Source organism: Benincasa hispida, chromosome 2, assembly GCF_027475165.1.
Source record: "Benincasa hispida cultivar pf3 chromosome 2, pf3_genome.v1.1, whole genome shotgun sequence".
Lineage (NCBI taxonomy): Eukaryota > Viridiplantae > Streptophyta > Magnoliopsida > Cucurbitales > Cucurbitaceae > Benincasa > Benincasa hispida.
In genome coordinates this window covers 3,189,861-3,261,949 of record NC_143479.1, presented here as the reverse complement: position 1 = coordinate 3,261,949, position 72,089 = coordinate 3,189,861, and the positions used below count along the sequence as shown (strand labels likewise).

The 72,089-nt window shown below is 33.7% G+C and overlaps 4 protein-coding genes and 2 long non-coding RNA genes across 8 annotated transcripts; 3 read left to right on the top strand and 3 right to left on the bottom strand.

Moving 5' to 3' along the window:
* Positions 1 to 7,423: 7,423 nt before the first annotated feature.
* LOC120073075 (uncharacterized) lies at positions 7,424 to 10,256 on the top strand. The gene is made up of 2 exons (XM_039025687.2): positions 7,424 to 8,631; positions 9,192 to 10,256. The coding sequence occupies exons 1-2, from the start codon at positions 7,481 to 7,483 to the stop codon at positions 10,060 to 10,062; spliced, it is 2,022 nt and encodes a 673-aa protein (XP_038881615.1). The 5' UTR covers positions 7,424 to 7,480; the 3' UTR covers positions 10,063 to 10,256.
* Positions 10,257 to 15,957: 5,701 nt separating this feature from the next.
* On the bottom strand, positions 15,958 to 23,630 carry LOC150037586 (uncharacterized). The gene is made up of 2 exons (XR_016527979.1): positions 16,190 to 23,630; positions 15,958 to 15,990 (listed from the first exon to the last, which is right to left on the bottom strand). It is a non-coding gene; the product is annotated as an uncharacterized LOC150037586 (long non-coding RNA).
* A 469-nt stretch (positions 23,631 to 24,099) lies between these two features.
* Positions 24,100 to 27,838, bottom strand: LOC120073761 (uncharacterized). 3 transcript variants are annotated; one of them, XR_016527978.1, is made up of 4 exons: positions 27,506 to 27,838; positions 25,727 to 25,937; positions 25,499 to 25,562; positions 24,100 to 24,299 (listed from the first exon to the last, which is right to left on the bottom strand). It is a non-coding gene; the product is annotated as an uncharacterized LOC120073761 (long non-coding RNA). The 3 variants fall into 3 exon arrangements; XR_016527977.1 differs by lacking the exon at positions 24,100 to 24,299 and adding an exon at positions 24,572 to 24,988; XR_005480791.2 differs by lacking the exons at positions 24,100 to 24,299; positions 25,499 to 25,562 and having other exon boundaries at positions 25,623 to 25,937.
* A 2,005-nt stretch (positions 27,839 to 29,843) lies between these two features.
* CYP77A5P (cytochrome P450, family 77, subfamily A, polypeptide 5) lies at positions 29,844 to 33,606 on the top strand. Its single transcript, XM_039024405.2, has 6 exons — positions 29,844 to 30,476; positions 31,099 to 31,209; positions 31,485 to 31,701; positions 31,853 to 32,186; positions 32,287 to 32,348; positions 33,227 to 33,606. Exons 1-6 carry the CDS (start codon positions 29,994 to 29,996, stop codon positions 33,301 to 33,303), a joined length of 1,284 nt encoding a protein of 427 aa, XP_038880333.1. The 5' UTR covers positions 29,844 to 29,993; the 3' UTR covers positions 33,304 to 33,606.
* Positions 33,607 to 36,410: 2,804 nt separating this feature from the next.
* Positions 36,411 to 37,098, top strand: LOC150037585 (non-specific lipid-transfer protein 2-like). Its single transcript, XM_090311416.1, has one exon. It carries the CDS (start codon positions 36,426 to 36,428, stop codon positions 36,723 to 36,725), a length of 300 nt encoding a protein of 99 aa, XP_090167542.1. The 5' UTR covers positions 36,411 to 36,425; the 3' UTR covers positions 36,726 to 37,098.
* A 27,900-nt stretch (positions 37,099 to 64,998) lies between these two features.
* Positions 64,999 to 69,795, bottom strand: LOC120085653 (uncharacterized). Its single transcript, XM_039041780.2, has 6 exons — positions 68,894 to 69,795; positions 68,210 to 68,427; positions 67,749 to 68,040; positions 67,566 to 67,651; positions 67,406 to 67,491; positions 64,999 to 65,972 (listed from the first exon to the last, which is right to left on the bottom strand). The coding sequence occupies exons 1-6, from the start codon at positions 69,149 to 69,151 to the stop codon at positions 65,725 to 65,727; spliced, it is 1,188 nt and encodes a 395-aa protein (XP_038897708.1). The 5' UTR covers positions 69,152 to 69,795; the 3' UTR covers positions 64,999 to 65,724.
* Positions 69,796 to 72,089: the final 2,294 nt, after the last annotated feature.

The following is a 72,089-nucleotide window of genomic DNA, read 5'->3' as shown; positions in this document are numbered from 1 at the left end:
GGGGTCTTCTATGTAAGGGAGGTGTGGAGTCGCGGAATCATTTATTTTATGAGTGTGGGTTTGGAAGATAGGTGTGGTATGGGGTGTTGCGTCAATTAGGTTCGTCGCATCGGGTGGTGGGTTGGGATGTAGAGCTGAGTTGGTTGTGTCGTGTGGGGTCGGTGCGTAGTAAGTTATTCCGTGTTTTCTGGTGTGCTTCCATATACTACATCTGGCAGGAGCGTAATTGGCGGCTGCATGGAGGTCGATCGAGGTTAGTGTCAGCTCTGGTTCACCTAATGATCTCTACAATTCGTGCTTGTGCTGCTTACTGGCGAGTTGACCTTCTTGGTCTTATCTAGTGTGTTTACAGATGTTTTTTCTTTTTGATCTTTACGTTGTTCTTTGTTTTGTTGTTGTCCCAAGTTTGTGGGGTTTTGGGTTCTTTTCTCTGGCTTTCTCCCTGATGGTCTGCGACTTTATTTTTATGTGTTAGTTCTGTTCTGGTCTTATCTTGTGGGTTGTTTTAGTTTTTTTGTCCTGTCTTTGCTCGTGCTTTATGATGTCTTGATCCCAGGCTATGGGATCCTCTTGTTGTTGTATAATAATATCACCTATTCTAAAAAAAAATACCCCTTGTTGTTGTCGTATAATAATATCACCTATTCTTAAAAAAAAAAAAATTGTGATTATATTTAATTTATGAATTTAAGAATGAAAATCTTATACAACTGTAATAGATTAATTAATTAAAAAATATTTCAATATATTGATTAAATTTGATTACTTAAGAATTGATGATAGTTTTTAAATATAAATATTTGAAAATGAGTTAATTTTAATTAAAATTAACAAATTAATATATTTAATAAACGGCATATTAATATAATATAATACTCAATCATTTTTACAATTAATTTAGCAAATATAATTTTAATTAAATAATATAAGAAAATATATTTTAATAAACAATATATTATATAAAAAGTGAAAATCATATTAAAAATTATGATATGTTAATAAATAATATTAACAAAGAATCCTAAAAACGTTTTATAAATATGATATGTTAATAACGAAAAAAGTAATACAGATTGATGATCATAAATAATTGACTGATTATAAATAATTAATAATGATTTTATGTTTAAAATGAAAGATCATATTAAAATAAATTTTAGTAAATAATTGCTTGATTATAAATATATATATATATATATATAAGTAATCAATTATTATTATTGAAAAATAAATTTTTGTACCAACTAAATTTAACTAATCATATTTTACTAATTAGATATATTTAAGATTTATTGCGTGCTTTTGAAGATGATTGATTTTGAAAATGATTGTGGGAAAACGAATGATCTATTTCATGGCGTGAAGATAATGGTATGCGTTGGACAAATGATAAATTAATGTTCAAGCACACTTTGCCAGTTGTATACAAGTTTTTTTAAGCTAGACATAAGTATAAATTTAATTTAAGTGTCTTGGTAAGCCCAAGGTCGAATACATGGAGTCTAGCATAGACTAACACAAGATGGTCTACTGATCTGTTTGCAGTGGTTTACTAATTCAATGTATACGTTGGTTATGTACACTAAACTAACTACAAGAGAAAGTAGGAGTTCAGATAAAGTGGAAGAGGATACGTGGATGAATGGATCAGGCATTAGATGGTATGTGTTGATTCTTTAGTTATAACAATAAGGCTATGTAAATACAGGGAAAATAAGATGAGGATGGTAAAGATGTCTACTGGAATCAAGTGTATGTGCGCGATGCGTTTAGAGTATGTTCTCTAGTTTATGCTCAACACCTCTCGATGTAAATACCACATTTATCTTATCTCTAAGATTTCTGCATTAGTCAAAATGAACAGACAAATGACATGAACAACTTTATCTCTAAAGTTACTCAACGCCCTAGCTTGATGAGTTCCACAAATACCTACTCTCTCGAATAACTAAGTGCTTTTACTTCAATCGACTAATCAGGTAGATTCAAGCAATATATTTTATATAAATATCAAGTAAGTAAACTTCGCAAACACAAAAAAACTTGATAATTTGACAGATGGAAATGTGGAAATGGTTGAATGGAGATTGAATTAAAGAAGTATATTTTCTTATATAGAATCTCAGTCCAATCAAGTAAGACAATGAATAAAAATGCTAAGTAAAGGAGAAGAGCTAAGTAGTGGGATTCAATCTCTTGTCCCCTTTGGCTTATTTTTTGTGCTTATCATTGACAACTACGTAGAAGGGATGAAGGAGATGTCTCTCAAGCTTTTCTCTTGCAACACTTCATTACCAACAGTGGAAAATGACAATCGTTTCTCCTTTTTCTTTCTTGTCATCGGCAAAGATGAAGAATTTACAGATTTTCTAAACTCTACAATTTCTAAGTGTCTAACTCTTACTTCTGTAGGCAGCTTCTCTTAATATAAGCAATCAGTTCAACCACTTGATGATGTGACTACATTAAATTTCATACCCTAAGTTAGTCGCCTGTAATTTTACCTCGTTCAGACGCTGCCTATCTGTTGTCCATACTTGCAAGTTGTGATTTGACTTTAATTGCACGAGCCAAATGTATTTACCATTCGTCAGATTAGCCAGATGCATGCTCCTTGCGTTGCCTTTGTCTACAACACCTAGTAAATTCTCCTAATTCTTGCATTAAAGTGTGTTAAGGATATAATTTCTACTTAAAATGGTACTTTTGCATGAGTTTATCACATATATGCAATTCCATGCATTTTTTCTTTATTATGAATGTGTTTACATAATTTTAATCCTAATTATTTCAACTTTAAGAGAACAATAACTTGTATTTCTACAAGTTATCAATATTGTTAGTTGATTAATTAATTATTTATGTAAAAAAAGTAATTGCATTTATTTATTATATTTTTATTGTAAAAATAAGTTAAATAAATATTTTAATAGATTATTATTGATTTATTAAATTAGGTATTTATATTAATTTTGTTAAATTGATATTAATTAATTAATTAATTATATTCCAAATGAAATTATATATAAAATGAAAAACAGATGGAGTGGGAAGAAAAAAAACTCACCTTTTTGGAAGAGACTAAAAAACTCTTGTCTATGGCAAATAAGGATGCATGAGAATAACTTATTTCCACACAAAATATTGAAAACGGTCAAACAAACATGAGTTTTGTTGCCAATTCAGAAAACCCTCCAAATGACCAACTCAAATGTGTAATATTATGAAACCTATAGACTAAATGGAAACTCAACCCAAAACCTTGAACCAAAAAGTTACTTTTTTCTACATTTTAATAATATTTGTTTCTCCCTCTTTTTCATCTCTATGGTTGCGTCTCATCTCTTAGTCACACGATCTATTTTCTCTCATTCTTTTTCTTTCTATTAGAAAATGAATTTTTATATGTTACAAAATCGGCAATTAAAGAATACATAAAACGTAAAGAGAATAGAGAATCGATATACAAATCTATGTGGTTCACTAACAGTGTGTTAGCTATATCCCAAAATAGAGGGGGAACAATTTTGTTAGAAAGAAGGCTACATAGTACAGAATGAATAGCGTTTATAAGATTAGAGAATTTATATAGTACAATTCTCTAAATCTTAATTGGAAAAAGAAAAGATTTAAATAATTAAATATATTTTCGATACCTATTTCAGATACTTCTATATGATCATTCAAAGCACCATATATCATATCCAAGACCATCCAACAGTACCATCTAAATTCTTCTCAAATCTAGAAAAAGAGCTATAAAGAGCGAAGATAAATTGAACAAAGTAAAGAGCAAATTGGAGAAAAATGATTGAGAAAGCAAGAATGAAAGGGGAAAAGAAAATATAATAATCGATATTAGCAAAAAGTTAGAAAACCTTGATTTTGAGAAAGCCAAATAAATCTTGAGGGTATTTATACGAAGAACCCTTCCCAACTGTCAACAGATGGACCAAATCTAATGAGAAAGCTTAGTCAATCTAATTATTAATTAAAAAATCGTTGAAAATATTTTTAAAAAAATGTGAATGATAAATGAAATCGAAATATTGTTGTAGAAAACTCGGTAAAAGCATATAATTAAAGCAAGATTCAAAATGGGAGTTTGCATTAATTGTGATTTTCTATGACCCATCATGTGACTGCAAGACAAAATACCAAAAATGCCATTAATGATCATATGAACACATGCTGGCATAAATAAGTCGAATATTCTTTACAATAAAAATTTTGTTAATACGTACCGACATTACACAACTTTATTCTTAAAAGTTTTTAAACAAAAATGTAACTTGAACTAACCCTCTATTACAAATCTACAATGCGTACCATTAGAATGTAAGTTTTAATACATTTAGTTCTTATCTTATTTGTTTAAAATATCGAGGTCCCATTTCTATTAAAATATCGTGGTATAAAATGTCAATGTCGGATAATATTTATGAAAAAAAATAATTTTATATTTTTTAAATAAGTTAACATGTTTATTATTTATATTACTTTTACACTATTAACAATTGGTTGCTCATTTTTATATTTTGATAAATTTTTTTTATGATACAATAGAAATGTTTATTCATCCTTCATATTGACGTAAAATCTAGAGAAATGTGTATAAATACCGACAAGAATGCTATATTGCTAGCTGAGGGATTGAAGAGTTCTAATCATTTATGTTGTTGTAAGTGAATTTAGACCTAACAAAATAGGTCAAATGTCATAAAAAGATTAAGGAAAAATAAGTCCAAGATAAAATGGATTTTAGCTCAAATATGTCTAAAGTCAACTAATAATTGAGCTAACCAAATTTTATTCTAACTTGTTTAGCATTAGGAAAAATCCATATCTAGGATTAGAATGAATCCTAGGTCAAATTTCCTATTAAACACATCATTATAGTTTCATATGAAATAATTTCAATTTCTGACTATTTTTTTATTTTAGAGTTTTCATCGCTAATTTCGATATCGAAACTCTTTTTTTTATTTTAAATTTACTATTATTTTTCATCCAAATTTTGAATCAAATTTACGTTATATGAAAAGATTAAAAGGTAATACAAACACTAAAATATAAAATTAAAAAAAAAATAATAGTAAAGCTATAGAAATGTAAAAAATAATGTAATGAAAATTATATAAAAAAAGGGGCAAGCTGGAAAGTGGAGAAAAAAAAGGAAAGCAACGTTAAAATCACGAAAGAGGAAACCTAAAGATGTGTATGAGCTCTTCCTTTACACCATTTCCCATCAACTTGAAACAATCAATAGAATCGTAAATGCATGCACATCCCATTCAACTATGCCTTAAAACTCTCAATTTTTCACCTTTTACTATGGTTAATTTTGTTCATTATCAATCTTATTTCCTTCAAAATTTTGATTTCTGAGTTTGTTGGGAATGAGAATCTAAATGTTATTTCTTTGATATTATTTATTAAAATCGTAATTAATTAATCGTATTTAGTCTGACTTGATTTTATTTTAAAATAGTCTTTCTTATTACTTGTAGTATTCTTACCTATTAATGAGAAAAATAAAAATAAAAATAAAAATAAAAATAGATATTAAATTTTTTTATGGCGGAATATTAGTAGACACGTGATTTTCTAATAGTTTTTGGGTTATTTTGGAATGTTAAAGTAAATTTCAATTTTTTTGACATTCAGAAACAAAATACAAACATATATTTTTTATTTAGACCAAGAAATAATTGAATATTTTAAAATAAAATGTCACAAAAATTTAAAGTTGGTTTTGCATACTTTTTATATTAAAAGGGCGATCAATCACACTTCATAAGATGATTATGCGGACAGAAATCTCTTACCTCAAAAGAAATCTATTGAGAACTATGTCCATCACTCCATGTTATGATAATGTTGCAACACTATGGGAATATCCACATATTTTTAACTAAATTATATTGCTAATATAGCTTCAATTAACATAGAAATCATAAATAATAAATTCCAATTTATTTGATTACGATTTTATTTAAAGTGTAATTTTTATGCTGCTAATAATTAAAGGTGTACATGAATTGTGTTGGTTTGGATTAGGGAAATTTTTTGGACCAATTCAAAAATTTGTGTTGGTCAAGTTGGCTACCCAAATGACCCAAATATGGTCTCCAACCCAACCCTTAAAATTCAGGTTGGGTTGGGTTAGGTTATCCGATTATTTATTTTTCTTTCATTTTTTATTAATTTAAAATATTTAAATTTTTCTACCACACATATCAATAATTAAAACTTCATTAAAATTTTTAAATATCAGAATCCAAGATATTTATTACAAACTTCAAGCAAACATCAAAACAATATACATTAGTTATGATATTTATAGTTATAATATACATACTTTTTAATAATATTAGAAATTTTGGATTGGGTTGGGTCAACCCGATTTTTTAAAAGTGTAACCCGAATCCAACCCAACCCAAAAAAATAAAAAAAAAAAAAATCAACCCAATCTAACCCAAAATTAAAACTAACCCAACCCTTATAATTTAGGTTGGAAAGTCCAAGTTGTCCAAGTTCTTGGATCATTTGAACACTCCTATTAATGATGTAATTAATACTAAAAATAATAACTAATTAAAATAAGATTAGATCAATTTAACTTTTATATTAATAAAATAATATTATTTTAAAAATAATTTAACTAAAATTATCACTAGACACTCTATCTCGTTTTTATCTTCATGTATAGATGAAAAGATATTATCACTAGTCACATATTGGCATAGTAAGATCATGTGAAACACATATTAGGTAACACGATTAATATACTTCTATAGATGTAAGGTGTGTGGTATCAGGTACCATGTTATTGGTTACACTTTCATGATGTAATGTATTACATAATTGACATGAGACTTATTAAAATTTGGATGTCTTTTCTTATATATATAAACTTATTTAGGGTACACAATTTTCTTAGTCTTTCCTTGACATCTATTTTTAAAAGTTAAAGATATATTAGTATATTACACTAAATTATTGGTTTCAAAACGTATTAATGATTTAAAAGTTTAAACGCAAATAATTTCATAATTCTCAAAATGGAAAAAAAAAAAAACACACGCACAATTTGACCTTATCTTTTAAAATTTCTTTCACTCGAAGAAATTAAGAGGATCACAACTACTATATATATATATATATATATAATTCAATTTTTCACCTCTAAGCCAATTCTTCTATGTGAAAAGTCATGCTATTGCCTTAACCTTACTCAAATTTACCTATCTTGAAATGTAAGAAATAATCTCATATCATATAATAGAATTATGACATAAAATACTTTAAATTTTATAGTAAAAAAAGGGCAATTTTAAAAGTTTTATTTAATAACGTACATTTTTTAGGGGGGGGAAAAATAGAAACATTTATAAATGATTAAATAACACCCATCTTTTAGTTAAAGTGCATTATTTCATCCCAATCTGAGAAATTGAATTTCATTAGTGGGTTGACTATGATGGATCCACCACCTCCTCCCAGTGCAACAACGGCCGTCGCGGCCGCCACCGCTAACGTTGCAGCGACCACCATGCAGCAGCACAACAACTACCAGGATTCCATTGAATCCTCACCTCGTTCCCACAATGCCGATTGGGACGATCCTCTCCCGCCAGTTCCCGGGGCCAAGCTCCGCCTCATGTGCAGCTATGGAGGCCACATTATTCCTCGTCCTCACGATAAATCTCTATGCTACGTCGGCGGCGATACCCGCATTGTCGTAGTCGACCGCCATTCCTCACTTTCTGATCTCTGTATGCGCCTCTCTCGAACCCTCCTTAATGGCCGCCCATTCACCCTCAAGTACCAGCTCCCTCATGAGGATCTCGATTCCTTAATCTCCATTGCAACGGATGAAGATCTCGAGAACATGATTGAAGAATACGACCGAATCACCATGGCTTCACCATCAAAACCTTTACGAATCCGTTTGTTCCTCTTCTTCATCAAGCCTGAAACCGCGGCTTCTATGGGTTCCTTGCTCGACGATGCTAAACACGAAACGTGGTTCGTTGATGCTCTAAATAACTCCGCCGGGATGATTCCGAGAGGGCTTTCTGATTCGGCTACCATGGAATGTATGGTGAATCTCGACGCGGTTCATACGAGTGATTCGTGTAATGATTTGGAAAATCAAGGTCATGATTCTTTAGGGCATATTGACAAACAGGTTGTGAAGAATAGTAATTCGGCTCAAGATGTGCAATCGATTCCTGATTCTCCTGCTGTGGAAAATGATTCTTCGTTTGGTTCGTCTTCTTCGGTTCCATCAATGTCCAATTTGCCGCCGATACGTGTCCGTGTGGAAGAGACGGAGGGTAGAGTTCAAGATCCGAAGGTGGGATTGGATGAGCAGTTTGGGCAAATGAATTTTGGTGTTCCTCCAATTCCTACTGCGTTGGCTGCTGCAGCAACAATTCCATTGGGTGTTATTTCAAATCATGAAAACGCTAATCGGGTCTTTCTTGACGACGAGAGACCGGAGCCGGCCGGTACGGTGGCGTTTCGGAAGCCTCCATTGCCATTGCAGACCTTGCAAAACAGGGGTGTTGCCAGTCCTGTTGTTAGTGGTGGTTTTGGTCTACCGTCGCCGGATTCTGTTGCCAGGTATTGTATAACTCCTCTGCGAATTAGTCATTAAGCTTGAATCTGGATTTTGCTTATCAAAATTTCACTTGCTCGATTTAGTTCGCTCATTCAAATGCTTTTTCAGAAAACCCGTGTTAAGTTTATTAGCTTCCTAGTTCTTGGTGGGAATTTGTTCGTAAGAATAGTATTAGCTACTCTTGTGAAGCACGTATGATTATTGTTATTTTGATCTTGTTCACCATGATTATAATTTGCTCTGATCTGAGAACATGTTCTTTTACAGTGTTAATGGCTATAATTTGGAATTGTTTGTCCCTGCTAGCAATTATGGTTATTTTCTTCTTGATCTTATGAAGATTAGTACATACGTCTGACATTCATTTTCTGAAATTTGAAAACTATAATATGAGAGCCATGTTCAAGTTACAAATAGAAATTATGTTTGCTAGTTTGAGCCCCTTACTTGAAGGGGGTCTGTTCTATAGATTGTACAATTGTGTCTTCGAGTTCTCAAATATGTTTGCTAGTTCGGTTTGAAATGGTTCTTCATTCAAAAATATTCTTGGTATTTGTAACAGTGATAGTAGCATAACATCTGCAAATTCTCAGTCCAAACCCATGTATTTTCAAGACCAAATTGTGAGAGACAACACAGTTCCAGCCTTTCCCATTGCAGAAAGTGATGGTTTCCTAACAAGTCAACAAGTACCAATTCAAAATCTCCATGATCCTGCTTATCTCTTAACTTCACAATTAGATCAGAAGCAGCCACAACAACCGCAACAATTCGTCCACACGACCACCCATTACATCCATCACCACCACCCTGCAGCCGCAGCGGGGCATGTCCCCGTTCAACAGTATTATCATCCTATTTACACTCCAGCACCATCTCAACAGCAACTTCATCATCCAATTGATCAACAATATCCAGTCTATCTAATGCCCATTACACAAACTCAACCAACCTACAATATGTCTGTGCAATCAAGTCCTTCTGAAACTCCCTTGGCTGTACCTAACCGGCAAGCATCAGCTAGCCCTGCCATTGTCTCTTCTCCAATCATTTACAATGATAGTAATCAATCATCCCTCTATCCTCAGAAAGTTACCGCCGCTATGCCAGAAATGGCAGCGAGCGTGTACAGAACTGCGGTGGCGTCAACTCCATCTCCCTTATTACAGGTCCCTCATAACCAGTTCCAGCAACCATACGTGGGTCTTCCCCAAATGAACTATCCATCTCAATCTATAGCTGTCGCTCCCGCCCCCTCGGGCACTGCTAATTATGGATTTGACTACAATAATGCTCCACCCCAGAGCATCCCGGCTACGCCGATGGCTTCTCAGTACCAAACTATGACTCAGGCAGCCGTTGCCGCTCTATCCGATGCTTCTAGACAGCTTCCTGCAGATGGTACACAGCAGCAGCAGATCAGGAACTCATAGGCGGTACACGCGATTCAGGTAAGACAAGAAAATATGTTATGTTTTGTTCCTTCTTCCTAAATCATTATTAAGTTAAAACTTATTAGTTTTTTATGCATTTGATAGAATATGAATAATGCAAGCAACTCTATTCCTGTTGCTGTATCTTATGCTTTGAACTGAGAAATGAATGACCCGTCTCATGGTTGAAATTATGTGCTCTACACAAGTGGTGGTGTGATATTTTGAAATTGTTAAAATCATTTTTGTCATGTTTAAAATCGCTTTGAGACGTGTTTTTTTGTTTACTTTTGTATTTTTTTATTTAATGATCAATTACTCTATTTAATAGATTTAATTCTATGTGTTAGAATATGAAGTAACTTCCTAGCGTAACATGCAATATCAAAAGATTATAAAACAATATAAAGAAACCAAACAGACTCACCTAAAAGATCCCACAAAACACAACTCAATCAAACCAATTCAAAGAAGGAAACAGTACATGATAGCATTAGAAATATATCAGACAAACAACGTCACGAATAATTTTGGGAACACAAGATAGCATCATGGACACGAAGGTTATGTTTCCTTGAAAAGATAATGGATAACAATCCAACCATGTGTATAATTAAAATTAACACTTAATTTTTTTTTATGAAAGAGATTAAACAGTTATAAATTTTGAAGTATATGATTTAAATGGTAAAGTTCAGAAACTAAATTATTACAAATTTAAAAATATAAATATTAAATTGTTGTAGATTAAAAATGTGAGACTAAATTTTTATTTTTAGGATGATTTAGAGATTTTTTTAAACCTTATTATTGTTATTGCTAACTTTCATATTTATGTTGAACTCCTTTCATATTTATCCATCTTGTATAAATTAACCAAATTGGTAACGGATAGTTTAACATAAGGTTGCAAATTGATAAGGAATTATTTATATGCCACCAAAAGTTGGATCAAATGTATCAAAAGTGGTGTGAATAAAGAGTATTTTTCAGAGAAATATCATTAAAAAAACTAAAATCTTGTCTAGATTGAATATTTTTCGTTACGAATATAATTTATATATTTCTTTCTTTGAAATCAAAATTTAAAATCTTCACATTCATATTTATTTTGTATCAAAAATAAAACTGCGTTAAACGAGTACAACTGACATCACCTATAACGTGTTAAGTTGACACAAATTAGATATTATTAGTCAAACCACATTTTTGTTGGTGTATTGTCTAACCAAATACACAAAGGACAAATTAGATTTGCTTGATACAAATTTATGCATTTTTAGGTATAAAGTTTAATTTTCTTTAAGTTATTTGGATAATTTGATAAATTGAACTAAACCATTATTGTCAAAATATTATTTGACTTGTATTTTCAAAATAAGATTTTTCAAACTTTTTTTCCTATATATTTCTTTTCTCTTACACCCAACTCTCGTTTATTTATCTCTATAAAACTGGTCTCCTTTCTTCTTCTTCTTCCTATTTCCTTCTTCTAGATTCTCTCTATATTTTGTTGCCAGTAGCGACAATGTTCTCTTCTCTGTATTTCGCCTACGATGATATAAAAAATGATAATGAGTGAAGTTGTATTTCTTCTTCATTCAACAATGCGTGATAGTTAATGGAAACAAATAAAGTACATTTCCAATGTCAAACGAACCAAGTGAATAGAGAAAGACTGAGAAAGTGAGCTAGAACAAGAACCAGAGCGAGAAAAGGAAAAAAAAAATAGAGAAATATTGTTTGCTGACGCCAACAAAAGATTAAAAAACTTTATTCTAAAAAAGTGAGAGAAATTTAATTTTTCTATAGATTTCTAAGATATTCATATAAAAAACTCTAAATTACTTTGGGTGACGTCAATATGACATCTATTCCTTATCTTGGAGTGCAAAGTTTAAGTTCGAATATTCATGTTTGTTGTACTAAAAAAAATTATATGGGCGAAAAAAATGATATCTCACGCCAATATATTTGTCATTATATAAAATTTTCAAGAAAAGGAAAAAGAAAATCTTCACTATAGCTTCGAAATAATTCATGGTTGCTAGCAATTAATGAAGAGAAACTTGGGGAAGCTCTCAGTGAATCTGCAATAAATGGTCTAACCATAATTTTGTTTGATTTTATCATTCTATTTGTTAATAAACAATGACATCTATAATAATTCTAAAAGGTCAAATGGTTCATAGCCTAACATTTCTTGGAGGGATCCAAAATCACTTATTTTTTCTTGTCAAAATCAATTTTACATAAAAAGATGGTGTTTGACAATTTAATAAAATTGATTCAAAAAATCTGAAATAACTAAAAATTGGTTTGTGAAATATCAATTGGTTAGTGATTGTATAAAAGGTGATTAACCGAGAATCACCAACAAAGTTTTCTCTTCTGGAATTACTGGGAACGAGTGTGTTTGAGAATGATAATTGAATTGGAGTAATGATTTTAAATTATTTTATTTGGTTCTAAAAGTTATTTTAACATTACCAAAATGCTAAAAAAGTATTTTATATTTGAAAAATAATTATTTAACTAAATAATTGTGGTAAATATCTATTTCTATTTATTTTATTGCTAAGTTCTTATATGCATGATTGGTATTTTGAGTAAGGTGAATGATTATAAAAGAAATTGAAAGAAAATTCAAAACTTATATAATTGTTTGTTTTATTAACAATTTAATGACATGCAATGTCAGTCATCTTTTGTTTCAATATTTGAAATTTTAAAAAAATAATTTTACAAATAGCTAACTAACAATATTCTAACAAAAACTGAATTAGATAGCTATTTTGGAACTAATTCCAGTCAATTGCTTAAAAAAATCATCTATCAACTATCTCTCAAAAATCAATTTGAAATGATTTTAGATTTTTTTAAAATCAATTTTAGCTCATGCCAAATACCATTATTTTAAAAAAAAATTGATTTTGGCAAGAGAAAAAGTGATTTTGACAATCTCAAAATCACTCCTAACATATCCTTAATTATACAAAAATCAATTCATTGTTTAATTTTACATTTTTAATCACAATTTCTATATTATTAAAATTAGTTTTGAATGACTCAAAATATTTTTCGAGCAGCTTTGAAAATGCCAAAATGACTTTAACAAATATGCATCTATGATACAAAGCTTTCATTGGTAGTTGATATTCATATAGCTCATACCGAAGAAAGTGTAGAAAAGAGGACGAAAAATACCATATTCCTATTTGCCGAGGAGGAATGTTTATAAAAGAGGATAACTACGTTTAGAATGAAAATTTCTTCTCTTGTTGATTAATGGATAAGATACAAATTATCATCCAAAAGGTCCATGGTAGAATCCCGTCCCACAATTGTTAAACTCAAAAGAAAAAGGGAAAAAAATTAATCCAGGTAGATAATGTTTTATATTATGCTTTCTAGATCTAAACCATGTAAAGAAAGAAAATGAATATGAATATGAATATAAAGACCAAGTTGGAAATAGAATGAAAAATTTTGTACAAGAAAATTGAGCCATAGAGAGAATGAAGAATTGACAAGCTTACATATAACTCTATCTTTTTTTTTTCTTTCTTCTATTAATAAATCTTAATAAAAGAGAACATTCGTAAAATTGATCCTCAAATTAATGTTAATGGTAATTGACATACACCATTTCCCTTTCTCGTGAAGTTCAAATTTTAAATCTTATACCTTTCTTTGGTTATACTTGAAAAAGGGGTGTTGAATCATTTTAATTTTTTAACCTAATATTCCTTTCTTGAGAACCTTTCATTCATTTGGGAATTTATATATTCTTTGTCAAAAAGATAAAAGGAAAACCCCCTCATGAATGAAGATACATTATTAATTCTAATTCCTATAGTCTTAATAATAGTACCAAGTGTATTCATACATTATAATAAAATAATAATAATAATTCCATGTTGTCCCAATCCTGCTACAACATTTGATGCGCTAGTCAAAATCTTACGTGGCATATCTTTTTTGTTGGCGACTAAATAGACTTGTTTATTTCCTCACTTCTTGAAAGTTTTCGACTTTTCATTAAAATCCAATGGAAAATATGCTGTTTTAAAAGATGATTGGTCTTAAACTAATTTTAAAGTGGTGTGTTTTTCTTATATCCATGAGCATTTATGTTAGCTTATGCGTATCTGGTTTAATTTTACAGGACAATTCATCTAATTCTACAACATTTGAGTGTTAAAAAAAATATATGCGATATAAAATTAGATAGGCAGCCACCATAGATTAAACTCATAATCTTTTAGTCTTTTGTCAAGTTTTAAAGTGATGTGTTAGAATTTAGAACAAGGAAAAAAATCTAGTATTATGGTATTCGAGGTTTTTTTCCACATACAATTTGACATCACTACAAAATATATCACATATGATAGCATGATAGTGTTTTTTGAGACGCTATCATGGACAATGTTATTGAAAGGCGCTGACTTTTTCTTATTGTTTTTCTAACGCTAAAAAATGCTATAAAATATCCTTTTTTGATAGCATAATTTTAATGCTATGAAATTTTTCATAGCATTAGCAAAAACGCTATGGTTTCTTTTTAATAGCATTTATTATAGCAACTAAAAAAGGCTATAAAAAATAAACCATAACGTTTTTAGGTATGCTGTCGTAGCCAATGTTATTGAAAATCTTCGACTTTTCATACGTTTTTTCAATGTTATAAAATAAGTTATAAAATTGCATGAATTTAATGTTATAGAAACTTTACATAGCATTATGAAAATGCCATAAATGACCTTTAACAACATTTTTATAGCAGTAAAAACTGCTATAAAAACATATAACATTTTAAAACCTCATGGTAAGTCTCGTTATGGATGGTGTGCAATTTTTCATAGAAATTTTTTTATTTGCATTTGTACTACTTCCAAGTCACATACAATCACTTCAAGTTACATTATAATAAATACAAAAAGAAAAAAAGAAAAAAAGAAAAAGAAAAAGAAAAAAACAAAGTGATCTCTATAGTTTCTTTGAGTTGCATGATTTAGACTTCACATCTCTTTTCCTATTAATATTTATTGAAGAATACCCAAACATTGAGGTCTATGGTAACCATTCTTCAAAGCCTATATGAAATCATCAATTTCATATCCAAATACCTACAAAAACCAAGCATTAATGAAGGTGGGAGGGAGTAACTTAATGTGGAATTAAGAGAATATGCCTACAAGGATGTTTTCTAGAATAATATTTAATAGTATACCTGAACCTACTATAAAATAAAGATTTCATTTTACATAACCATGCTACACAGCTTATTGGGGGCGTCCAACAATCTATACAAATTGATATAAAAAGCAACAAAAGAAACCAAGCATTTAATTCCACCTAAGGTAACAATACTAATTGGAAATAACAACTAAATTTTTTTTTTCAAATTGGTAATGAACTGTAGGACTGTTGAATTGTTGCATTCATGTTTTCATCTAATTGAACATTTCCCTCCTTAAAATTATTGGCACCCATCTGAAGAAAGTAGAAAGAAAAGAGCCCCAAAATAATGATCATTGAGATTTAATTAACATACTAAAATAAATAAGTTCAAATCCAAGAAATGAGAGAGAGCAAGAGAGGTATAAATCTAATTCACCTCAAATTCTTTCTCAAATGTGTTTTAGTTGATTGAATTAATTTTATTAGAATCATGGCTAGTATAAAACTAAAAACATAGAAGATAGAAGCAACAAGTCACCAAATTTCATGAAGCGATAATTTTCATGGAGCATAGAGGAAAATAGTTAAGAAAATATGACGGATCAGATCAACCATAGACCACAATTAGTATTCATTCGCCTTTCTGACGTCTTTTATTTAAAGACTGATTCGTCCATGCAAAACAACAGATTGAGCTTTTTGGTTTGGAGCTTTCTTAAAGAAGAACAAAAAATAGAATCGTTCCTGAGGGAGAAGAATGAAATGAAATGAGACACATCCCAAAACGTAATATCATTTTACCAACAATAGAAATGGACTAAAGATCACAACAAACCAATTCTAGAGTTTTGTTGGGATTCCTTCTTTAACACAAATGTGATTGAAGATCCTCTCCTTCTAATCACTGTGTGGAACCTAAGAAAAAAACTCCATAAATTCCTACCTCAATGCCTATTGTTGCTTTTTGGGTCCAATCAAAACATCAAGGGGGAAAAGAGATAGACCCCCACCTTCATTCCCTTTATAATTTCTTCATAAACAGCAACCTACAAGGTTCATACTAAACTTTAAAACTCTAATGCACACAACTTGCTTCACTAGTTCAAAAACTACAATAAGTGCTTAACCAAAAAAGAAAAAAGACAGAAAGAAAAAAAGAAAATCATACTTTTAGCATATTAGCAGCATTGATCTTCATACTCATGTGAGAGCTAACAACCAGAATATTAAAAATCATACTATGGTGCTGTTCAAATGTGTTAAACAATGGAAAGAAACCTCATAAGAGAAAACTACAAAAAATAACTATCTAAATGTATTTATTTAGATATAAACCAAAAGAAGTGTACTGCATCTACAATCTCAGTACATTGTACTTACAAAAACAGAGGCTATTGGCTTACTAATAAATACTTACAAAAACAGCAAGTCGGATCGTATTAACGGAGGCTATTGGCTTACTACCTGCTGTAAGGAAGTTCGTGTTGACTTCCCAAAAATTGATACATTGTACACACCTATAGTCAATATTATTGTCGCTGACTGTAGTACTTGTGTAAACTAAAGTCACTCTTCAATCATAATAGTCGAGTAGTCTACGTTAATTTCTTTCAAAATCTATGATCTCTTCCCATTTGGTACAAAAATGAAACAAAAACAAAAATTAATGAACAAAGAGAATTTAATTCCAAGTTACTCACCCGTCTTTAAAACCAAGTTTCTCACCTGCTAACTTCTCTATATTTGATGAAAAGTTCTTCTCAGGGAAGCCACCATGAGGTCATCCTGTCTTTCAAATATATTATTTAGACAAAAATGTTAATCACTAGGCCTAAACAAAAGCAAATACCTTATCATGCAACATAAATAGCATAAATGTGCATCTCACTTTCAACTAATTTCAAGAGCAAAGTTGTGGTTTGAGTGCCTAAGTCACACTTTAACTCTTAAAACAACCTAAAAAGTTCCAAACAAAGTGCCTTAGTGTTACTTTGACTCTCAAAACTACATAACATTTATATTGTTACCTAAGATGTGTAAACCACCCCTTGAAACTATGAACATTTCCTAAAAGTGCTTAAGCATGCCCTTCAAGATTTGTTAGCCTAGTTTATAAATAAATCATTTACATGAATGTCAACAAATACATTATATGTTCATTATCTAGCTGTTGATCTAAAGCTGCTTTTAAAGAGACAAAATTTCTACCATAATCAAACCTGGTTTTATCTCAGGAAAAAAAAACTACTTTTAAAGAGACAATCCTCCAGCATTCTCAGTGTAGTCAAAGGATTAACCGTCAGGGTAGTAGCATATTCCATGGGTACTTCCTCATTGATTTTGTGCCAAACACTTTGATCTTTCACAACATAAGTCTGCCATGTCCTTAAGTATAAAAATCAATAAATGACATCAAGCAATACAATGGAACTTCAAGAAACAAAGTTGTTCATATAGTTTGTCTGGCAGAGAAATTTTTATGAAATGTTTAACAAAGATTAGATTTTCAAACTGTTGAAATTAAGGTTTTTTATTCTAGGGGTATTTCTGTCTTTATACTTGTACCCTAGGGTTTCCCTTTTTTTTCTATTTAAACTGGCAGTCTCTGTGTATTCTGTGTATCAGTCATATAATAAAATTCCTTCTTCCCGTGGTTTTTTTCTCCCTGATTAGGGTTTTCCACGTAAATCTTGCGTGTGCTATTTTCTTTCTCTACTCTGTTTTTCATCATGGTATCAGAGTATGGAGACGAAACCCTGGCCACCATTGAGAAAAAACCAATAGGAGAATCCCAAACCAATAACCCAAATATAACCAGTGTTTATCCAAAAAGCCATTGATAGATATTTTCAGTCTATTCTTCCCCATCTTCAGCGTGACGATCACCCATCCCATTCTGATCAGCCGATTCGAGTCGACCAGCCAGCAGACTAGTCGTCGCAGCCCATCGACCTGCCAACTGGTTCGTTCGATGTAAGGACGACCAGCTGATGGGACCTGCAGTTCGGTGATCAGACCCAACCGCCAATCGTGATTGGCGCTACCCAGTCGCAACTCTGCCGCAACCCATCACGCCAGTCGTGGTCGATCTTCCCCCCTCAGCCACAGCCGAACCCTAAAACCAACGGAAAATTTGTGGGTTTCTCTCAGCCACCGCCGAATAGGGGAGCCACAATCGAAGGAGCAAGCTATAGTGGGTTTTACCAGCCGATTCAACCAAAAATAAATCAAGTCAGTGGCTATCGGGATCCTATTTTTCAGCCGAATGTAAGCAACAGGTTAGGGCAGTTTTCGCCAATCATGGGTGAGGTTGGAGGGGGAGATTCTTCATCATACCACCAGGACTAAGGGAGTATAATCCAAGATCAATTTATTCAATTTCAGCTGCAGATTAAACAACAGAACGAGATGTTTCAGCAGTAGATAACTGTTATTGAGGATGCCCTGGGATCGACATCCAATGTCCAACCAGATCTAAACCAATATCCTGAAAATTCGGTAACTTCGTTCCCCACTTACTCCTCAAATTTATGTTCTAGAGCTATAGGCAACTCTGGGGAAGCCCTGTGATGTGTGTGTCCAAGCTAAACAGCCTCGTGTTTCTTTCACATCTCAACCTTATAAGCCCTCTAAACCATTCACCCTATTCCATAGCAATGTCTGGGGTCCGTCACCTGTTACTATCATAACTGGGAAGTGGTGGTTTGTAACCTTCATTGACGATCATACTAGGCTAACCTGGGTTTTTCTTCTGACAGACAAATTTGAAGTTACATCGGTCTTCCAACAATTCTACAATTCTATAGAAACCCAGTTCAATGCCAAAATCGCTATTCCCTGGAGTGATAATGGTCGGGAATACCTTATTAATTCCTTAAGAGAATTCCTAATCTCAAACGGAATAGTCCATCCGAGTTCCTGTGCGTACACCCCTCAACAAAATGGAGTGGCCAAACGAAAAAACCGTCACCTAGTCGAAGTTGCTCGATCTCTTATGTTGTCAACTTCTCTTCCTTCTTATTTATGGGGTGATGCTATCTTGACAGCAGCCCATCTAATAAATCGCATACCATCCTGGGTTTTAAAGTTTCAAACCCCTTTAGATTTCTTCAAAGAGTCTTACCAAATACTCGACTTCTTTCTGATGTACCCCTCTGTGTCTTTGGTTGTGTGGTGTTCGTCCATACTCATGGCCCTAACCGTACCAAGTTTACCCCTCGGGCTCAGAAATGTATCTTTGTGGGGTATCCACTACGTCAGCGTGGGTACAAGTGTTATCATCCCCTCTTCCAAAAAATACTTTGTCTCTATGGATGTGACATTCTTTGAAGATCATCCATTCTTCCCCAATGGTTCTCTTCAGGGGGAGAATACTAGTGAAGAAACCAATGGGGGTCCGAGTCTATCTATCTTGCCTGAACCTATCTTTGATATCAGTACCAATGAACCTATTCTCCCGACCAAACAAGTCCCTTGGATCACATACTATAGGAGGAATCTCAGGAAGGAAACAACGCCGTCTGTTATTTCTCTAGCTCCAGTCCATGAGTCAAAACGGAGATCAGTTCCAGGTACTAATAGTCTTATCCCTAATCATGATAATAAATGTGATAAAACTGATGCTTATGTTGAAAATGTTGAGAGAAAAAGCAAGGAAGATAATGACAACAAAGATGTAATCGAGGTTGATGAATGTGTCGAGACAGATGATTGTGAAACACTTGAGAACATTGTTGAACCTGGAAAAGAAACTCTTCTACTCTCGCTGAAAACACCGTTGAAAGTGGGAAAATGACAAAACAAGATGGTGAGTGTAGTATGAAGTCAGAAGGAAGTAAAAACAGAGATGCATCACTTGACCTTTCGATTGCCCTAAGGAAAGGTACCAGATCTTGTACAAAATATTTACTGCAAAGTTACTTGTCCTATAGCAACCTGTCTCCTGAGTTCAAGGCCCTCACTACAAATCTAGACACAATTGTGATACCAAATAGTATACACACAACATTGGAAAGTTCTGAATGGAAAGCCGCAGTCATGGAAGAAATGGGGGCTCTCGAGAAAAATCATACGTAGGACCAAGTCACTCTTCCAAGTGGTCATAAAGCAGTCGAATGTAAATGGATGTTCACAATAAAGTATAGGCCCGATGGAACAGTTGATAGATACAAGGTCAGATTAGTTACCAGAGGCTTTACTCAGGCTTTCGGGTTGATTATTCTGAGACATTTTCGCCGGTCGCAAAACTAAATACAGTTCGGGCCCTGCTGTCTGTTTTAGTTAATAAGGATTGGCCCTTTCACCAGCTTGATGTGAAGAATGCTTTGCTCAACGGAGAGTTGGGAAAAGAAGTCTACATGAGTCCTCCCCCAGGATTCGAAAAACAGTTTAATCACCAAGTTTGCAGGTTAAGGAAGTCCTTATATGGGTTAAAACAGTCCCCAAGGGCCTAGTTTGGCAGGTTTACTACGTTTGTAAAGTCACAAGGGTATAGACAGGGTCATTCTAATCATACTCTCTTCACTAAAAGGTCAGTATCTGGGAAGATTGCAGTTTTGATTGTTTATGTTGATGACATTGTCATTTCAGGTGATGATACCTCAAAGATTGACCTTGAAGGCAAAGATGGCTGAGGAATTCGAAATCAAGGACCTTGGAAAACTAAGGTACTTCCTTGGAATGGAAGTAGCTCGATCGAAAGAAGGAATTTCAGTTTCCCAATGGAAATATACTCTGGACTTTCTTAAGGAAACAGGTATGACAGGCTACAAACCAGTTGACACTCCTATAGAAGCGAATGCAAAGTTAAGTGATATGAGTGAAGGTGTTCCAGTTAGCAAAGAAAGATATCGGCGACTTGTTGGGAAATTAATATATCTCTCTCATACTAGGCCCAACATCTCATATGCAATGAGTATGGTAAGTCAGTTTATGCAGTCTCCATACGAAGAACATATGAGGGCAGTGGAGTGCATTTTGAGATATCTGAAAACTTCTCCAGGGAAAGGCTTGATGTTTAGGAAAATTGAGAGGCAATGCATCAAAGCTTACACCGATGCAGATTGGGCAGGGTCTGTAGTAGACAGAAAGTTGACATCAAGGTATTGTACCTTTGTGTGGGGTAACCTTGTTACATGGAGAAGCAAAAAGCAAGGTGTTGTTGCCAGAAGTAATGCCGAGGCTGAGTTCAGGGCCATGAGTCTGGGAATCTGTAAAAAAATTTGGCTTGAAAAAGTTTTAAGAGACCTTGATCAAGATCATACCGGTCCAATGAAACTCTATTGTGATAACAAAGCTGCAATAAGCATAGCAAATAACCCAGTTCAACATGATAGAACAAAACATGTGGAGATTGATCGGCATTTCATCAAGGAATGACTTAATAGTGGCAATATTTGTGTTCCTTATATTCCTTCCAACCAACAGATTGCAGATGTCCTAACAAAGGGACTGCCCAGACAGTTGTTTGACGAGTGTGTGAGTAAGTTGGGTTGTGTCTTATTGACATCTACGCCCCAACTTGAGGGGGAGTGTTGAAATTAGTGTTTTTTATTCTATGGGCATTTCTGTCTTTATACTTGTACCCTAGGGTTTCCCTTTTTTTTTCTATTTAAACTGGCAGTCTCTATGTATTCTGTGTATCAGTCATATAATAACTTCTCGTGGTTTTTTCTCCCTGATTAGGGTTTTCCACGTAAATCTTGCGTGTGCTATTTTCTTTCTCTACTTTGTTTTTCATCACAAACACTTTAAATTATGGTTCACAAGTTCACAACAATAAAACAAGTTCAAACATAGCTAAGTAGATAAGGCACCAAAGTTCACAATATGGAAGAATGAACTACATCAATAATTATAGAGAACAGATCACCCATCACAATAAACCTAAAAAAACAGGGATTAGTTTGTTAAACTTAAAATCTTCTATCACATTTTTAAAATGGAACCTAAGAAGATAGATTTTGATAAATAAAATAGATAGTATTAGTTACAAATGATGTATATCTCTCCATCAAAAAAATAACCAAATAAAATAACTATACCCGTGATAATTGACTAAAAAGTAAATCTCACATTCTATTATTATGGTGATTCCAATATAAAACATCAAGGTGTAAACAAACAAAGGTTTATGTGTAGAGGAAACAAAAGGCCTATATGGGGAATATTTTACTAAATGAAAAGAGAAGTTTTGATCAGCAAAGTTCATTCAGAACATGGCAGAAATTTCAAACATCGCAATGAGTGTTGTGAGTCTTTGCCCTCAGTTAGGTGAAAAGTCCATTAAGAACATGGCAGAAATCTGTACATTCAGTGGTCTCCAATCATCCCAAGCCTTGACCATGCATTAGGGTAAGTGAGCATACACACTTAATATAATATAGTTTTTAACAATTATAATTTATTGTCATACAATAAATTGAAAATGGTTCATAAGTTTTTATATACTTTAAGAATTGGGCTTCACTTGCAGAGGTAAAATTTTGCGGCTCGTTTTACTTAAAACAAGAACGATTAAAGTAAACAAGTCTAAACCTTCCCCAAATAAAGCTACCATAATCAAACCAGACATCAGCCAATCAGCATTTACTTTATCAACTCATCAAGCAATTATCCATTGATTAAATGGTGAAGATTCTTACATCAAACCCTTAAAATCAAACAATTTCTCAATCTCGGCAATCCTTCTTTGTCATCAAATCAGTAGAAATTCATTTTAATTTCTAACTTATTTAGTTTTGCTTTTTTTTTTTTTTTTTAATTTGCGATCCATTGTTCCTCGCATTTAACCCTTTATCCATTATTTTCCATACCCTCCATCTCTATGTGTTGTATCTATCCGAGGAGGTAAGAGCTCTTCAAACACAGTGAAAATAATATTATATGGCAAAATTTTAATAAGCTTTTTTTCCTTCTCTTTACGAGAGAAGTGATTTAACTTTTGAACCATTTTACTTTAGTAATCGTAAATACTCGTTCATTCTTAACAAAGCTAACAATAAAAAAATCAGCAAAAAGAAATTGTCAAGCAAAAATGTAGAGTGTAAGAAAGTTTATCACCAAGCATACAAGAGAAATTGCTCAACTTGTCACCGTTGAAACGATTTTTAACTTGCTGCCTTTGAAACGCTTGCTTCAGTCGCTGCATTTGACAGAAACTTTAGGTTTTCTTGTAGCAAACTCGTCTCTATTGCCGCCGCCACTTACCTATCGCATGATGATCGGAGATTTCGTGTGTGGAGCCCAGGTGCGAACGTGAAGTTAGAATTTCAGATGGGTGTGGCCTATGGGGTTCTCCTTCATTTTAGAGACTAAATGGGAATTTAGAGAGAGAGAGAGCGAAGAAGATTGAGCGGAAATTCAAAAAAAGAAATAGAAATTGGAATAAAGTGAAAAGTAAATCATATAACTTTAAAAATTGGGGGAAGAGGACGCGCCTTTTTTTCCTTTTTGGAGCGTTTCTATAGCAGTTTTTTATGTAAGCTATGAAAAACTACTAGGAAAAGTGTTGTTTGTTGTAGTAATGGATACCATAGCTAATGAAAAAGACTATAAAAGACTTTTCATAGCCTTTTTTAATCTTTTTCGAAGGTCCTAATAGTACATGTTATTAAAAGTCTGAGACTTTTTATAGCTGTTTTTGTAGAGTTATAATAGATGCTATAATAGAGTATGGAGATATAGCATGTATACATGGCTATGAAAACATTCAATAGCATTAGACATTAAAAGTTATTATATCATATATATAGCTTTAATCATATGTTATACAAACAACATTGAAATTATGTTCATTTACATTATAAACACTTGTTTTAAGTTAAATAGACATATGAAATAATTCACAATGTATGCATTAAATACAATGACTTCCTTTCATTATTGAAATTTAGTGATCAATTTACATTAGAAACTAAAAAAATTATCCAATAATACAAAAAATATGTTAAATGTAATTTTCAACCATACAATGTTCACAAAATACAAAATTCATCAAGTTTTGAGGATTATAGCATCATGGAATTGAGCTTCCATCTTTGATTTTCATCTACCTACATAAAAAGTGAATTAACATCAGATTGGTTCCCAAAACCACAATTGAATGTCAAAACTATATAAAAGTACATAATTGTCATTTTGACTCTCAAAACAACCTAAAAATATGTGGTTTATTAATAATCAACAAAGTTGCGTAAACACCATTATTAAACCCTTAATTACCTCTAAATTCACGAGCTTGTCATCCATTTTAGCTATTCTCAATGTAACAAATATATATATAAGCATTGGTTAGGAAGGATAAGTTGACATTAAACTTCATAGATTATTGAAATAATAAATGTCACTAATTAGGCAATAATAATACAAGCAATGATCATGACTCTAAACATATGAAAATAGTAGTAAAATAGAAACAAAGGCACAATGAATAAATATGTTAAAACAAATTCATAACAATTTGGAGATGTTTTACATTCGTTGTCAATCTTGTGATGACTTCTTTTCTCACACTATCATCTACTGGAATATTGGATCAAGCTTAAGAGTAGGAAATCACGAGAACCATTATCAACAAATTCTTGACTTTTACACCAAAAAAGGACATTGAAGGTGGATGGATAAATCAAGAACATCTCCAAGGGATCTTTCTTTTCCATTGAAAATCCTAGAATTCCTCTCATCCCAAAATCTTCCAAAAAATTGTTTTGTTAATGTTCTCCCATAAGAGCTCTTTCGTTGCCTTAAAAAAAATTACGATTTGAAAATTAACAAAGGAAGGAAGAATATAATTACTAAGTATAGGTTGAATGCATAGACATGATTGATGCACATTTTAAAATAGATTGTCTACTAAAAAATCTTTCAAATCCACGCGTTAATTAACATTCATACAAAGTTCTAAAAATATATAAGCATACAACTTCTCACAACTTTTATTACAAAGAAGTCTAGAAATATTTATTACTTTCAATAAACTAAGCAACAAAAAAATTGATCAATTAAGCATTACAACAACTCACTAGAAATGCAACCAAATTTCCACATATTTGGGTAACAATATCAACCAAAGATAGTATATTATGGCCAATCAGCTGTAGTAAAAAAAATCATGTCCTAAGTGACTAATTACAACACCTACTCGTACAAATTTAAATCAAAATCATAATATGTGAAATTTAAGAACTTACACAAACTTGTCTTAAATAAATATAAACTCCTTTAATTAATAAGTCAAAAGCAAATCATGTACCTCACTCTTTCAAAATTAAGAATCATTTGTATGCCACGATCTTGGCCTGTAAAAGACTACTCAACTGAAGGGAGAAGAAAGAAAAGAATGTTAAAATCAATAATCTAAATTCCACAACACAAGATAACAAAGTAATCAAAACGAACTTATTAAAATGAAAGAGGTAAAGAAACATACAATAGACGCAAAATAACAATATATAAGAGAAAACGTTGTGTCTATTTATACAAATATTTTTTTACGGGCGAGCATCGAGTGGGCTTTGTATTGCGATAGATCTGCGAGCATTGAGTTCTTCACAGTGGGGGAATTTTGGACCGGATCAAGACTTGGATCGAGTTCAATCGAGGATCGAGTTCTGGACCAGATCAAGACTTGGATCGAGTTCTTCATAGTGGGGATCGAGGATCAAGTTCTGTACCGGATCGAGGATCAAGTTCTAGCATAAAATTTTTAGACTAGAGTTATAGAATCGTCAACCATCAAAGGAAACAAAACCCAATAAATAATTGGGTTCTATTTAGCTAGCTCAATCTCCTTCAAGTGCAGACTATAATCGAACAGCAACCAAACACAAACAGTAATCAATTGCCAATTGAAAAACGCAAAAAGGAAAATCCAAAATCAAATAAAAAAGAAAATAAAAATGAATCTTAGGATGAGTAAAGAGAGGAAAATCACATTCACCAAAGTTGTTGCGACCGATGAAGACGATGGAAAATCAACCGTCAATGGTAGAATGCAGGCGCACATTTTAGGGCATCACACGGAGTTGAGAATGATAAAGAGAGCAATTAGAATTATATGGGTTTCAAGTGCTAAAAATTGTGATTTGAGAAAATGAGGGTTGAGATTTGAGAGAAAGAAGATTGAGATTTTGTGTAGAGAGACGAAGAAAGGAAAGAAGAGAAATAGAGAAAAAGAAAGGAAAGAAGAGAAATAGAGAAAAAGAAAATATGGGTTTTGTGTGTTTGAAGAAGAGGTGAAGTGTGCGCGGCCCCCAAAATTTTGCGTGTTTGGGCTGATAACTACGAAATTTTGAGTACACCCCCCGAATTTGATTTTTAACATTTTCCTTTTTTTATAGAGTTTCTATAGCCTATTTTTAAAAAGACTATGTCAAAGAGCTACAATAAGTCATATTTGTTGTAGTGTCTTCTTCATTTAAGCTCGGATTTGAGTGATTCGAAATCTTTATTTCAAGCTATATGCAATAAACTATTCAAAACACTAAAATTGTTAGTTAATAAATTCAGGTTTGTTATCATAAAAAAAAGCCAACAATGCCATCTTTAACAAGCTCGTCCCTTTTTTGTCCATGTTGAAGTAATTCATCCTTTACCATTCTTTTCATAACTTTATCCCTAGCATTGTAAAGATCATCAACCTCTTCATTTGTCTCATACAATTCTTCAAAATCAGATTCAACCTCTTTGTGCTTAACATCATCCAACGGTTTCAATCGTAGTTCTTCAACAAGTCCATCATCCATATCCTCATGTTTTTCAACCAATTTTCTCTAAAGAATAGCTTCAAGAATTGATGGAAGTGCTTCCTCGTCACCTTTGAAGTACTTATCTATCCGCATTTTCAGTTCTAGGACCAGAAATTTAATGTATCAAATGAAAATTATTATAACTTTGAACTCCCACGACTCGTGAAAAAGTAGCATTGAACAAAATCCTAATTTACCAAGGCACCAACGTCAGATCCAAAAAAAATTTACTTGAGCAAATATTACAAGCTTGGACATCAATTACAAAACAAAAGAAATAAAAAATTGAAAGTCATAACTGTTTGTACCGTGTATCTGGAAGCTTTTAAACGAAATGACTACTTTAAATGCAGACGCTAGTTAAACAGAATTAGCTTGCTCTAAGACTTCCGACTTCACAAGTACTAAAATGCAATACAAAGAAGGGAAAAAACTATCGATTTCACATTTACATGCCATAGTTAAATTGTAGAAATCAATTGTCAAATAGAATGATCTCATGGGGAAAATACCTTTATTGCTTACATCTTGAACGTCCAAAGATATTTCTTTCTTCTGAGAGGGCACCAAATTGGCTTCGAGAACAGTTTGGGAATCTTTGTTTGGCGGTGAATCGTTATCGAAGGAGAAGAGCCTAAATCGAGATGTCACTAGGGCTGAGAGGAAGAATGGAGGAAGGCCATTGGCTGTGTAAGCGGGAGAATGAAGAAGATGATTGCGACCTCTACGAGAAAGGGTTTCTCAATAAAATCCATTTCATGGTTATCGACTTCTCTGCGTGAGTGAGGCTTTTGCAACCCTTGTTGGGGCGTTCGAAAAACTTGATAATCCAAAAAAATCTATAACCCAATGCAATCCACTAGTTTAGGTTGGTTATAACTTATTTGAATTGAGTTGATTTAAATAAATAAAAAAAATTGTAGGTTTGGTTGGTTTATGAGTTCAACTAAAATAACACGAACCAACCCAAATTTATTATTAGCTTTAAAATCTATATTCTTTTAAATTTATCATACAATTATATATACATATATTTATTTAAATTTTATTGCTTCTTTAGATAATTTATTCCCAACAATTCTTAAAAATAGTTTTTTTTTTATTGCATTTTAGAACGAAAAAATTCATTACACAAATTGAAATTGAGTTGTTAATTTTAATTCAATATATAAAAATAATTAAATTAAATTTGTATGTATTAGTATTTTACTTCGCTTTAGAACAAAAATTTAAATAAATAATTCAATTAACTCGAACCAATCTAACCAAAATGTTTGATGGTTGAATTGGGTTGGGTTCATTTTTTAATAAGAATTATTTAGATTAAAGAAATTAACAATTCAAACAATATGGTTGGATCTAAAAAGTCCTTCAACTCAACCCAATTTATGAACACCTAACCTCCGCTCGTCCAAATTTAACATGATTGTAATCTTATTTTTCTTCTTTTTTCGGAATTGAATTTTTAATTATTAAGCTCCTTTGTCTCAAAATAAAAGTTAAATGAAACAATTGAAATTTTTAAATATTTTTTTTTTCCAAAAAAGTCTTAAAAGTATAGTTGAAAATATTTTTATATTTAAAATATTACTAACATTAACTTAGATATAGTTTGAAGGCATTACTTTTTGTCAAAACATCGTAGCTCATAGGTAATTTAGAGATATATTTTCTACATTGAAGTTGAAAGCCAATCTCCAATCTTAAAATTCTTATATTAAGAAAAAGATATTACTTTTTCATATTTGAGGTCCAACTTTGGAATTCCTTGACATCCCCCACCCTATAGATGTTTGGAAAAAAAAAAAACTTCAAACATAATCCTATAAATGGCCCTAGTAATTAAACAAATATGAAAATTCTCCAATATAGACCTAATTAAAAGATTTAATAAATTGTGTAAACAAATGTTAAGTAGGAAAAGAATCCATATTAAAATAAAAAAACAAATAGCAATTAAATAACCATACTCGAGTATTAAATTTTCATCTACATATTGATACTTTCGTTGATATTTTTACATTTTCATAGATTTGATATATACCTAAGAGTGAATCAAAATTTATAATTGTTTTAAATTGTAAAACTGTTGAAAATATTTTCAAAATATAGAAAAATAACCCAAATTATGATTATATCATAAAAAAATTTAAGAAACATAAAAAATAAATAGCAAAAATATTATTAATTTAATTGTGATGATGCAATTACATACACGTTAACTTGTTTAAAAAATGTAAAATACTTACTTATCAATTTAAATCAAGGATTAAAATATTAGCTCATCGATATCGATATCGAGTCAACGGATATTTTTGTAAGTCACAAAATTTATAAAATTTATTTAGATTAATAAATAAATTATTTTTACTTCCAAGTTAAATTGTGAATATTGTTATTAGTATTTCATTCATATTGAACTAAATAGAAAAGATAACAAACGTTTTATGAGCATTTATTAAAAAAAAAATTTGTTGCAAATATACATAAATATTTAATATTGATATCAAATCTTTTGACTTATCGTCGACATGTCAACAAATATTTTAATCCTTAATTTAATTATATTTTTGTGTTATAATTTTTCTAAAAATGTCAATCAACATCCACATTTCATTAATATTTTTAACTCATAAACTCACTACATTTTAAACTTGGATCGTACTCCTCTTGAGAAAAAAACATCACCAGTCAAACAATTTATAAATCAATACATAAATATTAGAAACCAACCATAACATTATAAGTTTATAACATAACAGCCGGCTAAAATATAGAAAAGTATAATTATGAGAAAATGATTGAAAATACAAGATATAAATTAAAGTTGTAGTGCCGCCCCGATCGGTACTCTAGCTTTGGTTTGTAGTTTGTACCAAACAGAACGAAGCAAAACGACAATGATGATAAAGCCAGTTCTTTGGTTTTGCCGTCGCCGCCCTAACGTTGAACAGCGACGGAGCTCAAACTCACCATTCAAATGCCATTGTGAACATTCTCATGAGTTCCATTGGGTTCTTTGTGCGATCCAAATCCAGCACTGCGTCAATATATTCTCCGTTGTTCGACTCTCGGAGCCACCGGAAGGGGTCAACATCCATACCCATTTCGCCGCTGTGTGTGAAGATGATGTCGGCGGAGGCCAGAACGAGCTTAGGGTTCAAGAATTTTATGGAAACTTTCACTGTGAATGTGCAGAGAGCTGAGAATAGGGCACTGAATGTTCCATTGATTGAACCATTTACTATTGCATCTTCGAGGCTTGAAATGGTGGAGAATGTAGCGATAAGGATCGAATTGAGTAATGGGTGTGTTGGATGGGGCGAGGCGCCGATTTTGCCTTTTGTCACTGCGGAAGATCAGCCTACCGCCATGGCGAAGGCCGAGGAGGCCTGCGAGTTACTGCGACAGAGACCGCCGAGTACTTTGGGCTCAGCGATGTTGCAGATCAGCGAGGCTCTTCCTGGACATGAATTTGCTTCTGTGAGTGATCAATTCATACATCGGATTTTTACTTGTTACTTCACTTTTCTTTTTTCGTTACTCAACTTGGTAATGCCTTGAGATAAAGAATTGTTTACCCATAAGAATTTTGTTGCATTGGCTTCGTGATGTAATGCTTGGAATGCCCTGTATTTATAAAATTAATCATTGACGCAGGGTGTTTTAGTTTTTTGAAAATTGTCTTTATTTTGATAAGAAGCATGCAACCTCTGTCCATCTTCACAATGGCTTTTGTTATTTGGAACCACCAAAAAGTCTCATACCAATTGAGATAATTGTTCTCATTTATATACCCATATCACTTTCTTTCCTATTGGTAGGAGATTGTTTGCCCTCCATATTTTCACACAATTTAATTTTTAAATTCTTAGTCATATTCCAAAAATAAGAAGTTTTTTAAAACTATTATTTTTTCAGAACTTGACATGGATTTTGAAAATATGGTTGGAAAGTAAAGAAAAAAATAAAAAAAGTCATAGGTAAAAGAAGTCTTTATTTGCTTCATTTTAAAAGAACAATGAACTAAATGGTTATCAAACCAACTTCGATTTTTTGAATCCATGTTTGTTTTAATGATTGTGTATCATCTATACTATTGAAGGTTAGAGCAGGAGTAGAGATGGCGTTGATTGATGCAGTTGCTAACAGCATTAACATACCTCTATGGAGGCTATTTGGTGGAGTTTCAGACAGTATAACCACTGATATAACAGTAAGTCTCCTTTTATCTTCCAGCGAACGCATGTTTGGAATTTCAGCCATTTCATTGTATTTATTTGTTATTGTGGATGATGATCTAGTGTGGTTCTTTACAATGCCTATATTGCCGGGAATTTTATTTTTAATCACGATTGCAGTGAACTCTTTTGATTATATCCCAGTAATCCTAGTACTTATGGGGAAAAATAAGAATCCTAGTAATATCAGTGAGAAGTAAGCCAAAAGAAGATTGTCAAAGAACTGCTGTCATCCATGTTATTTATGCAGATTCCTATTACTTCTGCCTCTAATGCTGCCAAATTGGCTGCAAAATACTGCGATCAAGGGTTCAAGACGCTGAAGCTGAAGGTCGGAAAGGACCTAAAAGCTGATATTGAAGTTCTTCAGAGCATCAGATTGGTCCATCCTGAGTGCGAATTTATCCTGGATGCTAATGAGGGATATGACACAGAGGAAGCTATTCAAGTTCTTGAAAAGTTACATGGTAAAGGATACTACCTCTGTATTTGGCATCAGTTTTTATGCTAATTTCTACCTTGGGGCCATCTGAAATGCCTGCTTCCTCCTCGTCCCTGCAATATTTTCTCTTTTTTTTGTTCTATACTTTACCATGTGTGGATTGATTATTCATACAGAATTGGGGGTGACTCCTACTCTATTTGAACAACCAGTTCATAGAGACAACTGGGAGGGTCTTGGACATGTTAGTCATATCGCTCGAGATAAATATGGGGTATCTGTTGCAGCTGATGAGAGCTGCCGGAGTGTAAATGATGTTAAGAGAATAGTGGAAGGGGATTTGGCAGATGTTATAAATATTAAGCTTGCTAAAGTTGGAGTTTTGGGGGCCATTGAGATAATTGAAGTAGCAAGGGCTTCAGGACTCACCTTAATGATTGGTGGTATGGTAGAAACTAGACTTGCCATGGGCTTTTCTGGTCATCTTGCTGCTGGCCTTGGGTGTTTCAAGTATGCAATTGTCCTTTAAAAACCAGATGCTTTCCTACTATGTTTATTAATTATTATTATAACATTTCTCATCAAGTCAATTGTTTTTACCGAATTGCAGATACATTGACTTAGATACACCACTTTTGTTGTCAGAAGATCCAGTTCATGGGGGTTATGAAGGTATTCTCAGCCCAAACTTGAACTTTGATTCATTAAGGTCCCGTTGAATAACGACTATCATTGTTTTCTTAACTACTTTTTAGGGATGTTTCCAAAATTCAATCCAAGCTTAGAAAAACAAAAAAGTATGCCCTATGATAACTATTTGGTTTTTGAAGATTAAGCTTATATACACCACCCTTATCTATGGATTTCTTTAGTTTGTTATTTACTTTTTATTTATATTTTCAAAATTCAAACCAAAATTTGAAAATTAAAAAAAAAAATAGTTTTTATTTTTGTTATTTTTGAAATTTGGCTATGAATTCAAATGTTTCCTAAAGAAAGATAGAAAGTTATTGTAGAGAAATGGTAAGAAAACAAGTAAAATTTTCAAAAACCCAAATAGCTATCAAAGGAGACTAGAATTGTTAAGGCTTCGTTTGCTAACCATTTGGTTTTTAGTTTTTGTTTTTAAAAAATTAAGTCTATTTTATCCACATTTCTTACAATGATTTGCATCTTTTTTAAGTACAATGGTTGAATTCTTAGCCAAATTCCAAAAACAAAAACAACTTTTTGAATGCTACTTTTTTTAGTTCTCAAAATTTGGCTTGGTTTTTTAAACCATTAGTGAAAAGTAGACAAAAAAGGAAGGAAATTTGAGGTGGAAGTAGTATCCATAGGCTTGATTTTTAAAAACAAAAGTGGTTATCAAACGGGACCTAAAATATTTACTTTTGCTTTTGAAATTTCAATATGAATTCAAATGATCCATTGGGATAGATGAAAAAAATTGTTTATAAAAAAATTGTGAGAAAACAAACATAATTTTCAAAAACTCCAACGACAAACAGTCTGGTGATTGTGACCTAATCATAATGAAACTCGACATGCAGTTTCCGGTGCTGTGTACAAGTTCACAAATTCCAGAGGCCATGGTGGTTTCCTTCGCTGGGATAACATTGCATTGTAAGTTATAAAGTCTCCATTGAAGATGCAGATATGAGCTTTATCTGCTATTTTATTTTCCCTCAGCCTTGTTTGATTATATGTGTAATGTTTGTATATAATCATTACTTTCATTTCCATCTTGACAATACAATACCTTTACTTTTGCTCCATGCTTTCCCCTGAACCCAAGTCTTTCCCAATCCTTATATTTCCATTTTTCTTTTTGGGTAATTGAGAATTTTTAAGTTTGTATTAAATAAACATGGGCGAATCCTTTAAGACTTTACTCGAATATTCATCAGTCCTCATGCTTTATAGATGTAAATCTTGTTCCTACCTTCCTATCCAGTTGGTTTATTGCTGCTCATCCACAGGTTGTTCTGTCCAGTGACTACAATCATGGTCAAAATGTTGAGGAATAGAAATTGTTTCATTTTAACTTCACTTGTTGTTTGAGTTAAAGATTTACGGTTGGTCTTACCATTTATTCATGACTTATTAACTTCTTATATTGTGGGCTCTCGACTAAACAACTCTATTCTTTGCTGAACACCTCCTGAAATTGCTAACATCTTTAATAATGTATACAAAATGTTGTAATGTATGATCTAGAATTTTGTATATGAATTCCCTTTTAATACAATAAGAAGTGGGGTATGGAATTTTGAACTCTAATAGCTTTACTTTCATTTTACTTATTACACCCTCAAAATAATGAGATAGAGTTATTTCATTTCCAGAGTATCTCAAAGCCTATGACCACTTAGGATATATTTACCAATCCATAATAAAAATTGGTATAATCGTAATGAAATTTCATTACTAAATCAATCGTAATGGGCCACAATTGCAATTGTATTTGGATTGTTTTTTATTACGTTTACTTAGAATTATGAATTGTCACATTTACTATTATTATTATCATTATCTTTAGACCCTCCAAAGTAACATTAGCAGTAATGGTAACGACGTAATTTTCAGACGTAATTGGATTGAGCGTCTTCCACTTGTCAATCAATTTGCGACTCTTTATTACAAATGTGGAAGTGGGTCTCAGATGTCATTACAAATGTAGAACACTAAACAACACCAAAGTTAATAAAATGGGATTCATTTTTCACATTACCATTGATTTATGGATAAAGGTGGTTTTAAATCAATAAATTGAGTGCATCATTCATTCTCACATGTTAAACTAAATAAATTGCAAGTAAGACATTCAAATCTACTCCATCTCTACTTTTTAATTCTACATACTTTTTTTGTGCATGGATCTTTTGCCTCTATGTAAAATAAAAATATGAGTAGGATGATGCAAATTTTCATAGAATTCAAAAAAATGAACCGACTAAAATCGATCAAACTTCACCCTTTTAATGGCAACGTGTTAGGACATGTCCTAGCACTTGACATGTTTCGAGTGGGACCTAACAATGATGGACCCTATGAACCAAGGCATGCTTAAAGGTGTGTATGTGATAGTGAGCTTATCATAGTAATAACACCAACATTAAATTTATGAATAAAGAAGCAAAGCATGAGAATTCAAAAGGTGAATCCATATTGATCTTAAAGGGCCACATGATAATGATGGCTACCATTCTAATCCTTAAACCAAATGGACCACACTCTACTCCATGATCATAAATTCATCTTCCTAAACTCACAAACTAAAATATGAGCACACCTTTTGGCTTTTATTAGTTGATAATTCACTGATATCATATGCATTTACTACACATTAATGAAGAAAGTAATAGCAAATGAATAATACCTTCAATATATAACCAGTTGTTTGCTTTTTCTTCATCTTCATATATTATTAATGTTCCAAATTGGGTGATGATGATTAAAGTAGAGCTCATGGGTTATTGCGCAGAATGATGCATGTGGCAGAAGCAATGCACACCACTTAATCTGATCAATTGTGTTAGCATAGATTAATGGAGTTTTAGGTGCAACTCAATCATGAAATTCCACGTGGCCACTAAAAACAAGACATAAAATATAACATTCTAGAGGTCCAACTTTCAACATACAACACCAACATTCTCTTACTATCCTTGCAAATCAATGCGAGTTTTCATAATTTCAAGATGTTTTGTCCTTATTCTTACGGCAAAATTCTCTAAAAATCGACCAACATAAAATTACCCTGTCAAATAAATTTAGATTTTTTTATGATTGAGTTACTGGAAAAGAAGATGCATTGGTATAAATAATAATCCCTCTCATTCGAACATGATTTCTTTGATTCATGCACCCTTCTTCTACATTAAAAGAGTAATATTTATAAGTCTCCCAAATACACAACTAATTACTTTTCTCTTCTAGATGTGTCCTTGGATTATATTTGACAATAATATTCCTCAAATAAACAATATTTAAGTATATCGTGGGTTGCATTTATTTTGTCGTTAGGGGTGTGCAGCGGTCGGTCAAAATAGGTTTTCCAACCAAATCACCACCAAACCGACTATGGTTGGTCTAATAAATGTTCAAACTGACCTCGACCATCAAGGAGTAAATGTCGGTCGGTTTAATTCTTTAAAATACTTTTTGAAAAATTCCAATTTGGATTTTTCCAAATCGACACCGACCGACCCCTCTTCGTTTCCCACCAACCGTCTTCAATTTGGTTGGTCGGCTCGATTTTTCGGTGTATCATGTTCACCCCTGCTTTTCACAGTCCACTCCAACCACATAGTAGGAAAAAAAAACTCAATATTAGTTTTTAAAAGAAAGGGAAAAAAAAAAACTTGAATTCATCTCAAGCTGCACTATCTTTTATGTAGTCCACTCCTAATGTCCAATTACAAATTGCCACATGACCGAAGTTTTCTTTTATGTATATATCTATATCTTTTACGGTTAAGATATGTGTAACTTATGCTACACTCAAGTATAACTAAAAAAAGAAAAAAGAATAATTTGTTAACATGATAATCTATTTGTGTAGTTAGATAATTGGGTGAGGAGCAAAGAGACATAGGTACATTTTGATTAATTTTCTTCTCAAATGATGGCCTCTCTCCACTTGTCCCTTTCATCCTCTTACTATAAATTGATGCAAAAACCAAAATGCAAGGGCGCACACTCAAAGAATCATCAAGAAGAATAAGATTAAAAAAAAAAAGGAAAAAGATGAAGGCATCAAGAATTGGGATGATATTGATGATTGTTGGAGTGATATTGTTGATATCAAATTCAGATGTAGTATTGGTGGAGGGAGCAGAAGTAAGCTGTAACCCAATGCAAATGAGCTCTTGTATGAACTCAATCATATCAGGAACTCCACCATCAAAGCAGTGCTGCAGCAAGATCAAAGAGCAAAAGCCTTGCCTCTGTGGTTACCTCAAAAACCCTTTTCTTAAGAACTTTGTTGATTCCCCAAATGCAAGAAAAGTAGCCACTGACTGTGGAACTCCTTTCCCAACTTGCTGATCAATAATCATCATTTCATAATCAATTATTAATGCTTGCTTGGCTGTGTGTTTCTATGTTCTTCTTGTGTAAACTGCTCTGTTTTGTGTTTGTATTTTGTGTTTTGTTGAACAATAATATGTTATGCAAACTTGGGTTTTGATCTCCACTTGTAGAGATCATAGAAGGGTTTCTTTGGAAGCTCTTTTTTCTTTTTACATGGAAATGGTGGCAAGTTGGGTTAGAGTTAAAAACATGATGTTCTCAATTATGTTGTCAAAAAAAAGTATAGTTGGACTCTAATCAACATGTATTTCGTCCTTGAAGTCGGAGATTTGAATGTTCATACTCAATTTAGTGTATTTAAAAAGAATAAAAAAAACATGTAATGTCATCTTTTTCTCTTCCATTAATATTAATAATATAGTTTAAATTGTAAATTTGATATTTATGGTTTGATAAAATCTCATAAATAGTTTCTAAGATTGATAAAATCTTCATAATTAATCCATATCTTAAGGATTATTTATGGAGTTCTTATCAAACCATAGGAACTAAATTCTTATTATAAACCATATGGATTAAATTTTAATTTTTTCTACACTATAAATACCAAATTTACAATTTAACCTCAGTAGTAACCAATTATTTTACCTATGTTATAGTATGTGAACATATTATATTGAGGTCTTGGTCTTGTGTGTACATATATGACTAATACTTTGGTTGTCCAACAATATTTTGGACCTTGGGTGCATCCTAAGATGATGTATCAATCTTTGTGCATTTCACACACAAGAAAAATGAATTCAAATATATATTTTTTAAAAAAAGTAGGAAAATTTTTCATTAACGAATTATGATAGTATAATTTAGTAAAATGTACAAAAATGAGTGCAGCCCAAAATGTATTTAAGTATATTCTTCGATTATCCCACTCAACCACAATAAAATAAAAATTACCCAAAAAAAAAAAAAAACTAATCAAGTATGGCTTACTGACAAAAGGACTACATTCCAACTACCAACCAAACATTACAATATATGTTATATAAAAGATATAATATATGCCTATTAACATGAAAAGTTAGTTCAAAGAAGCATAGAAAATAGTACTATAAGAAGCATACAAAGAGAAAATGGATAGTTGATAGTCAAACTTCCACCAACCTAATATTTTTGGTCTACTTCTGAGATATATGAAAAAATTATTGTATAATGAAAATGCAGATTGTGATTGGTCAAAATTATAAGAACAAAAATATATTTCTAATTTTATATTAAAGTCGAAAAAGATACGATAAAAGACATATTATGAACACGTCACAATTGATATATCAAGTTGTTTGATAACAAATAAATACAAGTAATATTCAAATGGTCGTGCAGTAAATGAAGAGATTATATTGTTACATGTAATTACATTAAAATAATTAGGTTCGGATCATGATTTATTTTATTTTATTTCGTTTTTCACAGGATAAGTCCATCCAACCATTAATACTCCTAAATTGGTTGGTGCCATTAATGCTCCACAAACAACTTTACCTAATGGATATTAAATTTATTGCACTAATTCCACTTTAACCTAATATAATTATTTATATTTATACAAATGGCAATGATATAATATTGAAAATCTATAATGTCATTTTTTTTTCTTCCATTAATATTATTTTACCTATGTGTTTTGTGTGTGTATATATGTTTATAAGTTTATAACTAAATACTTAGCTATTAGTGAGGTTGGGTCATTTTCTGCAGCCGAGCCACAATAAATAAAAAGAGAGAGAAATTGTAGTAAGTGTCTAAAATTGGAGATGTATTTTGAAAAATGTCTAAATTTAAAAACCCACGTGTACTCGTTTGCTGTTATGATGAAATTACCCTCTAATTAATTCCGATATATTCCATTTGGACGCCTATTTTGTTGGGTGGTTGGAATATTTTTTTTTTTTTTAATCTCTTTTTTGCATTTCTAGAAAATCTTAAAGATCTTAAGGATTTATTATATCTTTTTGTGTTTTAAAATAATAATAATTCTAAGTCTTAAATTGCCACCGTCATCTAAATCCCCTCGATTCAGATGTCTTGTTGAAGTTCATCTGAATCATTCAGATTTTGATCGTTCAAATCTTCGGCTTCAGATTCTACCACACTCAATTCATGCAGCTTAAGGTCATCATCGATGCTCGAAAATTCGCCTCAGCAAACCATTCGAGAAACCACTTGCTTTCTTCAACTAAAGCTGAATTCTGATGCCGATGCCAATGGTGATGATGCAATTTAGGGTTTGGAGTCTAATGTCGGAGGATATAGGGATTTGGTAGTCAGAGATTTTGTGGGTCTTACAGGGGAAAATGGTTGGATTTGATTCATTATTGAAGGAATGAACAGTGTCGAGGATGAGGGACTATATCATCAATAGAGAAAGGAAAATGATGGGATTGGATGTGTTCGTGAAATGGGAGTGCAAACAAAATGGAAAAAGGTATAGACTCGGATTCAAAGTTTTTAGCTCTTTTTAATTATAAGGTATTTTCAGGTTATCACAAAGTATTTACATGGTTCAATGTTAAATTTGATTTATTTCAACCTAATTATAATTAAAGAAGATTGGGACCTTTTTGGTTCATGTCGATTATTACAGAGGAGATTTGTCGAATATACTATTCAAGGGAACACAATTGGTGAACATACAGATACACAATCTCTATGCGGGCTAACAATGGAGACATAATCGGTAGGAAGAATTGTAGGTTTCTAAGTTTATGATTTTGTTGTTGTGGATTCCATGTATCTAGCAATGCGGTGTTGACCTAGTAGAAAGGTTAGTGTTGATATAATAGATTGATACCTAAATTTCGTAGGGTCCTATAGTTTTTAAACACGTGTATGAACAAACATTTGGTGATTTATAATATGAGATTAAACTAAGATCCTTGGTTATCGTTGTAACTTAAGCATGTATGTGGAGATATACAATGAATCATGCGTTAAGTGATAACTTAAATGGTATGTAGTATATGGATAAAGGAGGGAAACCTTATCCTACCGACCATTCATGTATTAGACATGCGAGCGGATACTCTATACAAAGGAGTTTGTATAAGACCAGACCACGAAATGTTTAGTCTCGTTATATAACACCGTTCAGAGACTTTCATTTCACTAGGATGACCTCTGAGTGAGTTGTGAACTCCTACCTATGAGGGAGGTCATTTGATTTGAATGGCCAGATCGCCGACTCAAACCTACCACTATGGGGATTCATCTAATTAGGGAGCTGGGAGTTGGGAACTCAGCTATACAAGACGAAATTCACTTTTTCCCCGAAGCAGAGGTAAGTAGATGATTGCTCCCTTAAGGGCTGATTCTGGGGCTTGAACAATGTGGCCACACTTTCTCATGGCCCGAAAAGGTTTTACTCATAGTGGGACTATGGCGAGGAATCAATGGTACTTAAGGAGTTAAATGTAATTACAGGGGTAAAATGGTAAATTGGCCTAGCTGTACTCGAGCGATTTGTGAAGGGTCATTGTACTATTGATTGGTTATATCCAATGGATACATAAATATATTTGTAGTGCGAATAGTGCAGTTGTCGATCTTTAGTGGAATGCCCGAAAGTTAACGGATGGTGGATATCGTGATTAAAGAGTTTAGTTAGTTATTCATGTATCATTGGAGCTTCAAGCTACAGGTCCATTAGGTCCCCTTGGTAGCTCAATAGATTCATGTTGAGAATCAGTTTTTGGATTAGTTTGAAGTCTTCAAATTAACAAGAGGGAATTTGATTATATATAACATAATTAAATTGATTCAATTACATATGATATAATTGATTTGATGTATTAGATACATTAATTGGAGGAATTAATATAAATATGATTTATATTAAATGCCAAAAAGGAGAAAAAGAACTATGGTTTATATATTACATATGATGTGATATTAAAACTATAGGTTATAAATATAATATGATAAATTAGTTATTATATTTATTTATAATTAAATCAATTATAAGATAATCGATTTCGATTTTCTCCAATAACCAAATGACTGTAAGTTATAATCAGTTTTTGATAACGAATGGATAAAATGAAAATTGTTTTCATTTTTTCATAATCGAATGCACGAGAAGAAAAAGATACACGATAGCTTTGAGAGAGTAAAAGATCAAACATCGAGTTTTTCTAGACGATAGCTACTTGCTGCTAAACGATCGAGTACCCAAGTCTAAATGATAGACTTCTACTTTCTCCCACTTACTCGATCGTTCAATTCCTCCTTTCCTCTACCAAATCCATATAGAGCCCACACCTCCTGGATTCTCACATTGAGAATACCGAGGTAGCCTTATGGTAGTGTCAAGTTACTGTTCGAGGGTTGAGGATCGAGTGTTACTCGATTGTGTTCGAGGATTTTCCAGAGTCGTGTTGTGTTCGTCTTGTTGATTGCCTTGCTGGTGTTGATCAATGAAATACAAGAAGAAAGGTCCTTCAAAGGTATGTTTACTCGATACTTTGTATTTTATTCTTGAAGCATGCTGTAATTTGGACTTGATGCATAACTATTCTGTGTTAGAATGTAAATGTTGATGTTCTGTCATAATGGGATTTGGAACAATCTGCTTCTGCTCATTGGTTCTCTTTCTTAAGAGTCCCTTCAAGTAGTATGAAGATAAATTAATAAATAAATCAAATAAATTAAAATACTCAAAATAAATAAATTATTAACTAATTTTTAAAAAATGCATAAAACATTTTTTTTTGGAAAAAAACACAAAATGAATTAATTCTCAAATTTTTTTTTATGAATGACCTTTTCTTAAAAACTTATCTATGATTGACCTTTTAGTCATGTAAAAGACCAATTTTACTCGTAATTTTTTTTTTAAAAAAAAAAAAAAAACTCTTCAAATTGTTCCACATTTCTTCTTCCTTCAACGATTTCTTCAACTTTTCATTTAATATGTATTCGATGCAACACTAACATTTCACTAACGCATTTATTCCCAACTAATATTCTACCAATAGTATTGAATAACATTGATATCAAGGATGGAAGGTCACTCTCACTTATTCATTTTTCGTCGAACTTACCGCGAAGTTCTCCCATTATTCTCTTAGAGTTTCAGTATAACATCCTCATTGTCGATCGCTTTCATCTTTGTTTATTTCATTATGTCTTTTGGTATAGAGCAAGATTCATTCGTTAGATCTAGAAATGAAAAGAATATTAGTGATATTCTACAGTATTTGTTGTCTCCCAGATCGTTTAGTATTGAATGAACACACAAGCAATATATAGACAATCGTTCATTACAATATAAATGCTCGTTTTGTATTATATAAACGATTGTTTAGTATTATATGAATGATCGTTTAGTATTATATAAACGATCGTTTAGTACTATATAAACGATCGTTTAGTACTATATAAACGATCGTTTATATAACATTTAAACGGTCGTTTAGTATTGTATAAACGGCCTTTTATATACTACTTCACGATCGTATAGTATTATATAAATGATCGTGTATATAATACTAAACGATCATTTAGTAATATATACGCGATCGCATATACAATTCTAAGTGAACACTTATAAATAGATAGGCGATCGCTTAGCAATTACTGAGTGATTTCTTAAAATTTGCTAATCTGATTGAATATCAATGACGCTATTTTGCATCTTTGTACGATTTGATGAGGAATAAGACAATCATGAAGCAATTATGTTGGAGGTCATATGAAAGGTCTGAAGGTCTGAAATGATACAATGGTCAGTGAATTAGTGAATATTATGTACCAACAACTAAATATTGATCCAGATATGTTTGATATATACATCAAATGTGAAGGAACTCTTAACAAAGAGACCCGTGAGCGGAAGTGAGATCATTTCAAACACCATTGTGACATAACATACACATTTACAATCAAACAGTAATAGTTATGCATAACTCTAAATTACAACATGCTTCCAAAGGGAAAGTACTAAGGTTCAAGAGAACTTACCCTTAAATAACTATTCTTCTCGTCCCCTCGAATTTACTACATGATCGTTTACCAACATGAACGAATCTACACTCGAACAGTAATCTCTTTGGCAATCTCCTCGAACAAGAACCAATCTACACTCGACCCTTGGACAGGAAACAGACACCACCAGCAGGCTACCTTGGTATTATCAGTGTGAGAATCTAGGAGTTATGGCTCTGTAGGATTTGGTAGAGGATAGGAGGGATTTGACAGATTGTGTAGACGATCGAGTAAGTGGGAGATAGTTTTAGTCTATCGTATTGACAGTGTACTCAATTGTTTAGAAGAAAAGTTACTATTGTATAGAAAACTCTTACATGATTGTGTATGCTCTCAAGCTATCGTATAGCTTATGCTTTTGATCGTATGATTCTTAAAATCTTAATGATCGCATAGTGTAAAAATGAAAACGATTTTCATTTTAACCATCAGTTACCATAACTGATCACAACTTCCCACTAAGTTGGTTATAGGAGAAAAAACCGTAACCAATTATCCTATAATTGATTTAATTACAAATATAATCAATATATTTATAACCTATAGTTTTAATATCACATTTCATGCAATATATAAACCATAGTTCTTTTTCTCTCTTATAGCATTTAATAACAATTCCTCCAATTAATGTATATTATACATTAAGTCAATTATATCTAATATAATTGATATAGTTTAATTGTATCATATATAATCAAATTTTCTCTTGTTAATTTGAACATTTCAAACTAACCCAAAAACTGATTCTCAGCATGAATACATTGAGCTACCAAGGGGACCTTATGGACCTATAACTTGAAGCTCCAACGGTATGTGAATAGCTGACTAAACTCTTTAATCACGATATCCATCATCTGCTAACTTCCAGGCATTCCACTAAACACCGTCAGCTGTACTCTTCGCGTTACAGATATATTTCTATGTTTCTTGGATATAACCAATCAACAGTACGATGACCCTTCACAAATCACTTGTAAGTGTAGTCGGATCAATTTACCTTTTTGCCCCTGTAATTACATCTAACTCCTTAAGTACCATTGATTTTTTTAATGAACAATACATCATAGTCCTACTATGAGTAAATTCTTCTCAAGCCAAGAGAAGGTGTGGCGCCACATTGTTCAATTCTCGGAATCAGCCCTTAAGGGAGAAATTTATCAACTTACCCCTAAATTGGGGAAGAAGTGAATTTCGTCTTATATAGCTCAGTTCTCAACTCCCCAATCAGACGAATCCCCAAAGTGGTATGTTTGAGTCGGTGATTTAGCCACTCGCATCTATATAAATCAAAGGACTGCCCTCATAAGCAGGAGTTCCCAACTCACGCAGGATTAAGGTCATGTTACCTATGATCATCCTAGTGAAATAAAAGTCTCTTCATGAACGGCGTTATATAACGAGACTAAACATTTCGTGGTCTAGTCTTATACAAACTTTTTTGTATAGAGCAACCCCGCTCGCATGTCTAATACATGAATGGTCAGGATCAAATCATTTGTAGTACTTTACAACACTTGTAACATCTATAAAGCAAGCCACACTCGTAATGTCAACAAAATAAAATTTTCCTCCTTTATCCATCTACTACAAACCATTTAGGTTATCACTTAAAGCACGATCCACTTGTATGTCATCACATACATGCTTAAGTTACAATGACAACCAAGGATGTTAGTTTATTGATTTGTGGTTAATGCAATAAAATATCTCATATATCAAAGACTGTAGTGAAGAAAATATCTCATATTATTACATCACATAATGTTTGTTCATATAGGTGTTTACAAACTACTGGACCCAACGAGATTTAGGGCATCAACCCCAACAATCTCCCACTTGTCCTAAAGCTAGTGGGGTATACAAGAAAATTACAAGTACAAATTAATAAACTAGGGCACAAAAGCCTAGTACAACAATACTACCACTTACCCTAGTCGAGCCGCGGACAGTTCTGTAGACCCATGCTCTAAAGGTGACCCTCAAACACTATAACCGTTAGAGCTTTCGTAAACATATCAGGAATATTGTGCTCCGAAGCTATCTTCGTGACTATCATGTCTCCTCGATGCACAATCTCTATGATAAGATGGTATTTCCGCTCGATATATTTGTCGCACTTGTGACTCCTAGGCTCTTTGGAATTTGCCATAACACCACTATTATCACAATAAAATGTGATGGGCTTAGACATATCTGGAACAACTTCCAGATTAGTCAGGAACTTCTTGAGCCAAATGAACTCCTTAGTAGCTTCACAAGCCGCTACATACTCGGCCTCCATAGTGGAGTCAGTGATGCATTCCTTTGCCATACTACAGCTCCTCCGTTAAGAGTGAACACTGATCCTGAAGTGGATTTTCGAGAATCCTTATCAGTCTGAAAATCAGAGTCCGTGTATCCAGTAAGAACCAAATCCTTAGATCCATACACAAGCATGTAGTCCCTCGTTCTCCGAAGATACTTGAGAATATTTTTTACGGCAGTTCAGTGACCCTGTTCTGGATTAGACTGATATCTACTGACTATCCCCATAGCATAACAGATGTCATGTCTAGTACATAACATCGCATACATCAAACTGCCAATGACAGATGCATAATGAACCCGTCTCATTTCCTCTTGAGACATTGCTCCTTAGACAATGTAACTCCATGACGAAAAGGCAACATGCCCCTCTTAGAGTTTTGCATCGAGTACTTGATCAACATCTATTCAATTTACAATATCTGAGAGAGTACTAGCACTTTGGTCTTTCGATTCCGAAAGATCTGAATCCCAAGAACAAACTGAGTCTCTCCCAAATATTTCATTTAGAATTAGGTCGCTAGCCAGTTCTTAACTGAAGTCAATAAACCTACATAATTCCCAATGAGTAGGATATCGTCTACATATAACATTAGGAATACTACTGAACTGTTGATGATTTTCTTATAGACACGAGACTCATCAACGTTTTGGTCAAAGCCATAAGATTTCATCGCAGTATCAAACCTTATGTTCCAAGATCGAGATGCCTGTTTCAGTCCATAAATGGACCGATTCAGTTTGCAAACCTTTTTCTCCTGACTTTGGGCTATAAATCCCTCGGGCTACACCATATAAATGGTCTCCTCAAGATTACCATTCAGAAAGGCAGTCTTGACATCCATTTACCATATTTCATAGTCATAATATGAGGCAATGGATAGGAGGATTCGGATAGACTTAAGCATGCCAAAGGTGAAAAAGTCTCCTCATAGTCAAATCCCTCCACCTGGGTATAACTCTTTGCCACAAGTCTAGCCTTGAAGGTTTGCACCTTCTTATCAGCACCCCGTTTCCTCTTGTAGATCCATTTGTAAGCTATAGGTGTAACCCCATCAGGTTGATCTATAAGATCCCATATTGAGTCGATGTACATCGACTCCATCTCGAGATCCATGGCTTTGACCCATTCATCTCTGTCAATATCCTTCATTGCCTTTTTATCAGACAACAGATCCTCAACCTCGCCATCAACTACCATAGCCAGGATTTCAGCTAAACCCATATAGCGAACAGGTGGGTTTGCAACCCTCCCACTACGTCGAGGTTCCCTAAACTCTTGAGATGGATTTGACCTACTAGATGAACTTCCATCAATAACTCTTGTTGATGTAGCAGGCTCTTCAACAACTCTTGTTGAAGTTTCAGTAGTGCCTTTGGAAAGTTCACTCAAAATTATTTTACTTCTCGGTTTGTGCTCCCTTATATGATCCTCCTCAAGGAAGATAGCATTTTTTTTACACAAATAACCTATTTTCTTTAGGATCATAAAAGTAACCTCCTTGTGTCCCTTTGGGGTAGCCTATAAATAGGCACGGCCTCGAACGTGGTTCCAATTTCTTAGGATTATCCTTAAGCACATGTGTGGGCAACCCCAGATGCGGAAGTGACGCAAACTAGCTTTACGCCCGTTCCATAACTCCAAAGGTATTCTAGCAACACTCTTGAAAGGAACAAAGTTGAGGATATAGGCTACAATCTCTATTGTAAAACCCCAAAACGAGTCCAGTAAGGAAGCATAACTCATCATCGACCGAACCATGTCCAATAGGGTTCTGTTTCTCCTCTCCGATACACCATTCTGCTGAGGTGTACCAAGTGCTGAGAGTTGGGAAACGATTCCATGTTCTATCATATAGTTCTGGAACTCAGAATCCAAAAAACTCTCCACCCCGATCTGATCGAAGTATTTTAATTCGTTTATCTAATGTGTTTTCAATCTCAGCCTTGAACTCTTTGAGCTTTTCAAAGGATTCTGACTTATGTTGCATCAAATAAATATACTCATACCTTGAGTAATCATCAGTAAAAATGATGAAATATTCATAATCTCCCCAGGCTCGCACATTCATTGAACCACATAGGTCTGAATGTACTAACCCTATAGGCACTTTGGCTGATAACCTTTTCCAGTAAAAGGTTTTTTTAGTCATCTTGCCTTCAAGGCATGACTTGCACACACATAAAGAATTTTCCTCTAACTCGTTTAGAAGTCCATTCTTCACCAATCTCTCAATCCTATTGAGATTAATGTACCCTAATCAAAGGTGTCAAAGCTAGTCATTTTCTTTAGGAGAAAGTTTAAGTGATTTATTTTGAGTTACGACATATTTAAACATCTCTATGTTATGAAGGAAATTTGTTGTTAACGGTCTTAGCACATACAAATTATTTCTAGTAAAGCTGAACATATCTCAACACAATCTTTAAGAATAAACACTTTATTCATTGAAAAGTTGAGGATGTATTTACATTCAAGCAGACACTTTATAGAAAATAAGTTCCTCTTTAATACAAGAACAACATATAGATCATGTAAAATGATAAACCTATTATGTAAAGTTAACTGGAGGCCTCCCATTGCTACAGCTGAGACAACGCGCCTGGTGCTTACTCACATCGTAATCTCTCCAGTCTCAAGCTGCCGACAGGATCTAATCCCCTTAAAAGAAGAACAAACATGATTAGTGGCCTCAGAGTCTATAATCCAGGCAGAATCATCATTCTTCACTAAATAAGTTTCCAGAACTAGTAAATCACATTTACCTTGTCTGCCATTGGCCTTAGTCTTCTTCCTCTCCTTGAGCCAACGTGGGCAGTTCCGCTTCCAGTGCACGTCCTGGTTGCAATGGAAACACTTTTCTTTTTCAACTGGCGTTGGTTGCCTACCCCGCTGTGTGACAGGTTGTGGGTTAGCTGGTGTCTTCCCCTTCCCCTTACTACCCTTCTTCTTCTTCCATTTGTTAGTGTTGGAAAGAGAAAGTGCAGACTTAGTTCCTGAGGTCGAATCTTTGTGGAACTTTTTAGATGATGAAGCAACATTTGCCTCATGAACTATCTTCTCCTTGCTTTTCAGGAAGGATTGGAACGTCTACAGCTTATTGAGGAGAGTTGTAAGGATGTAATTAACCCTATTCAGAATAGCGTTGCTTATGGAGTGTAGGAAGCTTTCTAGCAACATCTGCAGAGTAATGCTAACCTGGCTGCCCTCGTTGATGCGGGCCCCGTTCATCTCCACCACATTAAAGTGGACCATCATGTTCAGAACATGTTCTTGAAAAAATGTACCCTCCTTCATTTTGGAGTTGAAGATGCTTTTTAGAGCTTTATGCTTGAGCTGCCCGAACAGTTGTCCGAACATTCCCTTCAGGGACCCATGATCTCACATGTCGTGACCATGGGCTCATGCTTCTTGGCCAAGACATTGCTTATGCTGGCCAAGATGTAAGCTCGGGCCTTCTCGTTTGCCCGTGTCCATCACTCATATGCGTCTCGAACGTTTCAAGCAGCAATAGAAGCTGGAATAGGAGGACACTTCTCCATAAGGACGAACCAAAGATCATCAGTGATTAAAATAGTAAGTATTGAGTTTTTCCATCTAGCTAATCGTCGCCAGTTAATTTTTCAGTGGCTAATAATGCTAATGTCGTTGTTGCCCTAATTAAAAGTTTCTGAAACAAACATGAACAAACTTAATAAGTCTATGCATTACCACTTTTAACACCAATTTTAGGTTTTAACAAAATAGTTCTTATGTACCTTAAGTTAAAACATCTATTTTGCAATGATGCCCCAACAAGGCAGGACAAAAGTCACCGATAGGGTGATCAACTGTCCCTTCACTGGGATGAGACATTTTTAACCATTAGACAAAAACAACTCTTGTAACTGAATCTAACAGTCACCATTTTTCGGTCCAGAATATGTTAATATTTAACAATTCCGGTAAATGTAACCTCTCATTTTAGGCCCTAGAGTCCCGTTCTAATGCGAACCATAGGGAAAAAGTAGATTAGGACAAGAGACTAAAGCGACCTTATCCTATACATGAGATCAGATAAAGAGTTGTGCAAAACTGTCATCCTTTAAGGGGGTCATTCCCAGGGTGCCTTAAGACATTGCACAAAATGTTATCCAACCTAATGAGAGAGACCGAGGGATATGTTGTCACACGTCCCGTTCCCACTTACTATAAACATTCTCTTCTTCACCTATGTATTGACCTACCCAAACACCATCCTGTAGAAGGTCACTTCCAGAGTGCCTCGAGGCCGAGGATAGATCTCACGGTGTGAACTGTAGGGAGAAACATGTAGAGGTTTAAATGAAGTATCATATACTTTAAGTATCTCCCACTAAATGTTCTACTTAGGGATTCATTAACTTAGACAATTCAGCTACTAATTTTATCTAAGTGTTAGTTTAATTTCCTCAAAAAAACAACTTTTGCTTTTGATAATTAAACAAGTTCGAATCAAGTCTCATTAAACACTTTAATAGACCATCATCGAATTTGTATGCATGCATCAAATCTATCTAATTCACCTTTCCAGGTAGGTTCCAAGGTAAGGGTGTTCCGTTTCTGTCACCTTAAATACACCAGCCTAGACAGAACCCCCCTTAGACAAAAGTTCCCTTATAGATAGATTTGCTACATAATTAATCTTTTATTAGTCAATTTAATCCTATTAAACCGATTAAAAGATTAAACTTACGTTTCTAATCTCATTAGAACCGTGATTTTAGGTCTATCTCAATCAAATTTTAAAACTCTTTTAAACCCTAAATAAACCTAAGTTTGCATGCATGTCTTTCTTATTAATTTTAGTTCTAATTTCTAATATAACTCTTATAAAAGAAACAACCAAAATCATTTACATTGCTAAGCTAGACTAGGTATTTATAACTTTTATAAATTAACCTATGTGTCATGCTTCGTGCAATGTTCATTCATTACTATATATAACTCTTATGCAAAACGTAATGAACCAAGCATACATGCTTTCATACACCTTTATAGAACACTTATAATATAAAGATGATGCATGAATATACCTAATGCATGCATAAATATAACTCTTATATTATACGATGCATGAGCATGCTTTAAAGTAATTTAGTCATGCAAGCTACTATATCATAACTCTTACAATATAGAGATGATGCATGACAATTGCATAACCTACGGTGAGTTTTAAAATCTATATGGCATACTTTAACATATATAAAAAAAACAAACATACATCATATGTACATTCATAAAGAATCAGTGGACCAGGATGATTAACCTAAAAAAACCAGAAAAAATAAAGCTATCTATTACAAATTTAACGAGCCAACCGGTTCAAACAGGCGAACTGGGTCTTGAACCGCCCGGGTGAAGCATTGTTCTAGTGATTGTATAACAGCTCCGTGTGATCGTCTAGTGATGCTGAACGAGAATAAATGATCGTATAGCATGGATCGCGTGCCTTTGACTATGCGATAAAGCATGAAGACCACACGATCGTGCAGCGCACATCATGTAACACACGCCTAAACGATCGTATAGACGACTACAATGCGGTGAAGCATGATCGTCTAAACAATCATAGAGCTAGTTCCAAGTATCGTATACTAAGTGATCGAGTAGCCAAGGACTATGCAATGAAGCATGTTGGCTGACTCAATCGTTTAGTGCGCACGCCTACCATGCGACGAGAATTAAAACCTCGACGATCGTTTACCTCATCTTTTACGCGATCGAGTAGCCAACCTAACACGACCGAGTAAACACTTTACCCGATCGTTCAGCATCAGCCATATGATCGTTTAGCAAATACTACACGATCAGGTAGAACTTTTCTACATGATCGCATAGCTAAATCTAAACGATCGTTTAGCTCGGGTTACATGACATGACCAACTCTTGGTCTTCTTCCACGATTAGAACAGCATCTTCATGCGCTGAAGCTTCTTCACAAATGACTCTTACAGACTTAAACACTTTTAATACATACTCGATAGCATTGCATTATGCCTAAAAACACAAGGGCCCTTACAATTGAACTTGAAATGTAAAGAAAGGTTTAAATAACAGAGGCAACCATCCCAAAACATCCATCGACTCACATCCACGACTACATCTAACATTTAAACGTATTGCAGACTACATAAGGCCCATCATGACTGTAAATGTAATTCGATGCATCAATGAAATTTGGACTATCAGAACAACTTGGCTCTGATACCAATTGAAGGAACTCTTAACAAAGAGACCCGTGAGCGGAAGCAAGATCGTTCCAAACCTCATTATGATAGAACATACACATTTACAATCAAACAGTAATAGTTATGCAAAACTCTAAATTACAGCATGCTTCCAAAGGGAAAGTGCTAAGGTTCAAAAGAACTTCCCTTTGAAGAACTATTCTTCTTGTTCCCTCAAACTTACTACACGATCATTTACCAACATGAGTGAATCTACACTCGAACAGTAATATCCTCAGTAATCTCCTCAAACAAGAGCCAATCGACACTCGACCCTCGAACAGGAAACAGACACCACCAGCAGGTTACCTTGGTATTCTCGGTATGAGAATCCAAGAATTATGGGCTCTGTAGGATTTGGTAGAGTATAGGAGGAATTTGACATAGACGATCGAGTAAGTGGGAGATAGTTTTAGTCTATCGTATAGACAGTATACTCGATCGATTAGAAGACAAGTTACTATCATATAGAAAACTCTTACAAGACCATGTATGCTCTCAAGCTATCGTATAGCTTATGCTTTTGATCGTATGATTCTTAAAATCTTAATGATCGCATAGTGTAAAAATGAAAATGATTTTCATTTTAACCATCAGTCACCATAACTGATCAAAACTTCCCACTAAATTGGTTATGGGAGAAAAAACCAACCAATTATCCTATAATTGATTTAATTACAAATATAATCAACATATTCATAACCTATAGTTTTAATATCACATCTCATGCAATATATAAACCATAGTTCTTTTTCTCTCTTATAGCATTTAATAACAATTCCTCCAATCAATGTATCTAATACATTAAGTCAATTATATCTCATATAATTGATATAATGTAATTATATAATATATAATCAAATTTTCTCTTGTTAATTTGAACATTTCAAATTAAACCAAAAATCGATTCTCAACATGAATCCATTGAGCTACCAAGGGGATTTTATGAACCTATAGGTTGAAGCTCCAACAGTACGTGAATAACTGACTAAACTCTTTAATCACGATATCCACCATCCGTTAACTGTCAGGCATTCCACTAAAGACCGACAGTTTCACTATTCCCGCTACAGATATATTTCAATGTCTCCTGGATATAAACAATCAACAATACGATGACCCTTTATAAATCGCTTGTAAGAAAGTCGGACCAATTTATCGTTTTGCCCCTATACTTACATCTAACTCCTTAAGTACCACTAATTTCTCTAATGGACAATACATCATAGTCCTACTATGAGTAAATTCTTCTCGGGCCAAGAGAAGGTGTGGCGCCACATTGCTCAAGTCCCGGAATCAGCCCTTAAGAGTGCAATTTATCTACTTACCCCTAAATCGGGGAAGGAGTGAATTCTGTCTTATGTAGCTCAGTTCCCAGCTCCCCAATTAGACGAATCCTCAGAGTGTTAGGTTTGATTCGGCGATCTGGCCACTCGCACTCATACAAATCAAAGGATCGCCTTCATAGGCAGGAGTTCTCAACTCACTCAGGATTAAGGTCATGTTACCTATGGTCATCCTAGTGAAATGAAAGTCTCTGTCATGAATGGCGTTATATAACGAGTGAACATTTCGTAGTCCAGTCTTATACAAACTCTTTTGTATAGATCATCCCCACTTGCATGTTTAATACATGAATGGTCAGGATCAGACCATTTGTAGTACTTTACAACACTTGTAACATCTACAAAGCAAGCCACACTCGTAATGTCAACAAAATAAAATTTCCCTCCTTTATCCATCTACTACAGACCATTTAGGTTATCACTTAAAGCATTATCCACTTATATGTCATCACATACATGCTTAAGTTACAATGACAACCAAGGATGTTAGTTTATTGATTTTTGGTTAATGCAACAAAATATCTCATATATCAAAAACTGTAGTGAAGAAAATATCTCATATTATTACATCACATAATGTTTGTTCATACAGGTGTTTACAAACTACTGGATCCAACGAGATTTAGGGCATCAACCCCAACAAAACGTTGTTACAATCTATTAGTCCCGACTCCCCCAATTGACTAGTCAACGATGAAGATCTTAGCTTTTTTTAAAAAAAAAGGAAGTGATGCATCTCGGATGCCGTTATTTGTAACAGTTATATCTCGCAAAAGTCATGGAGTACACACCGAGAATATGTACCAGCAGTGCAATCCAACGGATCAACCCATTCCAACTAGTCAAAAACTTTGGATATGCAACCATTCCAACATGTAATATTCTCACCATGTCTTCAATGGATGATTATATCGAGCCATGTAACTTGGGGGAGGATAAAAGTGAAGCTTGGTGTGGTCACAACAATGAACCCAAATGTACTTCTCAGTTCGATACTGGTCATGGATATGGACAATCTTCAGAACCACAAACTTCTCCAATACCTTACATTCATGTTTCAACCCCACCTGCTCCCGTCCCACTAGTTGTGATGCCTTCGGTTCAAATTCATTCCACCATTCCAACCAAACCATGTATAGATATACTTAGACCATCAAATGACTCATCATATGACGACCTCATCACAATACCTCATGATTGTCTGAATGACAAGGATATAAAGTTTGGTCATATTTTCTTTTTGAAATAGGACTTGTCAATTAAATTTTCAATACTTATAGTGAAAAAGAACTTTGACTACCATTTAAAAAAGTCAACGAAGAGTTTTCTAACTGTACGATGTTCAATGGAGGAATGCAAGTGGAGGGTTTGTGCAAAAAAAATTGAAAGAAAGTGATTCCTTCAAAGTGACGAAATAAGTGAACATACGTGTTCTCTTGAAATGAGAATTGGTAATCATCGACAAGCAAAAAGTTAGGTTACTTGACACTTAATCAAGTTCAAATACGAAAAAGTTGGTTGAACATACCGCCCGAGGGATATCATTGGAGTGAATATAAGTTACGAACGGACTTATCGCGTTAGAGAGTATGGATTAGTGTTTGCACGAGGGTCATCGGAAGGATCATATGTTATACTAAGGCATATGATAGGCACTTAAGCTTGCAAATTCAGGTACGATATTTAAGGTTGAAATAGAAGACAGACATTACTTTAAGTATGTATTGATGGCATTTGGTCGTGTATTAGGGGTTGAACTGCATCTGCCCAGTAATCGTTGTTGATGAGACACATCTATACGTGAAATATAAAGGTATATTGTTAATAGCAACCTGTATTGATGACAATAGCAACATATATCCTATCGCCTCTAGTATTGTAGATGGAGAGAACGGTGCATCATAGAATTAGTTCATGACTCATTTGAAGGCTTTGATAGGAGACATTCCGAATTTAATGATTATATCAAATCGTCACATCTCAATTGTGAAGGTTGTCTCAAGTATATTCCCTGATGCATTCCATGCCCTATGTATATACCATATTCGGATCAATTTGGTGGATAGATTAAAGAATAAGGACATGATTCCACACTTCTACCTAGTGGTGAAAGCTTATAGAATGTCTGAGTTTCAGATGTCTTGGGCTAACCTCCATCAATATCCCAGGGTGACGGTCTATCTTGGGGATATTGGATTACAATGGTGGCCAATGGATTATCAAGTCCATTGTAGGTATGACAAGATGACGACAAATATAGTAGAATGCCTCAATTGAGTGTTGAAAGATGCACGAGACCTACCAATCAAGCTATTGGAGCATATCCGTGAGTGGCTACCAGGTTGGTTCTATGTCTAACGTACACATACAATAGCATGCACCAGCATTGTAACTGATTATGCAATGAGTATTCTTAAGGAATATGAACTGATGTCTAGAACATCTCATGTTTTGCTGGTGGACATGCATATATATTAATGTGGACGATGGATATTTGGGGGCTTAGTTGATCTTCGTTCACGGATGTGTACTTGTATGGAGTTCAATTGCATGAAGAACCCATGCTCCCATGCAATATCTGTGGCAATCCTTAGAAACTTTAATGTTCAAATATTATGTGCAAAATGGTTTACAGTTGAATGTGTGCTTGCTGCTTATGCAGAACCGATCTTCCCTGTTGGACATAAACAAGAATGGAGTCGAAGATCAAATTTTGAAAACTTCGAACTTCTACCACCAAAAAAGGTACCAAGTGTGGGTCGGCGTTAAATTATTAGGACACCTTATATTGGAGAGGAACCACAACAAATCCATAGATGCACACGATGTGGTCAGAGAAGTATAACAAAAAAACATGCAGACAAACATTAATAATACCTGGCACTGACCCATCTAGGCTCCATGATATGTAATTTATGGGTGATCTTTTACTTGTCTATATGTGATCGTGTACTTATTTATGTGCAACTGTTTAGTTTTTTATGAACAATCGTTTAGTTACATGTGGACGACCGTTTAGTTATATATATACGATCGTCTAGTTATTTATAATCGATCATTTAGAATTATTTGCAATCGTTTATTCATGTTATTTTTTGTTCTTCATTGTATTTTTTTTTTTTTAATATTATTTGGTTCAGTATATATATAAATATATATAGTGTAAATTCAATTCAAAAAATTCAAGTATAGATTACCATATATATTGATTAGCTCACAATTGGGCAACGTATTGTTTCCTAAGCAATTCTATATTGTTATGATCTAAGCCACCCCTATTCATATCCATTAGAATGTATTTTGCAAACTTAGCACAAAAAATGCCACAACCAAGAAACTTGCCCTGTTGGAGAGTTGTCTTCGATCTTTTCACTTCCCATGGTCCGTACTTGAATTTTCTATGTCGCTTGTCATATCCGATGAAAATCAACATCGAAGGTATTGATCTGGCTACCAGCTAAATAAAACCATGAAGTATATTACTACATATGTATTTAGGCATGAAGTCAAATATATAGATAGTTCACGTTTCTAAATTGATGGCAAGCATGAACCAGTGTTGCTTGATGTTGATTGGCCCAAATATGAAGTCAACATCTATCCATGATGGTTTATATTCTTCGTGTTGTCCAAGCACATAGTCAATGAAGTAAGACGACTCTGTCCAAAACTTCATATGTGCTTCCTGATCCTACCCATCTGCCATTTTTCCATCTTCCATTTTCACACCTTCTGGTCGAAGTTTAGAAGCAATTTCTTCTGGTGACATTATTGCATTCTGGGGCAAAGCAATATGTAAATATAAAGTTGAATGAACATTTATTATGATGTGAAATTTTGCATACCTTGAAGCTGGAATCAACCACTGTGAATCGATATTTGCACAGATCAAGTCTCGACTGCAACTTATAATGCACGTGTATTAATAAGATAACCATATTCTGATCCAAACAAATACAAAATATATATATATATATATATATATATATATATATATATATATATATAAGTATAAATCAAATTTTCTAGACGATCGCTTAGGTTTTCTTAAACGATCGTTGAAGATTTACTACACGATCGTTCAAGCTTTTCTAAACGATCATTGACGATTGTCTTGGGAGAATGTTACCTTCCTTCCTAGTATGTTGAATGATATAACATCTAGGTGAATCTGTTACCTCCCTCAACAGAAAATGGTGAAAAAGTTGTCCATCAGTGAACCAAAGGTCGTTGTCCTAAACATTCTCATATGTTCTTCTGTCAACTTATTCTTAATAATCGATGCAGTTTTGTGGACTTGGCAAGAAATTGTAGCAGGGAAATATTTCTCAACAAGGACGGTCATCTTAGCAATATGTAACAAACGTATACATTACCACAATAAGTAAATGATCGCCTAAAATAACTATTGATCGCATAATAAAACTAGACAATCACATAATAAAAACTAACCGATCACATAACAAATGACTAAACGATTGGGTAACAGAAAATTAAACAATCGAATAACAAACAATTAAATGATTGCATAACAAATAACTAAACAATCGTATTACAAATACCTAAATGATCGCATTACAAATACCTAAACGATCGTGTAACAAACAACTAAACGATCGTATTACAAAGAACTAAACGATCGCGTAAACAAAACTAAACGATCGCACATCTTTATCTAAACGATCGTTTACGCGTCTCTATCCGATCTTTTAAAGAATACTAAATGTTGGTCTAGGATTATCTTAATGATCTCTTAAGAACGAATACACAATCATTTAACAAAATTTGAAAGATCATTTAACAAAATGTAGGTATGAACCTTTGCGAACCTTATACGACCGGCAAGAACCCTAAACGAATATCAACGTGCATTCAAAGAGAAGAGTCACATACCTTCCAGAGATTGACGGCAGTGGAAAATGTGTACAAACAACCGACAAGAAGAGGGTCAAATGCTCGGATGAAAATGGGAGATGACAAGAGAAAACGAGAGCCAAAATCGCACAGTGGGGTGAAAAAAATGGGGTGAACGATCCTTCATAAAGTGGTCTAAAGAGTTTTTAAAACTGAGAGTAAATTTTATATTTCACATGGACAAAAGGTTAATCATACATAAGTTTTTAGAAATAGATTATCCATAGAAAAGTTCTTTCTTTTTGGATTATTTTATGAAATTTTCCCCCTTTTTTTTTTCTTTTTGACATAAAACGAAAACAACCAGCATAATTGAAAGAAGTTTTGAGAAGCCCATAAACCCTTCTCCATCTCATATTTAGATCCTGCGGAAGATCTTCCACCCAAATCTCAGAATGTTGATGAAGAAAGCCCATGTTGCAGCCTTATGTGCTAGATCATTTGATTCTGCAACAAACAAACCTTCACGAATCGCCAAAGCCTCCAAGAAATAACAGAAAAATTGGTAATGTGAGCATAATTTCCCCCTTTTCATTTCGCAAAATAGCTGAAAATTAGTTGCAAAATCTGTATTCTTTTTTTTAATTGTTATAAATATTGGGGGAATATCCATATGAACCCTACGAACAGATGAAACTACTACACCTCTGTTGACTATTAAAAGTTTGAAAATGACAAATATAATCAAGAAGTTGTGAGATATCGCCAACACATAACAAAAACTCTCAATCTCTTCACTGGGCAAAATGGTAAAAAAAAAAAAAATAGAATAGTAAATCATCAAAATTCCTCACCTCCTTGGGCCAAGACATACAATAGAAAGAGGCAATGTTGTTTCCCAATTGGGCTAATCACTCTTCACAAGTTCCAAATACTCAAGATCAACGTTGGAGAGATGAAGAAATGGTTCAGAACTATTCTGCCAAATCCTCGGTACTCGAAACTCGATGCTCAACTGCTTGCTATTCGATCCTCGATCAGAATTCCCCTCTTCGTCTGACTAGTCTCTATTAAATCCTCGATGCAACTCGATGACAATAGAACTAATACTCGATCGTACTCAATGGTTCTTGAATGATACTCGATGCGACTCAAAGGTGAAAACGATGTACTCGGAGCTACTCAATAACGAAGAATCGATGCACGATTGACTCAATAATTTGATTACTCGATGCGATTTGAAATGTAAATGATTGGCATGCGATTGGCAGTAAAGAATTACTCGATTGAACAAGAAAGATAAGGGAAGAAGAAATAGACACAGTGTTTACGTGGTTCGGCAAGGTTGCCTACGTCCGCGGGAAGATGTGAATTCTTTTTTCTTAATGAAGATTACTTACAAATTTTGATGTTTGCAGAAAACTAAGAAAATGATAATCACTCTGTAATTTGAATTTGAAATCAATGGTATTTATAAAAATATACCAGCTGGCCATTACAAATGTTAGTTATAAACAAACAGAAATATGGGGTATTTGAGTCAAAGTTTCTTCACCAACAATATCATTCCCTTTCCGCACAAGGTAATATGGCATTCTTAGTTTTCTTCTTATTTGTGCCTGTAATTTTTCGTTAATCTTCAAGATATGTGATCTCTAGGCTCCATTCACTCATTTTGTTCATTGAATAAACCCAATAATTTCTATTGAGGTTACCCATAAGATGAATTAGAATAAACAACTGTCATCATCTCGCTCTCATAAAAATATTGTTTTTTCTTTGTTTAGGATTCCACATTGGAAAAATCAAGAGGCATCACATTGTTATCAAGATATAGATGGGTTACACTTCTCATTATCAACATTACCGACCAATTGGTAATGGAAGAAGTAGCCCATCTATGTTATAAAGAGTGTGACATCACTTGATTTTTTCAACATGGAATTCTCAACATTCTTTTCTGTAACTTTTATTCTTCTTGTTGATAAAGTTTGTTGTTTTGTTATAAGCCAAGTATAAGTAAACCCAATATTTAACTGAATGTAGAAAGGACCCCTTCCCTGTGACTGGCCATGTCTTAGGTAAGTGGTAATTTTTTTCGGGTTCGAATTGACCAATAAATTCATTGGTGTTTACATATATGGAGCTATACTGTGTTAAATCATGGATTGTATAAGAATTAAGATGCATTATTCTCAAGTGCATACAATATCTCCATATTTTGTCTAATAAACCAAATTTAGGCTTGTGTTCACTCTTCATCGTGTCCTCACTATGCTCGCTGAAAGTTTATTCAAGAGTTTGAGTAACTTTTCAAATTTTGTAGGATCTAAATAACACATTAAATATTGTTTTTTCACCAACTCCATATACATTTTCATTTTGGAGCTTATTCATTGCTTATGTGCTCATCTTTTAAGCCTTTTTTCTGCTCAAGAAAATTTGTATTACATCAGCTTATTTCTAGTATGACTAACATTCGTTGTTTTGGGGTTCATTTGTTTCAAAATGTAAAAATATGTTATCCATTTTTCTGCTTCGTCCAGAGCTCTTGCGTACTTGAGCTTACCCTAGTTGCTAGCCACCATTGTCTACAAAAATCCAATTTTCCTAATGATCACAAAGAAATAACTATACTAATGAGCTGCCTTAATATCCTCCCTCAAGTCGATATCTGCAGGATCTACTGCACACAATTAGTTCTTAAAAGGAGCAAATGAATGTACAAACTTAGGCTTGGTAAAGATGTCAGCAACTTCCGCTGAAGTAGGAAGGTGTCGGACTGAAATTGTCTGTTGAATTGGAGTAGTAAATCTCTGACAAAATAAATGTCAAATTTTGTAGGATCTGAATGATGCATCAAAGATTATTTTTTCACCATCTCCTTGTACATTTCATTGTGGAGCTTGTTCAATGCTTTTTTGCTCATCTTATAAGCCTCTTTTCTGCTCAAGGAAATATTTAGTATGACTCGACATTCGTTTTCCTGACGTATAGTTCATTTGTTTCAAAATATAAAATATGTTATCCATTTTTCAGCTTCATAAAGAGCTCTTACATACTTGAGCCTGTCCTAGTCACTAGCCAAGCCACCATTGTGGCTTATATACAGAAATCTAATTTTCCTACTGTTGTTTAAAGATCATTTATTTGGCTTGTTCTCCACAAGTGTTGATCATGTTCGTTGCTTCACAGGTAATGGACATGGCCTGCCACCGGTAATGATATATCCAATGGACATTGATGATATCGCAAAGGTCTCCTTGCCTGTTTTTGGATTGGCTTCTTATAAGCTGAAAGGATCGATATGGGGGCAAAATGGCATCAACGAGCATCAAACGGCAAATTCTCTCATGCAGGCAGCAGATAAGTGGCTGAGGAGCCTTCAGGTCATTCAACCTGATTTTCAGTTCTTTGCATCACATGGGACATATTGGAGATGACAGGAGATGACTCAAGATATGTGTCTTCCTCAATGCTGCCCACTCAAACTACCAAAATAACGAACTGATGCCCTTATCGACTATTCGACCTGCCCTCAATACTGGTAAAGATACATTTTGATTTTGGTTGGTTTCTTCTTTCTGGGAATACATTTCATGGAAGCACTTGAGAAAAAAAGTTCACAGCAACTTGTTAGAAACATGTGTAAAATGGGGGAGGAGAGTAATAAAACTGTGAAATGGGAGTAGTAGCAGAACAGAGCTCATGTGAAGTGGAATTTTGAAGGGCAAAAGCACTATGGAAATTGAGAACTGATGGCAATCAAGATGGTTGTCTATCATTTTACACTGTCCTGGAAACTTGTTAGAAACATGTGTAAAATGGGGAGGAGATAATAAAACTGTGAAATGGGAGTAGTAGCAGAACAGGGCTCATGTGAAGTGGAATTTTGAGGGGCAAAAGCAATATGGAAATTGGAAACTTGTGAGAATTCATTCTCTATTTCTACACTCCAATAAAGTTTAGAGTCATTGTTTGTCTTGTTTTGTGAACTTCAAGAAGTACAGATTTCTATGTATATTGCATATGTTTTATGTTGGGTATCTTTTTTAGATTCACACGAGTATAGGTGAGAAAGATGAGATGGAATTCTATATTGAAAGGAAAAATATTATCTTTGTAGTACTTTATATTTTCGAATATGCATCATTCTGGATTGAACAGGAACAATATTCCCTCCCATCCAACATTGGTAGAAGTTGCACCATTTAAAATATTCAGAAGGGAGTGAGGGAATGGAGAATCAGTGCCCTTTTCCCCCCTTGATTGATGTCAAACCTTCTGGGAATAATATTCTATTTGTGACATTGGATCCCTAAGAAACTTGTTAGGAACCATTATGGATGAAATGGCAAATATGAATCATCCCAATATTATATCCTCGCCATTCGTGTCATTATAAATAATTATATTGAGGTTAAAGTGGAATTAGTGCAATAACTGTAAAATCCATTATGTAAAGTTGTTTGTGGAGCATTAATGGCACTAACCAATTAAGGAGTATTTATCTTTTTTATATAATTAATGGTAGGACGGACTTATACTCTTGTGAAAATGAAAGGAAAAAAAAACTATGATCTCAACCTAATTGTTTTTATTTAATTATGTAGGTCGAAGATCCAATATTTAAAAATTGGGTCAAGAGTGATTGAAAAAGTGGAAACAAGATTGAATATAATTTGATTGAGATGAGAAAATTCGAAATCTTTATTGACGTCTTGTCTTGAAGAGGACTCGAACCTCTACGATGTTAGTGATCTTGGCTCAGTGAGTCCTTTTTTCCATGATGAATTATTGGCACCAGTCCTCCATTTTGTCTCTGAGATCCAGGAGAAAAGGGACTCAGCTGATCATTCAGATAGCTGGGGTAAATCCTTGATAGCTGGGGTAAATCCTTGAGAGGTATCAGAAAGGAATTGGAATGGAGTAATATCGATTCATACATATACAGAAGAAAAACTACTCTTGTCAAGAAACATGTACTAAATTGTATGTGCGATTCGTTTAGACCATGGATTGATGGAAATAGTTGTGGAAGTGAAATTTTTCGTATAAGAACTAGCACAGATGGAAGTTTCCTAAAATGTTTGTGTAGAAAAGACAGGATGGCTAATCCACAATGTTTGTGTAGAAGACTTTAAGCGAAAAGGTACAGTAGAGAAGAAATAACTAAACCAGAGACCTTGGTAATAGGTAATTGAGTAGAAGAAATGAAACTAGTATTGGAAGGAGCCTTAACTAAAGATAATGATACAGACCTTCATGAAGATATCCTTGAAGTAAATATTTTCCAGTTTCTTGAGACTTCATAAGACAGATATCAGAATGAAATTCACTTGGCTGTCACTGAATGAAGGATATTCAAACCCATTCTATTGCCAACATGCACTTGTTCTCCACCATTATAATTGGTACAGAGGGAAATATTAACAAGATTATTAGTTACATGATTTGTGAAGCTCCAGAGTCTGGATACCAACCACTTGAATCAGAATTCTATGATGTTCAAGTCATATATGCTTGAAATTAGGAGGTGTATTACCAGTAATCTGCTTCTGAAAATTTGGATCATATAGAGAATAACACTTTATGGCTGCGTGACCAAATTTATTCCAAATTCGACACCAAATCTACTACAGAATTTCTTTCTAATCTGTTTCCATGAGTCATGAACAAACACAGGATCAATTAAGGCGTCCTCATAACAGTTACAGCAAATTGTTTTTAATGCTCAAAAGTGAAGTCAAAGAAACAAAGGGTTGAGGAATGATACTACATTTAGAAAGGATGCTCATGTTTCAAAGTATATATAATAACCTTTTCTTTTTTTTTTACAAGGTATATAGTAACCTTTTAGAATAAGTATATATATACTTTGAAACATGAGCATCCTTTCTAAATGTAGTATCATTCCTCAACCCTTTGTTTCTTTGACTTCACTTTTGAGCATTAAAAACAATTTGCTGTAACTGTTATGAGGACGCCTTAATTGATCCTGTGTTTGTTCATGACTCATGGAAACAGATTAGAAAGAAATTCTGTAGTAGATTTGGTGTCGAATTTGGAATAAATTTGGTCACGCAGCCATAAAGTGTTATTCTCTATATGATCCAAATTTTCAGAAGCAGATTACTGGTAATACACCTCCTAATTTCAAGCATATATGACTTGAACATCATAGAATTCTGATTCAAGTGGTTGGTATCCAGACTCTGGAGCTTCACAAATCATGTAACTAATAATCTTGTTAATATTTCCCTCTGTACCAATTATAATGGTGGAGAACAAGTGCATGTTGGCAATAGAATGGGTTTGAATATCCTTCATTCAGTGACAGCCAAGTGAATTTCATTCTGATATCTGTCTTATGAAGTCTCAAGAAACTGGAAAATATTTACTTCAAGGATATCTTCATGAAGGTCTGTATCATTATCTTTAGTTAAGGCTCCTTCCAATACTAGTTTCATTTCTTCTACTCAATTACCTATTACCAAGGTCTCTGGTTTAGTTATTTCTTCTCTACTGTACCTTTTCGCTTAAAGTCTTCTACACAAACATTGTGGATTAGCCATCCTGTCTTTTCTACACAAACATTTTAGGAAACTTCCATCTGTGCTAGTTCTTATACGAAAAATTTCACTTCCACAACTATTTCCATCAATCCATGGTCTAAACGAATCGCACATACAATTTAGTACATGTTTCTTGACAAGAGTAGTTTTTCTTCTGTATATGTATGAATCGATATTACTCCATTCCAATTCCTTTCTGATACCTCTCAAGGATTTACCCCAGCTATCTGAATGATCAGCTGAGTCCCTTTTCTCCTGGATCTCAGAGACAAAATGGAGGACTGGTGCCAATAATTCATCATGGAAAAAAGGACTCACTGAGCCAAGATCACTAACATCGTAGAGGTTCGAGTCCTCTTCAAGACAAGACGTCAATAAAGATTTCGAATTTTCTCATCTCAATCAAATTATATTCAATCTTGTTTCCACTTTTTCAATCACTCTTGACCCAATTTTTAAATATTGGATCTTCGACCTACATAATTAAATAAAAACAATTAGGTTGAGATCATAGTTTTTTTTTCCTTTCATTTTCACAAGAGTATAAGTCCGTCCTACCATTAATTATATAAAAAAGATAAATACTCCTTAATTGGTTAGTGCCATTAATGCTCCACAAACAACTTTACATAATGGATTTTACAGTTATTGCACTAATTCCACTTTAACCTCAATATAATTATTTATAATGACACGAATGGCGAGGATATAATATTGGGATGATTCATATTTGCCATTTCATCCATAATGGTTCCTAACAAGTTTCTTAGGGATCCAATGTCACAAATAGAATATTATTCCCAGAAGGTTTGACATCAATCAAGGGGGGAAAAGGGCACTGATTCTCCATTCCCTCACTCCCTTCTGAATATTTTAAATGGTGCAACTTCTACCAATGTTGGATGGGAGGGAATATTGTTCCTGTTCAATCCAGAATGATGCATATTCGAAAATATAAAGTACTACAAAGATAATATTTTTCCTTTCAATATAGAATTCCATCTCATCTTTCTCACCTATACTCGTGTGAATCTAAAAAAGATACCCAACATAAAACATATGCAATATACATAGAAATCTGTACTTCTTGAAGTTCACAAAACAAGACAAACAATGACTCTAAACTTTATTGGAGTGTAGAAATAGAGAATGAATTCTCACAAGTTTCCAATTTCCATATTGCTTTTGCCCCTCAAAATTCCACTTCACATGAGCCCTGTTCTGCTACTACTCCCATTTCACAGTTTTATTATCTCCTCCCCATTTTACACATGTTTCTAACAAGTTTCCAGGACAGTGTAAAATGATAGACAACCATCTTGATTGCCATCAGTTCTCAATTTCCATAGTGCTTTTGCCCTTCAAAATTCCACTTCACATGAGCTCTGTTCTGCTACTACTCCCATTTCACAGTTTTATTACTCTCCTCCCCCATTTTACACATGTTTCTAACAAGTTGCTGTGAACTTTTTTTCTCAAGTGCTTCCATGAAATGTATTCCCAGAAAGAAGAAACCAACCAAAATCAAAATGTATCTTTACCAGTATTGAGGCAGGTCGAATAGTCGATAAGGGCATCAGTTCGTTATTTTGGTAGTTTGAGTGGGCAGCATTGAGGAAGACACATATCTTGAGTCATCTCCTGTCATCTCCAATATGTCCCATGTGATGCAAAGAACTGAAAATCAGGTTGAATGACCTGAAGGCTCCTCAGCCACTTATCTGCTGCCTGCATGAGAGAATTTGCCGTTTGATGCTCGTTGATGCCATTTTGCCCCCATATCGATCCTTTCAGCTTATAAGAAGCCAATCCAAAAACAGGCAAGGAGACCTTTGCGATATCATCAATGTCCTTTGGATATATCATTACCGGTGGCAGGCCATGTCCATTACCTGTGAAGCAATAAACACGATCAACACTTATGGAGAACAAGCCAAATAAATGGTCTTTAAACAACAGTAGGAAAATTAGATTTCTGTAGATAAGCCACAATGGTGGCTTGGCTAGTGACTAGGACAGGTTCAAGTATGCAAGAGCTCTTTATGAAGCTGAAAAATGGATAACATATTTTATATTTTGAAACAAATGAACTATACGTCAGAAAAACGAATGTTGAGTCATACTAAATATTTCCTTGAGCAGAAAAGAGGCTTATAAGATGAGCAAAAAAGCAATGAACAAGCTCCATAATGAAATGTACAAGGAGATGGTGAAAAAATAATCTTTGATGCATCATTCAGATCCTACAAAATTTGACATTTATTTTGTCAGAGATTTACTACTCCAATTGAACAGACAATTTCAGTCCGACACCTTCCTACTTCAGCGCAAGTTGCTGACATCTTTACCAAGCCTCTGTCAGCACATTCATTTGTTCCTTTAAGAACTAAATTGTGTGCAGTAGATGCTGCAGACATCAGCCAGCTTGAGTCAGGATATTAAGACGGCTCATTAATGTAGTTATTTCTCTGTAATCAGTAGGAAAATTGGATTTTTGTAGACAATGGTGGCTAGTTACTAGGATAGGCTCAAGTACGTAAGAGCTCTAGATAAAGCAGAAAAATGGATAATATATTTTATATTTTGAAACAAATGAGCTATACGCCAGAACAGTGAACGTTGATTCATACTAGAAATAAGCTGACGTAATAAAAATTTTCTTGAGGAGAAAAGAGGCTTAAAAGATGAGCACAAAAGCAATGAATAAGCTGCAAGATGAAAATGTACAAGGAGTCGGAGAAAAAATAATATTTGATGTGTATTCAGATCCTACAAAATTTGAAATGTTACTCAAACTCTTGAATAAACTTTCAGCAAGCGTGGTGAGGACACGATGAAGAATGAACACAAGCCTAAATTTGGTTTATTAGACAAAATATGGAGATATTGTATGCACATGAGAATAATGCATCTTAACTCTTACACAATCCATGATTTAACACAATATAGCTCTATATATGTAAACACCAACGAATTTATTGGTCAGTTCAAACCCAAAAAGAATTAAAACTTACCTCTGACATGGCCAGTCACAGGAAAGGTTCCTTCTTTCAACAATCAGTTAAATATGGGTTGACTTATATTTGGCTAATAACAACAAGCTTTATCAATAAGAAGGATAAAAGTTACAGAAAAGAAAAAACAACATTTTTATGAGAGCGAGATGTCGGAAGATCTATGACAACGATTGCTTGTTCTAATTCATCTTATGGTAACCTCAGATTTAATGGGTTTATTCAGTCGACAAAATGTGTGAATGGAGCCTAGAGACATATCTTGATTACCGCAGGCACAGGCCAGTAGAAAAATAAGAATGCCGAATTACCTGATGTGGAAAGGGAATGATATGTTAAAAAGCAAGCATCCAAATCTTTTAATGTCGGCCCAGTGGGTATACGGTAAATAGGATACCTACAATTCCAGGAGAGGAAATGAATAGCATGTTTTATAAAACTAGTAATAACATTCAATCTGCAAATACTTACCATGCTACAGAGACCCAACTGGCTGACAGGATATCACAACTTCTTAAAGTTTTCAAACCAGGAAATTGGTAAGCAAGTTCAAATATCTGTCATAACATAAACAATATTAGTAAACTAATACAGTTCTCAAAATAGCAAAACAACAATATAACTACCAAATGAACCAATAAGAAACCAACTAACTTTATCAGCCAACGGTACACGTTGATAAGGAAGATCTTGCTCAAGAAACTGAAAGAGCAAACCACTCCGAGGATATCCTGCATCCCCATCATCACTTGAAAAACCTTTTTGTATCGTTCTATGTTCATCGGTTAAAGACGTCTTTCTCATTTTCAGAGTGTTTTCACAAGCTAAATGGTGATGAGCCCACTGTTCACTAGAAAAGTTACAGATTTTTCCAAACTCATAGTCAATGCTTCCATTGCTGCTTGTATCTCTAGAAGAGTCAAGATCACTGTCCTCACTAACCAGCCTACCAATATAAAGAAACATTTAAAAAAAAAAAAAAAAAAAAAAAACCCACATTAGAGTAGAATAGACATCTTGGTAAAATAAACGTCACATTCACAGTAAGTTAAAAACAGATAAGAAGAATTCAAGTACTAATATGGATCAACATATCCCACACAAAAATCAAGTACCTGAAGTTAGAATCTGATCTCATTGCAGAAGCTTCACCATATATCTGGATACCAGACAAATATGGAACGTAATATTGAATAACAGAGTCACCTCCATTAAGTACTAAAGGAACTCCAGCGCCATATGCACTCCACTCCTTGAAAGACTCCCACAGATCATTCAGAATGAAATAAGGTTGAAACTCAATATCACAAGTCCTCCAATCCCTCATAGTTGTCTGGAAAGAAGACAATATCACAAATTCAAACCTCCCAAAAAAAACAAAAGAAAACAAAAACAAAAACAAGAACTCTCAGAAGTGATCATTTACTTAGAGGTCTAAAACTGGTAAATGCAGAAATTAGCCAAGAAAGCCATTAAAGGGCCACAAGAAACCGAAGCCGTAATAAGATTATGATCCTAGTTTGGTTATGAACTCAAATTTCATCAGCAACCAATCAAGCTTATATGTAATCAACTTTTCTTTGATTCTAAACATTTACCTTAGAGAAGTTCTGCGCTGGGTCATTTACTTAGAGGTCTAAAACTCGTAAACGCAGAAAAGAGCCAAGAAAGCCGTTAAAGGGCCATAAGAAACCGAACCCAAAATAGGATTACGATCCTAATTTGGTTATTAACTCAAATTTTATCAGCAACCAATAAAGCTTATATGTAATCAACTTTCTTTGATTTTAAACATTTACCTTAGAGAAATACTGCGCTGGAACTGAAGGCCTGGTAGCCTCCAAGAATCTCTCTAAGTTGCTCTTAGACTGAGGAGTCAATTGCTTAGAAGGCTTTATAGTAGAAGCCAAAACTTTACACGATGGGCTCTCAGTTTCATCGGTCTTGGTAGGTCTTCTTGATGGCTTTTGCTGATTATAATTCTTCCTTGCCCTTATCGGAATATAAAACCGATCCTCGCCTTTGATTCCCCCAAACTGCAACTCAGTTCCCAACATTTCTTACCCAAAAGAAGAATCCTCCGTTTCGTATCGATGGAAAACGGAGGAAACTACACAGATTATAATGGGGAAACCCCAAATTTCTCAAAAATGGGAAAAAAGAACTCAACCCACCAGAACAAAAGAAGATTATATCGATTTCTTTAAACTCCCTCAAGTAGTACGGAGCCGATGAAAATGGCGTTTACAAGAAAAGGGTCGCAAATTCTTCAAACTCAGCTTCCTTCTTGGAAAACAAGACTCGAAATCTTGTCTCAAGAACACTGAATTGAATGAAGATTGTTGACAATACAATACCAGATCAAAGAGAACCCAAAAATAACAGAGGATTTTCAAATCGATTGAATGAAGAAGAGAAGTGAAAATCGATTCATAAAACTTCGTAGAAAAGATTTGAAGAATGCACACAATGAATGACCCAAATGCGTTTTGTGTGAATTAAGAAACCAGACGAGACGGAAGGTGCAGAAAGATAGAGAGAGAGAGGAAGAAGCTTGAACCAGAGAGTGTGTGTTATAAACTTATAAAAGAAGATGATGACATAATAAATAGATAAAGCAAAAATCGTAGGGGTTAAATTCAAGAATAATGTTATTTTTAAAAGTAATGATAAAAATGAGACATAAATTTCAAAATGTAATATCGAAGGCAATGGTATTGAAAAAAAATAAGCAATCCACGTGGACTTGGTCAAAGGACCAAACTCGTGGACCGATTTTTTTTTTTCGATTTTGATTGTTTTTTTTTTAACTTTTAACTAATAATTTTGCTTTTTAGTATAAAAAATAGTATCTCATGATAAAATGTAATTTTATTAGTTCTTTAATTTCAAAATAGAAGTTTATATGAAGTTAAAAGTTGAAATTACAAGTCACTCAGTTATCCATAGAGGTCGTCTTTGTGTGCCTCTAGATTATCTTCATCTTGTTGTTGTTGTCATCTATGACGCATACATCTTCGATCAGTATCAGCAATATTGAGTCGTCTTATCTATTGAATAATACTTTCTACATTTGCTAAGGTTTGGTCACACATTGAACCTAACTCTGGTAAATTGTGTTGTATATTGTTGTACATCTTGGATAAAATTATTCTGTACAATGAAAAAAATTAATACTAAATATCGTTCATATCATATATTTAGGAAATGTAAGATAATCCAACTCTTACCAAGCAATAATAGTAAGCGTCGTTAGGTGTGATAAATAGTCTCGTGATTGAATCGTACCAGAAAAAATAATCATTTGATACAGCTGGTCCATTTGTTATATCTCCCTGTGCACAGCGATTATGACGTGCACACTAGTATGATATATATTCCACGTGAATCCGACGTCAGTCTTGCTCATGCTTATCCCTCAAATTAATTTGGTTCACTCCAACCTAATTCCTCGTCGTTAATGGTAGTGAGAATGCTCTTATGTCTATCAAAAATCAAGCAAATATCATCTTATTGGGTGACATATTCATGTAATGCCTACAGAAACCATGACCAACCGGTTGAGTCCTCTCCTTCAAGAATAGCAAAAGCAAAGGAAAATATGTGTCGGTTTGCATAACGCGTTCCGTACAGATGAGTGTCATCAATTTGAATTAATGATCTATAATATTTAAACCCTTCTCCTGCATAATGGAAGGACCAGAAAACTCGACCAAAAATAGTCTTATCTGACACCTCAAATAGAAGAAAATACCAATCCGATTGTGTTCCAAAATTTTAGTGCACAACAACACTCAACCAATACGGAAACTCTGAATATAATTTCTCCTAATTACCAACAATCATTGTTTTTCTCTTGGCTTGCCACACTCGTCTATAATTAACATTATACCCATATTGTTTTTTAATTGCTTCTTGGAGTAAGGTCACATGAATCCCAAGATCAGTTCTAACCATATTTTGGATTTCAATAATAATCAAATTTGAATCAAGCTGTGAATGATCATGTGTCAATTATGAGTACAAACATGAATGCTCCCCTTCAAGTCTAGTAATTTCAAACATCCCATGAGTTTTATGCTGATATGTCTGTAACCTTCAATCACAACCATCCTTCCACTGTTTACATCTCACATACTAAATATCTTGGTTCAATTCTACTACGACAATCTCATAGTGTTCTGGCACGCAATATTTTTTAACAGCCAGTTGTAGATCTTCTTTAGTGTTAAATAACATTCCTTTTTGTATTACACTATAATTATCTATACATCTATTTCTTTTCTCCAATGTTGACCATCGTTCACAGGTTGAATTAGTAATGTCTCAATCTATTTGAGTGAACATCTCTGGTACCAACTCAATATCATGTTCTACACTTCTTTCGTTTCCAAATAATTCATCAAGTTCTACGTCAATATCACTATCCCCATCATTTCCAAATTCAAGAATGACTAAATCTTCAAGATGCATCGACATATATACTCAAATCCTTACAACTATTATAATTGACAAAAAGTATGTTAATACTAACAGCCCAATCCAAAAGGTTTGTTTTTTTCTTTTAAACAGTTCAAACAATATTTTAAACCGTCCAAATAGTCCAAATAGATCAAAACTCCAGACACTCCAAATATTATTTTTCGAGTCCAAACTTATAACATTGAAATAAAAAGATTAACTACAACCTAAATAATCAGTCCAACTTATAATATTAAACTACAAAAAAAACAAATAAATAAAACAATTCAAGTCCTACACAATAGATCAACTAAACTAGATCAAATAAAATAGTATATCTAAGAGTATAATATCATATATTGGGGAAAAAAAGGACAAAGTATTACCTACGATCGGCAGCGGAAAGGAGAGCAATGACGCTCGGTGGATGGCAGGTGATCATTAACGACAAACAATAGACAACAACGAACGACAGACGACAGCAGCAACGATAGACGATGACTGTAAGAGAGATGCAGAAAGGGAGAAAGTTTG

Excerpts from the sequence above, each read along its gene's own strand:
- LOC120073075 (XM_039025687.2), top strand. The coding sequence starts at position 7,481 with ATGATGGATCCACCACCTCCTCCCAGTGCAACAACGGCCGTCGCGGCC. Across the intron at positions 8,632-9,191 it reads TCGCCGGATTCTGTTGCCAG|TGATAGTAGCATAACATCTG; the intron begins GTATTGTATAAC and ends TATTTGTAACAG.
- LOC150037585 (XM_090311416.1), top strand. The coding sequence starts at position 36,426 with ATGAAGGCATCAAGAATTGGGATGATATTGATGATTGTTGGAGTGATA.
- CYP77A5P (XM_039024405.2), top strand. The coding sequence starts at position 29,994 with ATGAGTTCCATTGGGTTCTTTGTGCGATCCAAATCCAGCACTGCGTCA. Across the intron at positions 30,477-31,098 it reads CTGGACATGAATTTGCTTCT|GTTAGAGCAGGAGTAGAGAT; the intron begins GTGAGTGATCAA and ends ATACTATTGAAG. Across the intron at positions 32,349-33,226 it reads AGTTCATGGGGGTTATGAAG|TTTCCGGTGCTGTGTACAAG; the intron begins GTATTCTCAGCC and ends CTCGACATGCAG.
- LOC120085653 (XM_039041780.2), bottom strand. The coding sequence starts at position 69,151 with ATGTTGGGAACTGAGTTGCAGTTTGGGGGAATCAAAGGCGAGGATCGG. Across the intron at positions 68,041-68,209 it reads AGATCAGATTCTAACTTCAG|GCTGGTTAGTGAGGACAGTG; the intron begins GTACTTGATTTT and ends TTATATTGGTAG. Across the intron at positions 67,492-67,565 it reads AGTTGGGTCTCTGTAGCATG|GTATCCTATTTACCGTATAC; the intron begins GTAAGTATTTGC and ends CTGGAATTGTAG.